The following is a 72,089-nucleotide window of genomic DNA, read 5'->3' as shown; positions in this document are numbered from 1 at the left end:
ATCGACAGACCCTTAGCGATGCTAGCGAAGAGAAGAAGAGAGAGAACTCAAATTACTAGCATACGGGATGAAAAAGGCAATATCACAACAGACACTTCAGAAATACAGAAGATAATCAAAAACTATTTTGAATCCTTATACTCCAATAAATTAGAAGATAGTGAAGGCATAGATAAATTTCTTAAGTCATATGATCTGCCCAGATTGAGTCAGAAGGATATAGAAAACCTAAACAGACCAATATCAATTGAGGAAATAGAAGAAACCATAAAAAGACTACCAACTAAGAAAAGCCCAGGACCGGATGGGTATACAGCAGAATTTTACAAAACCTTTAAAGAAGAACTAATACCAATACTTTTCAAGCTACTTCAGGAAATAGAAAAGGAGGGAGAACTTCCAAATTCATTCTATGAGGCCAACATCACCCTGATACCTAAACCAGACAAAGACACTTCAAAGAAAGAAAACTACAGACCAATATCTCTAATGAACCTAGATGCAAAAATCCTCAATAAAATTCTGGCGAATCGGATACAAAAACATATCAAAAAAATTGTACACCATGATCAAGTAGGATTCATCCCTGGGATGCAAGGCTGGTTCAATATACGGAAATCAATAAATGTTATTCACCACATCAATAGACTTAAAAATAAGAACCATATGATCATCTCGATAGATGCGGAAAAAGCATTTGACAAAGTACAGCATCCCTTTATGTTCAAAACTCTAGAAAAACTAGGGATAACAGGAACATACCTCAATATTGTAAAAGCAATCTATGCTAAGCCTCAGGCTAGCATCATTCTGAATGGAGAAAAACTGAAGGCATTCCCTCTAAAATCTGGAAAAAGACAGGGATGCCCTCTCTCACCACTTCTGTTCAACATAGTTCTCGAAACACTGGCCAGAGCAATTAGACAGACGAAAGAAATTAAAGGCATAAAAATAGGAAAAGAAGAACTTAAATTATCACTATTTGCAGATGATATGATTCTATACTAGCAGACCCAAAAGGCTCTACAAAGAAACTATTAGAGCTAATAAATGAATTCAGCAAAGTGGCAGGATATAAAATCAACACACATAAATCAAAGGCATTCCTGTATATCAGTGACAAATCCTCTGAAATGGAAATGAGGACAACCACTCCATTCACAATATCTTCAAAAAAAATAAAATACTTGGGAATCAATCTAACAAAAGAGGTAAAAGACTTATACAATGAAAACTACAGAACCCTAAAGAGAGAAATAGAAGAAGATCTTAGAAGATGGAAAAATATACCCTGTTCATGGATAGGCAGAACTAACATCATCAAAATGGCGATATTACCAAAAGTTCTCTATAGGTTTAATGCAATGCCAATCAAAATCCCAATGGCATTTCTTGTAGAAATAGAGAAAGCAATCATGAAATTCATATGGAAAAATAAACGACCCAGAATAGCAAAAACAATGCTAAGCAGGAAGTGTGAATCAGGCGGTATAGCGATACCAGACTTCAAACTATACTACAGAGCAATAGTAACAAAAACAGCATGGTACTGGTACCAAAACAGGCGGGTGGACCAATGGTACAGAATAGAGGACACAGAAACCAATCCACAAAACTACAACTATCTTATATTTGATAAAGGGGCTAAAAGCATGCAATGGAGGAAGGATAGCATCTTCAACAAATGGTGCTGGGAAAACTGGAAATCCATATGCAACAAAATGAAACTGAATCCCTTTCTCTCGCCATGCACAAAAGTTAATTCAAAATGGATCAAGGAGCTTGATATCAAATCAGAGACACGCCGTCTGATAGAAGAAAAAGTTGGCTACGATCTACATTCGGTGGGGTCGGGCTCCAAATTCCTCAATAGGACACCCATAGCACAAAAGTTAATAACTAGAATCAACAAATGGGACTTACTCAAACTAAAATTTTTTTTCTCAGCAAAAGAAACAATAAGAGAGGTAAATAGGGAGCCTACACCCTGGGAACAAATCTTTACTCCTCACACTTCAGATAGAGCCCTAATATCCAGAGTATACAAAGAACTCAAAAAATTAGACAATAAGAGAACAAACAACCCAATCAACAAATGGGCCAAGGACCTGAACAGACACTTCTCAGAGGAGGACATACAGTCAATCAACAAGTACATGAAAAAATGCTCACCATCTCTAGCTGTCAGAGAAATGCAAATCAAAACCACCCTAAGATACCATCTCACTCCAGTAAGATTGGCAGCCATTAGGAAGTCAAACAACAACAAGTGCTGGCGAGGATGTGGGGAAAAGGGTACACTTGTACATTGCTGGTGGGACTGCAGATTGGTGCAGCCAATTTGGAAAGCAGTATGGAGATTTCTTGGAAAGCTGGGAATGGAGCCACCATTTGACCCAGCTATTCCCCTTCTTGGTCTATTCCCTAAAGACCTAAAAAGAGCATGCTACAGGGACACTGCTACATCGATGTTCATAGCAGCACAATTCACAATAGCAAGACTGTGGAACCAACCTAGATGCCCTTCAATAGACGAATGGATAAAAAAAATGTGGCATTTATACACAATGGAGTATTACTCTGCATTAAAAAATGACAAAATCATAGAATTTGCAGGGAAATGGATGGCATTAGAGCAGATTATGCTAAGTGAAGCTAGCCAATCCCTAAAAAACAAATGCCAAATGTCTTCTTTGATATAAGGAGAGTAACTAAGATCAGAGTAGGGACGAAGAGCAGGAGAAGAAGATTAACATTTAACAGGGATGAGAGGTGGGAGGGAAAGGGAGAGAGAAGGGGAATTGCATGGAAATGGAAGGAGACCCTCAGGGTTATACAGTGGATGGGGTAGAGAGAGAGGAGGGGAGGGGAGGGGAGAGGTGGGGAGGGGGGAGGGTGGAGGATGGGAAAGGCAGCGGAGCACAACAGACACTAGTATGGCAATATGTAAATCAATGGATGTGTAACTGATGTGATTCTGCAATCTGTGTATGGGGGGGAAGGTGGGAGTTCATAACCCACTTGAATCAAGGTGTGGAATATGATATGTCAAGAAATTTGTAGTGTTTTGAACAACCAACAATAAAAAATTTAAAAAAAATACAAAAAAAAAAATGTTTGACACTTAGTAGGCCATCTATAAATGATTGTTGAAAGAATAATAACTCCCTTTAAAATGATAAGATATAACATAATTTATTATATGATTCTTGAAGACAAAGGCTGGGAAGTTACTGTTGTTGTGTAGTATTATACACAACAAAACACAGACATTGTTAATTTCCTATATGTTATCCATTCTAATCTTTTTCTTTGCTTTCCATGTGCTGAGGTTGGGGTAGTGATGTGCCTGCTTCCAAAAAATGTATGATGTCTTGCTTAGAACTAAAGAGAACTACATTGTGGACAATGAAACATATGGGGAAATCTGATGTCCAGTAAGGAGTCAAATATGTCCAGGCCTTTTCTGCCTCTTCTACCGTTCTTCTACTTTGAACTTTGATTGGAATTCTGAGCTAGAGGAGTCATTGCCACAAGACAATAAACATGAGGTAAAATGCTGACATGCTTTTAGTGGGTGAGAAACAATAGATAGGGCTTGAGAAAGAGAAGAGATGTCAGCAGAGATCTATGGATATATATATATATATATATATATATATATATATATATATATATATATATGAATTTATTAATATGTGAGAAAAAACCCTATATCAACTTACTAGTGGCTGGTTATCTATTACTTGAAGTGAAATGCTTTATTCACCCATGTTCTTACTTTGTTACATACGTGGATAGTAGCCAATGTGCTATTAGTGAGATGGAAATAGTAAAGACCAAATATAACATTTGACAATAAGTTGATCTATGAAGTTGGTAAAATTCTGAAACAATTCAACACAATAATGGCAAAATCAAGTTGAATGGGAATAAATATTGACTGATGAAATATAAAACTATAATTGGAAGTATAAATAGTCAAATTTTTAAAGATTTTTTTGAACAACATACAGCCTATTCTCTAAGGCTGAATTTCAGTTCTATTGTCATAAACACATTTATAATAATAAATCATAACATTATTAATCTTTTAAGAGTTTCTAATAACAATTTAAGTATGTCACTTAGGATTCTGTTTTTCTGTATGCCTGTATGTTTTGCCTTTTCTACCATATATACCTGTGGCAGATAGCATGAGGAAATGTTAACTCTTTCTTCTCTTGATGCCATGGTGAATATTTCAACATAGTCCTGATCCTTCCATCTAATCCCAGATACAGCCTTAAGTTCCTTGTCAACACAGATATCCATAAAGTTACTGCCAATTCATTAGATTTGAAATACTAAATGTAGCTTAGTCTCCATGATTAAACTAGAATCTAAAAATCATCGTTATTATAGACTTTCTTCATTTTTGTCTTTTCTTCTCAATTTAAAAAAAAAAACAATTTTCACATGTTGAATTGGTTGTTGGTAATATATCATCAGTGAACACCATTGCTATGGCATTCCAATGGGTTATGCAGATGTTCATGCAAAACCATTATTATATCACTATGGCTAACACTATAGGAACAGGCCTGGAAATATGAACAAAGCTTAATTTATAATTGGGTGATATTGTAAAAAGCATACTTTCTTGTTTCCTTGACTATAATCTTTTTTACCTACAAATGTTCTATTTGGGTAGTGATATTGCAGTTCTTTTTTTCGTTTGTTTGTTTTTGTATTAAGATAGCACATCAAACCTTTTGTCAAAGTGAATCAACAAAAAGTGTACAAAAGATGAAGATGAGGGCCAGTGGATACAGGAGTGAAGCAAAATCTCTTGGGTTGCTAGTCAATTGTAAAATATAATGTGAGACCAGGGATATGGATTTAGTACAAAGAACATTAGACTCACAGTCAGAAAAAGTGAATATGTGATGGCATTATTCCCATTTTATGAAAAGACAAATCAAAGATTAATGCAATTGTGATGTCTCAAATCATATTATATTGTACAACATCTGTAATCCATTAAACCGTGTCTGTGGATAACTTCTACTTCTCTAGTTCTTTATGTATGCTAATATGTACTTAGCCCTATTAGGTTCTTCCGTATTTCCTATATACTATGACCTTTCCCACTTAAGCATTGGTGCAAACTTTATCTTAAGCCTAGAATGTCTTAATTTGTTCAAATCATAATAATAAGTCACATAGCAATTCACTTGTTAGACTTTCTTTAAAGCTTTAAATAGATATTCAAGAAAAATGACTCTACTCCCTATGTTTCAAGTCATTTCCTTTGTATCATTTTAGCACATTGATATGCATTTTTCTGCATTGGTTGTTTGTATATATCTCAATTTTCGAGCTAGATTATTAAAGTACTGAGCATTCACGTGCTCTTCCATTCTTTTATGTATACCTCAAGCATTGTGTATCTCTGGTACTAGATGCTAAATATGTCTTTTTGCTGTTTTTAACTGCTACCTAATAACTAATCTCAAAATCCAGGCACTCAAATTAATATTTAGCTTATATTTTCCAAGAAAATATAATATAATATAATATAATATAATATAATATAATATAATATAATATAATATATAATAAAATATAGCTGAATGTTTCTGACTCAAGGTCTCATCTGAGGCCAGCTGTTACTAACATCTTATCCATAGATTTGACCAGGAATGGAACTACTACTAAATTCACTTCCATGGTTTTGATGGCCCTCAGTTTCTTCCCTGGTTGTTAGCCAAATCCTAAATTCTTTGCTAGTTTGATAGGAGTCTGGCATCTTTCCAAGTAAAGGATGAGTAGAAGAAGGATGAAATCTCAAGGAAATACTCTCAGTTCTGATCCTAGTTATTTTTGTTGGTTATTTGTTGCACTGATCAACATTAATGCAATGTGGTCGGCAGGGGCTACACAAAAGTTTGAATGAGAAGAGGTGTGAATCATTGGGGATCATCCTAGAGACTGCTTATCTCCTTCAGAAATGTTGATAGGTAGGGCATGTGTTGTGGCACATGCCTTTAATCCAGCAACTCAGGAAGCTGAGGAAGGAGGATCACAAGTTCAAAGCCAGTCTCAGCAACTAAAATAGTCCCTAACTGAATTAGCAAGACCCAGTCTCAGAATAAAAAATAAAAAGGGCTAGGATATAATTCAGGGGGCAAAGGGTAAAGTACCCTTGGGTTCAATCCCTGGTATCAAAAAAAGAAATTGTGATAGGTTCATCTTATAATTTGGTTTGGTTTTTTTTTCTCTAAACAATATTACCTGAACTTAGCAGTATTTCTTTATCTTACATATATTTGTCTCATAATAAACCAGTGGCTGAAATATGTAAATATAATTTACAAATGAATTTATTTATGGAAAAATAGAAAATTATTAGGTTTTTTTGTTTTTTTTTTTTTTTACATTTTTTCAGTCCTGTGTTCAGGTTCTATTAATGTTTGTCATGTGTGAGTATGTTTGTATGTGAGTATGTGAGTGTGTGTGTGTGTGTGTGTGCATTTTCACTGTAATTTAAGAGCTATAAAATAGTGTTTGTCATTATAAAAGATTTTTTTATTATAAAAATTCTTAGAGTAATAATATAAAATTTCAAACATAATAAATATTAAGGATCCCATTAAAGGGTAGTAAGAATATTTTTTTTGTACTAAGTACAAACATATCAATCCTTTATTCCTAATTGGCATTAGGAATACTATGTTATTCTTTCATGTAGAGAATTGTTTTTTCATTTAAAATTAGTTTTACACAACTCCATAATACTTTTTATACATCAGTTATGCACTTTTGTATTTAATGCAGGAAAAATACTTTAACTTGGGGGTCTTGCTCTGTGCATTAAATTACATTTGTAAATGCTTCACTGAACAATATTTTTCAAATATAATCCACATATAGTAATCATGTTTAAAATATAATTTTTCATAGTTATGACCCATCTGCTCAATACTGATAAGAAGTTCAATAAAGCAAGCTGTAAAAATCAATGCTGTTAAATGTTTATTAATTATCTAACACATTGCTTAGCTTACTGAGCACATTTAATACTCCAATACATATTTCAAGGTATATATGGAAATTTTGCACTTAGGTTTAAAGATACATTTTAAGCATCCTTTCAGCAATGTTCTCTTAATCCAAATTTATAAGCATTGTGCTTATTCCATTTAATCTGATCTTTCATTGAGGATATAATTCCTCTGAAGGTAAGGCAGACAATTTCTATCTGGGAAAAAAATCTTAAAAGTACACTGTACATTAAAAACCACTGGAGCATGATGGGCTAAGCTGCACATGGACTAGATTTCAACATTTGCCAAAATTATCAGTAAATTTAAGACTCATTCCAATTTTCTCAGTCATTATCTTTAAACTCCAGCAGCACCAGGAACTGATCTAATCAGTCAGTGAGGCATAAAGCATTCAGGTCAAGTAGATGGGAACAAAAATGTTTCCTGATTCTTTTCATTTTCATTTCAGGGGTGCACTTTGTCACCAAGTCTAACAGTGCTTGGGTTGTAAAATTATTTCTTCTTACCAACTATACTAATGCATTTTAAAATGATACAAAAGACAATGAAACTATGGAAGAACTAAAAATGAATCCCCAAAGGTAAATTTATGTCCATCACCAGAACTATTTTTTTCCCTCTTTACTTTATGATTTTTCCATCCTGCCCTTGTATCTCTCATAATGTTTTATTATGTATCATTTTTAATATAATAACTTAGCATGTCACATACTGACTTAAACTCAGCTGCATTCAAAATTGCATACTTTTAAAAGGTGTTGGCTTTTATGAAACATACAGCCACAGTCCCAGTATCAAACTAATTAGATGACAAGCAAACAAGGTTTTGGTTAGTCTTTGGAAATAATGTGTTTTTAAGTAATCATTGCCTTATTTCTCCCTTTCTTCTTTTTATTATTATTATTTCTTTTATTACGCTACCTAGCAATAGCATTGTAAATTGTAATCCAAAAACGTAACTAGAGAAAATATTGTACAATAACATTCATGATAATCATAAATCCTAAAATTCTATAATTAGGGATTTATCTCCATTGATCTTGAAACTTTTGAAAAGTCTCAAAGTTTTGTGGAACTATTTTGATGGTTTAACTATCTGTGGTTTCTGGACAGATTGCTGTCAGCTTGATCTCTCTTTAATTTGCACATTTGACCATTTCTTTCCATTGTAAGATTGTTGGTTTACATCTCCATTCCTTTATTGTTAAACATCCACGTGGTCTTCATGTTCTTTCCCCCAGGTTCTCTGAACTTCACCTCCATGTGTCTTAAAATTGTCTTTCTGTTCCTGCCTCCATATTTTTTATTCACCAGGCACCATATATTTACTATTAATTCATTTTGTCTTCAGGACTTGTCCTAAACATCATAAATTCTGGCCAGTTACCAGAGACTGGTCTCCTATTACATCTTACTCTGTCTCTACTGGTAAGAGGCTAAATCATTTACTGCAAAATGGGTTATTTGGAGCTTAAATGTTGAAGAAATAGTGAAAGCTTCCATGAAAACCTATGGTTGTACTCACTGAATATACCTGAGGTGCCTGAATATTTGTGCATGTATACATCTATGTGTAAGTAGATGTGCATTTGTGTTCACACATTAGAAATTTATTTATACTGTGTGATTTAACCTCAGTCATCTTTCATATCAAGTGAATGCTAGTCAAAATTCATTCCTTTTACAAGGGGATTTTTATCATCCTTCCTTTTGAAGAAAAAAATTATTAGTATAGAATTAAAATTAATAGTCTCTCCAGAATAAGTATTTGGGGGGATGGAATATGGTGCAAGACAAAAAAGTAAAACGAAGTAATAGAACCATTATTTGAAAATTATAAAAGATTATTTGTACAAAATATTGGTTTTATTTATATTTTATTTATAATCAAGTGAACCAGAGACATAATGTATTATTTCTTCAATATAATTACTATAAAGAAAGCTTACATTGATAACAGGAAGCTAAATGCCTGGGGTAATACACTACTGATGGATGAGTAGGGGATAATGATAAATTAATCTCGTTTTAAATTCTGTCAATGAAATAAATCACAATGCCATCAATTTCATTAATATATTAACATTCCACTCAACCAATATACCTCTTACTTGTCTTTTACAGGGAAGAATGTTCATTTTAGTCATACTTGTCTTGAGCTTTATGAAACTGGAAAACTATTATTAATTGTGGTCACTCAACATGGGAAAGCTCTTTGGTAGACATCACCTGTCGGTGACTGGCCTTTATTTTCTGACTGCATAGTCAGTTGTCCCTGAGGTGATAAATACATTATTTTTCTGCCAAATTATCACAGTTGCCATAAAGTACATAACACAAAGAAGAGTGCCTAACTTCTGATAGGGTGTCTAGAATATTGTCCTCTCAGCAACTTGTATTGTAATTTAATTAGCATTGTAACAGTGTGGATAGGTGGGGTGTTTTAGTGGTGATTGGGTTGTGAGGGCACCACCCTCAAAACAGATTAAGGCACTTATCACAGTAGTAGATTACTTACATGGGAATATGCTCCTGATGAAAGGATGAATTCAGTCCAGTTGTTCTCTCTGACTTGCGGTGCTCACTTGCCTTTGTGGCCACATTATTTATGATGTACCCTGGAGGCCCTTGATAAATGTCAGCACATGACCTTGGACTTCTACCCTCCAGAACTATGAACTACATAAATTTCTGTTGCTTACCTATTAGTAGTCAGTGGTTTTCTGTTATAGCAGCAGAGTATAACTAACAAAAAAAAAAAATAGACATGGAAAATAACTGGCTTATATAAAAGTGAAAATATTCATCCATGAGCTGATACTGCATAAAAGCAAACTGGAGGATACTGAGAAGTATCCTCTATAGCCAACTAGACTTAAAACTTGAGCAATTTTAAAGTGAAATAATATCTTGTTAAAACTTTTTTTACATAAATTGAGTAACATGTCAGAAAATTCTGGAAATACAGAGTTTTGGTATTGGCTTGAAAAGAAGTTTTAAGTTTTCATGCAATCGATTAAATGTTTCCTCTAAACTGATAGCAATAGGAATACCAAATAATATATATAACATATCAAATCAAAATAATGTCTCAAGTTGCCTTAATACAATGTTGGTAATTTTAATCTCAAATCATTTAAATTCATAAATAAAATTTACTTATAACACTGAGTTAAATATTTTAGTTTAGATGAGAAACCAAATATTATTCCTATTTAGTGTGTATGATCCATTAATTTTATGTATGTATATATATATATATATATATATATATATATATATATATATTCAGGCATTTAGTAAGTAATTATTCAAAACCCACTATATGCCAGACACTGTGGATGCAATAATATATAAGACAAAATCATTGCTTTTATATTCAGGGGACAATTGTAATTTAAAAATCCACATATTCATAAATGCACTATTTCATTAATTCTAAAATGAATTATTTTATACTTGATGTCTAAATGCAGCTGTATCTTAAAAATAATTAAAAATCAAGACTGAGAAAACACTAACAAACTTGCATAATGAGGACTAATAACAGAATACAATCTCAGAGAAAATAATGTAAAACTCTTTGAAAAAATTGTCCTTCATCACCACTCCTCAGAGCACTAAAAATAATATCACTTTGAAAAGCAGAGATGCTGATAAAACTGACTTGAAAATATAGTCAGAGAAATTGGATACTAAATGTGAACAAGTTTTAGGTTTATTATCAATAGTTTCTTTCACTTGCATTTTTCTTTTATGGGTATGCAAGAGAAGGAATTATGATTAAAATCCGCATCGCTATTACTTCCAAAGATCTCTTGTATTAAATGTAAAATGGAAATTATAAGTGATAAGAGAGGGTTTTGTGAATAAAATTGGCAGTACTTTTTCATTAGTGGTATTAAATATCGATTGATTGATAACAATGCCAGAAATTATGGGGTCTTTTGGGGGGCAATCTTGGCTGTGTTCTTTCATAAAATTACAATCAAAACATTGTCTGGGACTTCGGTCATCTAAAACTGGACTGGAGTCAGGTGATTCGTTTACAAGGAAGCCTGCTGTTAGCAGGAGGTCAGGCTGACTGCCTACCTGGGCCTCTGCACATCTTCATGAGTTTTCATGGTGGATACCTTTCCTCAGAGAGAGACTCATTGCTACTTCTGCTGCAGCCGTTTCTTCAGTTGTTCATTATTTAATATTCAAGAGAATGGAAATTGGGCTCATCCTTCCAAGGAAGGCTAGTTAGGGATTTTATTTACATATTTAAAGACATAAGATTGGAGATAAATTCACAGTATTTCTTAGATATGGTAATATTATAGATTCACTGAAACATATGAAGTGCCATGAATGAATCAAGTTGGGTAAGAGGGACAGAGAACAATAGAGTTTTTCTACTTTAAAAATGATTATTTTTGAAATGACATTCAAAGAGAGTGAGGAACTAAATGAAATGACAATCTTCAGAAGAACTCGGAATACAGAGATGCTAGAACAAAGCTTAGGACATTGTAGCACATCGGATGTACTCTCTCAACTACGGGAACGTCATGGTACATTTTGAAATCAGTATTATAACTTTCCCACTATTTCTTTCACATTGTTTTACCTATCATAGATTCTTTCATTTCCATGTAAAATTTACAATTTGAATATCAATTTCTTCAAGAAAATTTACTTGAATTTTTATTAGGATACAAGTGAACTTATCAGTTTAAAATAAATGGATATGGTATTATTTTATGAGTGCTTTCAAAATGCAATACCACAAGCTGGGGGCTTAAACAAGAAATTTATTTCATCACAGTTCTAAGGATTAGAAGCTCAATGTCAAGTGTCTGTGGGTTGACTTCCTCTGAGGCTTCTCTCCTTGGCCTGCACACGGCCACCTTCTTCTATGCCCTAGTATGGTCCTTTCTCTTCACATGCTTCTTCCTGTGTCTAAATGTCCTCTTACAAGGAGTAAGTCAGGTTGGATTAGGGCCCAACCTAACAGCCGCATGTTAACTTATTTACCAGTTAAAAGGTTCTATCTCCAAATATAGCCATATTTTGAAGTGTTAGAAGTTAGAGCTTTACTATATAAATTCCAGGAGCACAAAATTCAGCCCATAACAGGCATGTTATCAAAATCCATTTGACTAGTTATGATCATGGCATGTCTCTTGACTTATGTAACTTGTTTTAATTCACTTCACTAAAGTTTTGTTGTTTAAAATACAAGTCTTTCAAATAGCTTGTTAAATTATTCTTATGAATTTCCTGTTTTTGTTGCAATTCAAAATATTACCTTAAAATTCCATGTAAAATTCTTCATTTCAAGTGAATGAAAATACAATGGATTATCTTATATTAATTTTTTTTAATCTCAACAATTCACTTGCTATATGTAGTAAGTTTGTTTTTTTTTTTTTTGTTGTTGTTGTAGTTTGATTTCCTGGGATATTTATAAATGACATAATCATGTCATTTTTGAATGGAGTTTATTTATATACTTTTATGTTTTATAATTTGTGTTTATCTTGTATTTTGCTTATATTTTTTTCTATTTTTTTTCTTTTCTGTTCTTTTTATTTATTTTTTCCTTAATCTTTAGTTAGGCTCTATAATAAAAATTTAGTAGATATGGTCTTAGTACACATTCTTGCCTTGTTTTTTATTGTAGTTGAAAAACACTTTCAGTCATCCAACATTCAGTATAAAGTCAAATGCAAATTTTTCTAGATGGTCCTCATTAGACTAAAATAATTCTATTTTTAATTTGGTAAGTTTTTTGAGTTTTATTTTGAATGGATATTAAATTTTATTAAAATGTATAAAAATTTTACCAAAAATATTAAAATCCATACCCATTAATATGATTATCTCATTTTTTTCTTCTTTGTTAATTTGGTAAATGGCATTGATATTTTTGTGTTCAGTCTAGTTTTTCTGTATTTTTCTTGTTAATATTTTGTTACATTTCTACAGATAATCACTATGGGAGAAGAAGAAGATGGTGGATTAGAGAAAGGGAACATCTTCCAATTGCCCAATAGCTCAAGATTTAAGCAGCAAGAATATTATTTCTCAGTGAGGTGAGTGATGGAGGGAATTTACTAAAATTCAACATTAGACACAAATAATTGTAGAGACATGGAAATTAAGAAGCTTTGAATATAGAACAAGAAATAATATGTTAGAGACATGCCAGCTTTGCTGGCAGCAGTGGCATCAACACAGCCAATTTACTGCAGAGAGGAGGGGTAGAACAGGCAGAAAGAGAAAAAAAAATATTATGAATAAATTTGGCACCAGAGAATCTATGGAACAGAAAGGGAGGATATTCTTCACTGATCCAGAGATAGTGGGACAAACTGATGATTGATTAGTGCTCAGAATCTCTTGGCTGGTCAGTGGAGACTTAAAGTGGGGGCCATTTCCAAGTGGCTATGCAGCAGCTTTTGAGAGCAGGAGCTTGGGAGTTCATAAAAAGCATTACCAGGCTGTCCTAGCAAATACCTCACAGGGGTTCAGAGTGTCCCTGGTCCAGTGCAAATGAAATAGGCACAGATATGATTGTGCCCAGAGCAATCCATATTGGAGATACTGCAGGGAGAGAGGCTAGTGTTCCCTTTGTTAGTGGAAGCTCATGTAGGAGAGGCCAGAACCTGGTCAGAAAGGTGCATCTGGACTCCAGATCTGAACCTGGGGTATTTACATGTTTTAGCCAGCCTTTTCACTGTTGTGGATAAAAGACCTGATGAGAAAAAATTTGAGGAAATGTTTATTTGAGGGCTCACAGTTTCAGAGGTCTCAGTATATAGACAGCCTGCACCATTCCTCAGGGCTCAAGATGAGGCAGAACAAGATGGCAGAAGAGCGTGGCAGAGGGAGGCAGCTCACATAATGATAGGGAACCAGAAAGAGACTCCACTCACATGACACAAAATATTTACTCCAAAAGCATGACCCACAATGCCCACGTCCTCCAGCCACACCCTACCAGTCTTCAGCTACCACTTAGTTATTCCTATCAGGGGACTAATTTAGTGATTGGGTTAAAGTTCTCATAATCTAATCATTTCACCTATGAATGTTCTTGCATTGTCCCACACATGAGCTTTTGGGGGACAACTTACATCCAACCATAACAACTATGGTAGTTAAATATGTGATACTTGTAGAGGTTAAGATTCCCATTCTAAGAGAATATGTTTTAGAGGGTTCCTGAGACCTAGGAGCCCTGCAGAGATTGCAGGGTAATCCCAGCAATAAGGGGTGTGAGTCTAATCTGAAATACCTCCTGACAATGTTCCAAAGTACAGTCAGAATTAAACCTCAGATGCTAGAACTTCCAATTTGGAACTCTTCATCAACCCTACTCTAGGAGTGTGTTGACCTAGCCTATTCAGAAAAAACTTCAATTGTCAATATTCCCCAGTCTTACCTACTCTACAGTGAGATGGAAAGCTGAGAGCTACTACAACCAGCTTTGGTTTCTGACCACACCAGTTGGAAGCTTTGAAAAGAAAAAAAACATAAAGAGTTCAGGTTTAACAATCCACAGCTCTTGATGCAAGGAGTACATAGTGCAAACACAAAGAAGGTTACAACAGCAGAGGCAGTGAACACACATCATTATCGACAGTTTTGACCACTTCAGTGGAAACAAGCTCTTCATTTTTCATTAAGACTTTTAAATTTTTTTAAATTTTTCCATTTTTTTGTGGGGTGTGTGTGTATGTTTGCTGTAGTGATTGCTTCCAAAGCATATACACATTGATATTAATTGTCTTTCATTTTAATAATTTTTCTTCACCCATTTGTTATTCAACTTTGTTTTGACTTTGACTTTGGATAGAGAAAAAATTTTGTGGGTTTGTTTTGATTTGATTTTTTTGTTTGTTTGTTCTTACCTTTGTTTTGTTCCAGTTATTACTCCTTCTTTACTTTCTTCCCCCTCCAAGCCAAATCCTCACCTGGGAACAAAATTTTCACCTGGGAATGAAAAACACAATGAATTAATTAAATCAAGATGTAAATTGAGAATAACACCAAGGGATTAGATTACATGGAAAAATAGAACATCATGCCTCAAAGACAGAACTTCAGGTCTTGAAAACAAGGTTTATGAACTTGAATACTCAAAATGTAGTAAAGGAGGGTGGGGGGAAAGACCATGGTCAGAATATACAAGAACTCTGGGACAGTGTTAAGAAATGAAATGTAACAGTCGTTGAGATAAAAGACAACGTGGAGATATAGGCTAGTGGTACTGAAAACCTTTTCAGTGTAATAATATCAGAAAATTTTCTGAATCCTTGATTTTAGATAGGCATCCAATATAAGATGCACAGACAATTCCAAATAGATGAGATAAAGAAAGAACTTCTCCAAGACTCATCATAATCAAAATACTTAACAAAGACAATAAGAGAAGAATATTGAAAGCTGCAAAAAAAAAATCATTAGGTAACATTTAGAGGCAAACTGATAAGGCTCACTTCTGACTTTTCAAATTAAACCCTAAAATGAAGGAGGCCTTAGAATGAGATAATTCAAGCTAACAAAGAAACAAACAACAACAACAAAAACACCAGTCAACTTTGCTCTATCCAGCAAAGGTATGTCTCAGAATTGAAATAGAAATAAAATCTTTCTGTGATAAGGACAAACTAAAATAATTAATGACCAATAAGCCTATGGGAGACTGCAATATCCAGGATTAAGGTCTGGCAAATTTAGTGTCTGGTGAGAGCTCTCTTCCTTCTATGTGTCCTCACATGGTGGAAGGTAAAAGTATATCCTCAAGCCTCTTTTAGAGTAGCAACAAAACTACTCAAGAATAGAGAACGGTCATCACCTAATCTTATGTAACTTATCATTGTCTACTTTGAAATAAAGTAAAGCCTTTTTACTCAAAATACAGTAATATTGCATCACTTTACCATTCCTTTTTCTATTTTTGTTATATGTGCTTCCTCAAATGTTGCAAACTCCAAAATACATTTTTATTGCTTTAAGCAGTCAGTGTCATTTAATAAAAGTAGATTACATCAAATAGGTTTTTAAAATTCATAAATTGCTATTTCTAGTGATCTTTATTCATTTGTATAGGTTCAAATTACTACCTGGTCTGACTACACTCAAGCCTGAAGAACTTTCTTATAATTGTATTCTCATAATAGTAAATTTTCTCAGTTTACATTCCCAGAAAAATTTCTGAAAAAGTAGCATTTTTTTTCACATTCCCACCAACAGTATATAAGAGTTCCTATTTCCTGGCATCCTCACCAGCATTTATTATCTGAATACTTTTGTTGTTGTTATTACTTACTCTTTTGGTATTGGGGGTTGAACCCAGAGACATTCAAGTATAGTCATTTTTATTTTTATTTTTTTATTTTGAATCAGGCTTTTGCTCACGCTGGTTTGGAAATTTTGATCCTCCAATGGCTCAGCCTCCTAAGTAGCTGGGCTTCCATGTATGTGCCACTACATGGAGTTTTATTCATATTTTTGATTATTGCCATTCAAATGGAGTTGAATGCAATCCCAGTGTAGCTTTTATTTGTATTTCACTGAAGGCTAAAAATGTTATGGTTTTTAAATGTAATTATTAGCCATTTATACTTCTTCTTTTGAGAAGTGTCTATTCTATCAATTTACCCATTTATTAGATTTTTTTTTTGGTGAGTGTGTTCCCTAATTAGTATAATTACTATGGAAATCATTATGTAGGTTCCTCCAAAAACTTAAAAATAGAAATATCATATGACCCTGTTATACTACTCATTCAAAAAATGAAAGTCACCATACTTAGGGATATATACATATCCATGTACATTGTGGCACAATTCAAATAGTCAAGTAGTTATGAAATGAGAATAGGTGCCCTCAACAGATGAATGGATAAGTAAAATAAATGTGGTATACCTAACAGTGAGGTTTTATTAGACTATAAATAAGAATAAAATTATGTAATCTACAGAAAAATGAATGGAGTTGGAGAGTGTCGTATTCAGAAAGCGAGACATGGAAAGACAAGTATCATATATTTTATATTATATGTGGAAGATAAATGGGAAAAAAAGAAAGAAAAATATGATGTGAAAACAGAAGAGAGACAATTTGGATAGAGAAACGAAGTCAGGGGAAGGGAGAAAAGGAAGCAAAGGTATTAAAGTATGAAATTGAATATTCCTCAATAAAATCTACTTTTCTATATAATTAATATGCACCAGTTAAAAATAGTATCCTATGTCTTGTGAAATTAGAGTTCAACCAGAAGTATCCTTTGGGTAGTTGTGCCCTGGAAGACAAAGAAGAATTAAACTATGTTTTAATCATAAAGGAAAGAGAAATACTTTACTCAATTGTGTTTCAAATAAAACTGTCATTATTAAAGAAATTCTTTGTTCCATTTCTCTTATGTTAAAAATAGAAATTTGAAAGAAGAAAAAGGAAAGAGTAAAAATAAAAAGAAGCTGTTTATATATATTATATTTATATTTATAATATAAACAGCTATATATATACATTATGTTGGACTTTTAAAAGTATAGTTCTGTTAACTTAGAACATCTCTTTACATACTATTTTCTAGTATATGTTTTTATGTTATTGTTTCTTTTGTAATGAATAATTTTGTGGCTTCTGTTTTTCAGTTCTGTATAGAGAAACATATTTTACCTTTATTTCAATCACTGATGGTTCTGAAAGTTAGTTTTTCTATCCCATTTCTACTCACATAGAAATTTTATTTTTAAGGCAATACTATTCATTGGATTTGTCACATGTAAGTAAATACACCTACATAGCTGCTTTTAAAAATAATCTAAGTATCTTGGTCTTGTAGTAAATTGTCAACTCCTTGAGCAACCATGTTTATTAAACCTGTCAAGCAAGGAATGCTATTAAAAGATATAGCATTAGATGACTCACAAAGGCTAATAGTTCAATTTTCTTAGCTCTTGTTCAGTTATTATGTTATAAACTCTAGAGCTACAAAAATAAACACTTATTTGTAGTCATAATAACTGCCAGATTCTGCCATGGTGTCTAATTGAGTATATAATTAACTAAAATAACAAGCTCACAAATATGTATTTGCAGCACAACATTTGCTAGGTGGAAGCTGTTAAAGTGCAATGCCCCATGCTGTGGCAAATAGTATTAATATTAAATATCTTTTTGGCACTTTTAACCTCTATTAAGAAAAAGAAGTAAAATTGCAAAAATATTAATCCACTTATGAAATTTTCCTTTCTATCAAATAGGTTTTCTGTGTTCTTTTATTGAAAAGGTAAACTTATTTTCAATGATTATTTCCTTCTTTATCTCAAGGAAACCCAGAATATCAATATATTTCATAGATAAAAGCAGTAGGATTTTTTGATAGATTGTAAGCCAGCTGTGATAAAAACAGGGGCATGAAGCTGAGCACAGTGGGACACGCATGTAATCCCAGTGGCTTAGGAGGCTGAGGCAGGAGGATCACAAAGTCAAAACCAGCCTCAGGAACTTTTCAAGGACCTAAGAAACTCAGTGAGACCCAGTCTCAAAATAATAATAATAATAATTAATAATAATAATAACAAATGAAAGGGAGATGACTCAGTGATTAAGCATCCCTGGGTTCAATCCCTAGTATCAAACTGAACCGAACCAAAACAAACAACAACATAAAGGTATGAGAATGCCCCAAGCTTAATAAAGCAAGTGGAATATTAAATTTCCATCAGCCGAGATGAGGAAGACAGTGGATGGTGTAGATTTGTGTATAAAATAGGAATAAGAAGTTCAAACTGGGGCATTGTTTGATGAGAGATGTATGGTAGTCTCCACATGGAGAACCTGCCTAGACTCTGGCTATGAGTTCAAAGTTCACAGTGATTTGGTTTGTAGATGCAGGTTTGAAGTTATTTGAACATACATGACATTTATAGAAGGCATGAAGATATCACCCAAGAAAGGAGGATAGAGATGAAAATCAAGAATCAAATGATACATCAAAGAAGACTAGCAGGAACGATTGGTGATCAAGGAGGAAAAGAAGCAGAATGTGGTTTCCTAGAATACAATTGAAGCAAATATTAAAATAAAGAGGTACAATCTCATTTGAACAACTCTGTCAAATGCTGTGATTGGTTAAGTGCAATGAGAAGAAAGATGGAGTATTTGACTTATTAAGGTAGAGGTCATTTAACCTATCTGAAATTTATTTATTTTTAATTCCTTTTTTATTTTTGGTGTGGAAGAATGCAAAATGAGATCTGTCGTCTTGAAATTTAAAGCATATAAGAGACTATGATTGATTATAGGTATAATTTTGTGGCAGATCTCTAGAAAGTATTCATCTTACTTTCTGTCCATTGATTAGGAGCTTCCCATTTTCCCTGCCCCAGTCCTTTCCAATCACCATACCATTGTTTGATTCTAGGAATTTACTAGTTTATATAACTCCTATAATCAGAACTTTGCAGTATTTTTCTTTGTGGAAAAGGCATATTTCACTTGACATAATGCCCTTACAGTTCAGTTCACCCATATTGTTACATGTTATAGAACTTCCTTCCTTAAACTTTAACGTTACTACATTACATACATTTATCACATTTTTTGAAACCCCTCAACTATCCACAGACATTTGAGTTGTTTCACATCTTGATGATTATGAATCCTGCTGCAATGAACATGGGTTTGCTAATATGGTTTCAAGACCTAATTTCAGTTCTTCTAGGTAAATATACAGAAGTGGTATTTCTGGATTATGTAATGGTTCTATTTTTATGATTTTGAGTAGTATCGATACTGCCTTCTATAAAGGGTGCACCATTTAGTATTCCCATTAACAGTGTGCATGGATTCCAATTTTTGTACAACTTCACTAAGATTTGTCTTTTTATTTTTGTCTTAGCCATCCTGATAGGTGTGAAGTATTTCTCTTTGTGGCTTTAATTTTCATTTCCCTGGTGATTAATGACATTGAACATTTTTAAATATACCCATTGGGTACTGTATATCATAATTTCCTTTTTGGAGAAATGCCTGTTCAAATCCTTAGACCTCTTTTTGTGGTGCTAGGGACTGAACCCAGGTTCTCATATCCACAAAATTGTCAAGATCAATGCCATTAAACTTCCCTCCCAATGTTTCCTTATATTAGTTTTATAGTTTCAAGTGTTATATTTATATCATCAATCCATTTTTAGTTGATTTTATATGGTATGAGTAAAGGGTTTAATTTTATTTTTCTTTATGCATACATTTAGTTATTCCCACACTATTAGAGTGTATCATTTTCCCATTACGTATTGTTGGAGCTTTTGATGAAAATTAGTTGATTGTATACATGTGGATTTATTTCTGGGCTGCTATTTTTTGTCACTTGTCTATATATGTCTTTATGCCCATACCAAACTGACAACCGAAGAGACAGATTCCTCATTACAGGGTGACCTACGTTGGGGTTTGAGCTTTCCACTTGGTTCTGCTGATACCTTCCTGTGGATTATGATCATGGAAACTCCACTGGCACCAAGGAAGTCACTGTGGGAATAAAGGGGGCATTATCAGTGGCCGGTGGTCCAAGTCCTGATTCTGATGTCCTCCTCTGATAGGTATATCAGTGGGGAGGTTTAAGAGTGTCACATACAATTGTGTGGGTATAGAAATGCAGTCTTCCTGCCTTGTTTTTTGATTGTGTGTGTGGGGGGAAAGGACCACAGATTTCTTTTGTGCTCTTTGGTAGGTACAGAACAAGTATTTTCAGGGTTTCCTGTCTTCCTGGCTGCCCCTTTCTTCGTCCTTTAGCATAAGAGAACAGAAATCTGTTGGACTTTTTGGATTGATGATCATTGACATTATGGGGTTTCTGACTTTAACTCCAAATCTGACAAAACAAAAACAAACAAACAAAAAACAAGCAAACATAACTTTACACACGTCTTTGGATTCTAAGTTTCCTAGACTATCTGCATTTTTATATTTGTTTCACATGCCGTGTCCAGGTTTTTAGTTGTGTTTAGAAGGAGGAACTGGAAAACGGATATTTACTCCTTCTTCTGAAATACACAAGTCTGAGCTGCCTACTCTTAAAATGTGAGAACAGGAAAAGCACTGGAGAAAAGAGAGTGATGGGTAAGAAGAAGACCAAGAAAATCTGATATTGTTTCATTTTATTTATTTATTTTACTTTTTTTCCATTTTGCAGGATTTTATGCATGTGTACATGTGGGTGTTCTCAGTGTAGGAATAGGTATGAAGAAAAAAGAGTATATATATATATATATATAATTTGATGAATATGTATATATATATATATATATACATATTCATCAAATTTTACATGCACTTGAACTGCTTTGCCTGTTTATTATGTAGCATTGCTGTGACATAGGTGGGGTACAATTATAGATAGGTTTAAATTGTTTTTTTCTTAAATTTGTTTGATTTTTTGCACCTTGGTTTTTGGCCCTCTTAGTGCCCCTTCTTTAATATTTTCCCCCACTAACAGCCACATTTTCCTGTTCTCTCTCTTTTTTTTTCCTTTTGTTACCTTTAGTTATTTTTAAAATTTTCTTCCTTATGATTGATATCTGTTACCTACTTCTTCTCTTGTGCTCACTTTTTAACTGTTTTGAAGTATTCCTTGCCTTCCTATTCTATTTTCTCTTTATGTAAGGAACTTCAGTCCTTCAATATAATAGAATTATGTGGTTTATACAATTCCTACCCCATTTATATGGTTATGATTATTAATACTGTGGACGACATAATAGATGGCTGCTGTCTAATGCCTGACCTAATTCCCAGATATTTATCATCATTGCTGATGTTAAATGCTGACCACTCTATTCCTATATAGGTTGCAATTAGTGTTATAGATGTCAAAGTAGACATCAAATATTTATTTTAGGGCTATACATCTGTTGCTAATTAATGCTAATTCTGGCTTTCTTCTTCCTCAAAGAGGGACTGGAAAGTGATTTGGACACTTTACACTCACGGAGTAGAGACTCTGCTGCAGAGAAACACAACTCAGCTAAGTATAAGGAAATCTTCCCCTTTACACTATCCCCATATGAATCAGAATTGGGGAAACAAAAATTCCAAACCAATAACCAATCAGACTACATCCACTTATATGTCAAAAAGAGAGAGAACTCCAAGATCAAAAAAATATAACTACACACAAAAGAACACACATATAAAAGAGGAAGGGAAATCCATCTCAATTAATGCACAAATCCAAGAACTCTGAAAACATTGAAAAAACAGGCAAATAAATCTCCCCTCAAAACTCACAATCCACCCACAAAGTTTCCCAGAGATTAGGAGGTGGATGAAATTCCAGAGATATATTAGGGAAAAAAGAAACCTGATTATTAAAATGTTCAATGAACTAAAAGATCTATGGAAGAAATTAAGAGTAAATACAGTAGATAAAAGCCAATTCAATAAATAAATAGAGATATACAAAAGAAATCATCAGAATTCCTAGAAATGAAAGACGCAATGAATCAAATTAAAAATTCATTTGAAAGCATCACCAGCGGATTAAATTGCATAGAAAATATAACTTCAGGCCATGAAGACAGAATTTCAGGTTTTGAAGAAAGGTTATATGAACATGCATACTTAGTAAGCAATAATAGGAAAAATGCATGGGACAGCATCAAGAAAACAGACCATAGAGTCATTGGAATAGAATAGAACATGGAGATACACGCTAAAGGCATCAAAAACATTTTCAATGAGATAGTAACAGAAAACTTTCCCATATCAGAAATGAGGGAGACATCAACAAACAATACATAACAGACCCCAAATAGACAAGATCAGAAGGAAAACGCTCTAAGACATATCACATATCTAAAAGAGAAAATAAGGAAAGAATATTAAAAGCTGCAACAGTTCACCAAAAAGGTTTACTTCTGACTTCTCAACTTAGACCTTAAAATCAAGGAGGACCTGGAAGAAGATATTCCAAGCTCTAAAAGAAGACAATCACCAGTCAAGATCACTAAGGTCTCTTTCAAATGAATGGGGAAATAAAAAAATTTTTCTTTGACAAGTACAAACTGAAAGCATTCATGACCACCAACCCAGCACTACAATGAATACTCAAAGGTAAACTGCATATACAGGAACCCCAAAAGAAACCCCAAAAGTCCCAAGTAGATGAAGATAACTAGACATGCAATTGACTAAATGGAAATCAAAATAGAATTGAATATAACAAACAAATCAAAATGGCAGGACACTATAAACCTATGTCCATAACAACACAATGTAAACGGTCTCAACTTCCCAATTAAATATGGAAATATCCCTAGAGGCATATGAGCTATCCAAATAGAACCATGAAGATATAGAAATTTTAAACAGACCCAAAACAGGCAATGAAATTGAAGCAGCTATTCAAAGCTTTCCACAAAAGAAATCCCAGGTTACATTTGCAGTTGAGATATACCATACTTTTAAAGAAGAACTATTGCCAATCCTTCTCAAATTATTGCATGTAACAGAAAAGGAGGAGAGCACTGGCAAATTTGTTCTAATGAAGTCAGTATCTCCTGATACCAAAGATACATCAAAAGAAAAAAATTTCAGATCAATATCCTTGATGAACACACATGCAAAAATAAAGTATTGGCACACTACATCCCAAACAAATTAAGAAGATAGTGCACCATGAACAAATGAGTTTCATCCAAGGGATGCAAGTTTGGCTTAACATATGCAAGTCAATGAATGTAATTCACCACATAAATAGAGCTCAGGACAAAAATCACTGTATTACATGAGTAGATGCAGAAAATATATTTGACAAAATCCTGCAATAGATCATTTTTATAACACTAGAGACACCTGGGATGGAAGGAATTACCTCAACATCATAAAGTATATATATCACAAAACAAAGGCCAACATCATACTGAATGGAGAAAACCTAAAATCATTTCTCTAAAAGCAGGGTTAAGAAATGCATGATCACTCTCACCACTACTATTCAATGTAGAACTTTAAACTCTAGCCACTGTAATCAGGTAAGAGAAGGAAATTAAAGGGATACAAAGAAGAATACATGAGCCTCTATGTAGAAGACCCCCAAAACTTCTAGATAAAAAATTAGCATAGTAGAATAAAAGATCAACACAAAAAAAAAATCAATCACTTTCTTTTACTTCAACAATAAATCTGCAGAAAAGGAAATTGGGAAAACTCTCCTATTAATAATAACTTCAAAAAAGTTAGGAATAAATCTAACCAAGACCTCTACATTGAAAACTACAGAAATATGCATACAGTTTTTAAAAAGGTATTCATTTCTGACCACTAAGGGGAAGAACAGGAAGCTGCTTCAGAACAGCTCTGGGTGCCAGCCCTGTGGAGATGTCAGAGATAGAAGTTGCCCAAAGCCACCCACTTTGAGTAACTTGATCATTTCATATTTTTTTATTTCTGTGCACTTTGCTTTACAAAACTATGCTAACAGAACTCAAAGATGAGTGTAATTCCACATTGGTGCACTTTGATTTTTATGTAAATTGCATCCATAAGAAGGATTGACATCTCCACTCCTGAATTCCTGTGTACTCCCTGTCCAATTTAGCAACAGTCATGAGATGATTTGGGGTGGAGAGACTGCGTGGCAAGTGGTGAGGCACCCACCACTGCTGCAGGCACTCCCACCCCTGTCCACTGGCTCACCTCTTTCTTTGTTCCTTGCAAACAGTATCATAGAGATGATGCCTTAAATATAATTCCATAGAACATTCTGAGGTTTCCCATACCTTCTTAGATGTGATTTCTCCAACAGCCACCAGCTAAAAGTCATGTCTACAATGGCTCAAGGGAAGAGAATCTATCTACACTGCGTGGAGGAGAGTTAATCTGTCTTCACTAGGTCAAATCAAGTGAATGTTCTACACTGACTAAAGGAAAGTGTCCTATTCTGGCTAAAAGTGAGTGAATCTCTATCTAAATTGCAGAAGGAGGCACAGTGTAGTGCCATCTTTGGAAAGGATGGCTGGTGGGCCCCTGCCCTCACCCTGAGGCCCCTCATTTCTTTTAATCAGTCCACTTTTAAATCTTTGGAACAATAATCTTATTATACAATTTGGAACAATAATTTTTATTGTACAATCTCAGAAGAATGGGAGGACAGGTAGGAGCATGGCAGGGTGAAGTCTCTGATGTCTTGTGCAGGTGGGGGCAAAGGAGACTCAGGCTGTCCACTGTTTTTTTCTGGCTCAGCGCTCCACTTCATTGGAGCCATACCTTATGGATATGACATGTTTCTTCTCTCTGTCATTGGAGCCATTTTATTGCTGACACACGGCATGCAATAGCACAGTTGTTGGAAACAGGTAGCAATCCTCTTAGTCACTCACTTTTAGCCCTTTTTGTTGTCTTGGCATGGTCCTGGGGATGTGTGTTGGGAGGAGTTGCTGCTGCCTGTTCTGGCCCACCTAACCAGGATCATCCAAGGTTTGTGCATGTGGAACACAGAGTCAGGCTGACTATGCTGGGAGTGGAGAAGCATGGCAGGCAGGTTGACCCTTCTGATACCCTTTTGCCATGAATTTCTGGCCTCCTCAGATAGCTGATGCTCACAGGAAAAGGGAAAGGTGTGAAGGGCAGTCTCATTGTTACTCCTCTTTGGGAGGAGAGGGAAACTGGATAGATTCATAGGGTATAGACGAGGCATAACCATGGAGACACCGGCTTCCCCTGGAACATGCACCCTACTCCATGGCTTTTCTGTTGCTAGAGTATTAGGCATGTAGGCATAACCACATCAAACTTTCTCTTGGCCAGATTCACCCAGGTTTTGTACGGATCAAATCCAAGGCAAAAGTATTGTTATTGTTGTGGAGTATCCCCTGATACCAAAGACACATCAAAGGAAAATAAAATTCAGACTAATATCCCTAATGAACACAGTATTCACCCCCTCATTGTAGTGAAGCACCCCTGGGTCTTGGGGAGTGCTTCACTACAATTTGAGGGTGAATACCTCTCACCCTACCCCACCCATGTGGTTCACAGTCAGTATTTTGTGGATGAGCCTTCAGGCTTTGATGGGAACATAATAAAGCATGTAGTATCTTGTGAGAACGCTCCATCAGCAGCTCCTCTGTTGTGGTTCCCATAAATGGGTGGCTCCCTGTCAAAATAAAGAATGACACCCCGGCTCAAGATGTCCACTAGGGGCACCTCATACTCTTTCCACAGGACAATGTCATAGGCAAGGTATGGGAGAGTACCCCAGAAACTGTTCAGCTTCTACCCAGCTGTGAATTTGGTGCAAAGGCCAAAGTATATGAGTTTGATGTTGCTCTGTTATCTGCCACCCTGCCTTCAGGTCTGAATACACAATGCTGTTCTCATGGAAGTAGCCCACAGCACACACTATCTGCCTGAAAAGTCTCTGGGCTTCCTCCTTCTGCATGCTGCCATGTGTGATGTGCTGAAGTAGTTGTCATCCACCTGCATGCTCCATCATGATGTAGATGTTTTTGTGAGTCCCAATAACCTGAAATAACTGGATCACACTGAGGGTGCTCCAGAGTCATCAACATGTTCAGTTCTGCACTACCTATGCAGGACTTTCACTGCCACTTCTGCCCCAGTGAGGCTATGGAAGGCTAGGCTCACCTAGCCAAATGTGCCATGCCCAATGGCCCTCAGGATCTCATAGTGGTTCATGAAGCCTGTTTCATTGCGGGAGCTGGGTCCCTGCAACAGGGAAATTTGTTCTAATGAAGTCAGTATCCCCTGATACCAAAGACATATCAAAGGAAAATAAAATTCAAACTAATATCCCTGATGAACACAGATGCAAAAATAAAATATTGGCACATCACATCCCAAACACTACTCTGACTACTCTGGCAATACATCCTTAGCAAGAGCAACAATTAAGGATACTAGCTTAAAAAAATCAAACCAAATCAAACTCAAAACAAGAAATCAAAATAAAAAACTAGAACAAGACAAAAAAAAAAAAAAACGAAATCAAAAAACTAATATCCAAAGACCACAGCCACCAGCAGCTAACCACCAAACATACCATCTCAAAGTCTGACAAGTCACCACCAAGAGCTTTCTGTACTTGTGGACAAAAACTCAGCTACATGCACCCTCAGTGAAGTGCATACTCTTGGTGAGTATGGTCTTGGCAATTCCTGATGCCCAGTAATCCAATAAATTTTCACTTGATCCACTTCTTAAAGATTCCACCAGTCAACATCACCACACTGAGGAATGATCTTCCAATACAAGAACACTTGGTGGGTGGGCAATGTTGTATCCAAAGCACAATAACACTATTTCCTTATTACATTGATGATGTCTCCTGGGTTTATAGTTATTAATATTCCATTTAATACTTAATATTGAAAAACTGTATATTCTTTTCTTCTTCAATATTTTTACAAATTTATGAAATTTATTAATAATTTCAAATAACCTGCTCTTCTTCTCATTGATTTCTTCCAGTGTTTCTATTTTCAATATGATTAATCTCTACTCTTATCTTCATTAAATTATTTCTTCTGCTTGATTTTGGCTTATTTGCCCTCCAACCACTCACCTCCATTCATCAAGATTTCATAGGTGGTAAAATGTTTATTAATTTGTGCGTATTCATCATTTCTATTATATTTTTAATGCTATCAATTTCCAAGTACTATTTTAGATGTATTCTACAAATTTTTAAATGCTTTATTTCACAAGGTTCAGTGTCTATTTTATTTCCATTTAAACTTCCTGGACACACAGATTATTTAGAAGTGTGCTTATCTTCCAACATTTTAGAGATTTCTTTTATCTTACTAATTTCTAGTTTGACTCCTTTGTGGTGAGAAACACTCTGAGTGTAATTTTAATTTTTAAAAAATTTGATAATTTTGTTTTCTGGCATAGGGTGTGGTTTGTATTGCCGTAGGTGCTTTGGGCAAATTACAAGAATTTTTGTTCTTTTATTGGCTAAGTGAATTATATCTCTTGTATTATTTTCTTAGAAAATGTTAAGTTCTCCTACATCTTCACTCTTTTATGCCTAGTTGGATGATCATTTGTTGAAACACTTATTTATTCTCAAAATCTAATGCTTTAATCACTTTCTTTTTACCTCTAATCTCACCCAAGAAAAATAAATAAATAGGTAGATATAGAAATCACAACAATATCAAAGTTATCCATACTCAATAGGAGCATAAAACTGGATCATTCAATAATGTGATAGTAGTCTCATGTCTCACACTGACTTGTCCATCTCACTTGACTGCCAGATTCTTAAAAGTACTTACATTGATCCCCTCAGATTTACATGTTCTTTTGTTTTGTTTGTTTGTTTGTTTGTTTCCCCTTTGGATGATTTTTCTAGATCTATTCTGGCTTCTTACTGAAAATTCTGGTATTACCTGTTCCTCAATCTGACCTAAATCTTAGAGTCACTCTTGTGTTATTTGCCAGGTCAAGATTGTCCAGACATTTTTCTCGGTCAGGAGCAGCTGACACCAAGGTTTTCAATTCTTTTTATCATCTCTCATTTCTGTGCACTCTACTTCTCTCCCACTAGTATGATATGTCCTTCAGAGCTCTCAGCTTCTTTGTAAATTCTCCAGAATTCTCCAGAAGAGGATTAACCATGGACTCTAAGGTCCACCATCCTATCACAAATAGAATAGTTCCACATTTGTCTTTGAGATATGAAGAAGAAGGAAAATATGGTTGAGACAGTCTACTTTTATACAAAGTATTCTCACACTAAACAGCATTAAGGACCACCACTGATCTTCATTAGTATTTGTTTCTATTTTCCAACCTCGAATGGGCCTTCAAGATAGTTTTTTGATATATTTACTCATATTCCATTCTTCCTGTGCCTGTACACAACCCATGGACTCTACAAAATCATCTTTCTCTCCTTTCACTCTTCACAAAATTTTGCCCCTTACTTCACTGAGAATTGTGCATTCAGGCACTAGAAATTGAATCAACTTGACATTTATTAGTCAAGGAAACCAGCTTTCTGCTCTTTATACATTGTCTCCCTTGCCCAGAGAAACACAAGTGCTTTCTTATTCTTAAAATGTCTAAAACAGAGCCTCCTCCCAGTCTCCTCCAAGCATCTATTTCCCTCTTTTATTTTCAATCATTTTTTCTTCTCATCTACTTTTCCACAAATCTTTCAACTAGACCCACCCCAAACTCCCTCAACTCTACTTTCCCTCAGGCTACTAATTCATCTCTACTCTCACCATCAAACAAATGACAAATGGGGCCTATGCTCACTACCCCACTTCCTTAATAGATGTTTATTTTACAATTTAAAGAACATAGAAAATTGGAAGACTTCCCATGATCTTGGATACTCCAAATTAATAGTGACAAAATGACCATGCTGCCAAATATATCTTCATGAATTTGGTTGCCTTTGTCATTGGCCCTATGCCTAAGTTGCTCTTCCAAGTGACCCTCAGGAACCCTGAATCCACAAGTCTCTTCTCAATACTCATCTACCTCTCTCTTGAAGTAAACATCTTCCTAGTTAATTCATAATCTCCCTAGAATATCCCATTGCTTTAAATCTGCATACATTCTGGTGAAAAATCCACTGTCATTTGAATTTATTTTCTCCTACAAGTAGAATTTCTCACTGCTTTCAAGATATTTTAATTCTGTCTTTAGTCCTAACTGCTTATCATATCACCTTTATCAGAGTTTTTTAAAACATCCTTGTCAGAAAATTCTAGCATGTCTGTTTATCAATTTGACTTTTCCATTGATATCCTGAAAAAGAAATAGAAAAGTTTCCTTACTCACAATGACCCTCCTCCCCGCCCCCAGCCCCCCAAAAACTACTAAGACATAAGTCTAAGCAAGAAGATGTAAGACCTATATAATGAAAACTATAGAACACTGATGGAAAAAATTGAAGAAGAACATAGAAAATGGGAAGACTTACCATGATCTTGGATACTCAGAATTAGTAGTGACAAAATGGCCATGCTGCCCAAATATTATACAGTTTCAATGCAATGCCCATTGGATTCAGGAACCCTGAATCCACAAGTCTCTTCTCAATACACTTCTTCCTAATTAAACATCTTCATAGTTAAACCATGATTTCCCTAGAATATCCTACTTGAGATATACAGTTTCAATGCAATGCCCATTAAAATATTAATGACATTCTTCACAGAACTAGAAGAACACTTATAAAATTCATTTGAAATAATAAGAAACCCAGACTAGCCAAAGGAATCCTGAACAAGAAGAGCAATAATCGAGGCATCACAATATCTGACCTCAAATTATGCTAGAGATATAATAACAAAAACAGCATGCTATTATTAAAAACATACATGAAGATCAATGGAATATAAGACACAGAGAAAAAGCCACATAAATATTGTCATCTGATACTCAACAAACCTGCCAAAAACATACATTGGAAAATAGAAATCCTGTTTAACACATGGTGCTGGGAAAAGTTGATATCCACATATATAAGAATGAATTGACCACTATCACTTTACCTGTACAAATGTTGATTCAAAGTGGATCATAGACTAGGAAGTAGACCAGAAACTCTGCAACTGCTGAAAGAAAATGGAAACTCACTTAATAAATGGACAAAAGAACAAAAGACATTCTCTAAGGAAATACAAATGACCTATATATATGAAGTACAAAGAGGGAAGTTTATTGGAATATAATCCTACCTTAAAAAGAAAACAGGATTCCAAAGAAACAACCCAACTGTATTTCTCAAAGAACTATAAAAAGAATAGAGGAAGGCCAAATTTAAGAGAATAAAATAAATGACAAAGATTATAACAAAAATACATTAACTAGGAAATGAGGAAAAAATCAAAGAGAAGAATACGAAAACTAAGGATTTCAATGGAGAAATATTTAAAAATAAGGAAGTATGAAGGAGAAGAAAACAATAACTGAAACAACCAGGAAGATATAACTAATATATATACACATACATACACACACACACACAACATCACAATACCTAAGTAAATATATAAAACAAATTATAGCTGAGAGGACATAAGGCAACATGAGAGAAGTTCCTGCTTGAATGGGATTAGTGCCATTGTAAGGGAGGTCTGAGAGAGACCACTCACCTTCTGCTAAATGAGGACATAGTAAAAATGTGCATTATGTGAACAAGAAACCAGATGCACTATTTTGCAGTGCCATGATCTGGGACATACCAGATTCCAGAACTATATGAAGTGAATTTCTATTGTTTACAAGAGACCTGATTATTACACATAGCAGAACAAATGTACTAAGAAAATTTTATTCCTCTATTCCTCCTTTCAGCTATAATTTGCTTTTTATATTTACTTAGGTGCTATGATATTGGGTGTGTATATATTTATAATTGTTATATCTTCCTGTTTGTTTCAGCTATTGTTTTCTTCAACTTCCCACTTTCTGTTTTTTTTATTTTTTAAAATATTTCTTCATTGAATCCTTACTCTTTTTGATAGTCTTCTCTTTATCTATTTACATACTATAATAATTATTTTGATTTTTTGTTTGGGTAAGTCTGCTTCATCTCTACACAATTCTCCATTTTCCTCCCTTTGCTGTTTGAGTTGATGCTTGCACATTAGTTAAATGGACACCTCTCCTAGTTTTCACAGATCACCTTACAAAGAGGCCCAGCCAAATATTCTGGGAACCTTGTTTTAATTATTTTCCTTCTCCAGGTTGAATCTAAGGGATGTTTTTAATCTGCTCACTCAGTGCTATACTGAAGAAAGGAGCTATGGAATCCACCAGTCTAAGCTAATCTTCTCTATCCCAGCTATTGGAGCTTTGGATAGATTATTTTCTCTCACTGGGACAAAATGAGAGATGAGCTTTTTGGTCTATTGTATACTGTCAGGAGGGGAGGAGCTACAGCATCTACCAGTCTAACCACTATATCCATCCTCCTCCAGAAAGCTAACCTTTGCAAGCATGACAAAGCTTCAAGATGGCAAAAAAGAAGTAAATCCTCCAAGAAGTCACCTCAAAATAATGTATGAGTACGTCAATTCTCTGCCTTCCCTAGGTTTGCTGTAGGGATTCTAGTGAGAGTGTCCCAAATCACCCTCTCAGTACTGATGAGTATCACCCTGTCAGTACTGATGAGTTAAGTATTATATTTGCTGGAGGTGAAGGAGTCTTTTAGTTACTTTCTGTATTTCTTTTTTATTTAATATTTATTTATTTATTTATTTTTTTGTTTTCGGCGAACACAACCTCTTTGTATGTGGTGCTGAGAATCGAACCCGGGCCACATGCATGCCAGGCGAGCGCGCTACCGCTTGAGCCACATCCCCAGCCCCCAACTTTCTGTATTTCTCATAGAGGAAATTTGCCTGTGAATTACCAATGAATTGGTGATTTTGTGATGGAAAAGAAAGTAAAAAACTTCCTACTTTGCTCTCTTGTTGATGTTACTCTCCTGAAATATTTTAAATAGATAACTATTGTGAGATATAAGTCTAGAAATATGATTGTCAAGGTAATCTACAAATATATACAAAATATGCATGTAAGTTTGTGTATTTGTATGCAAGTATACTTGTATTTTTATATACATGTGCTTACATGTGGATGTGTGTATGTTTATATATGTGCATGAATATACACGAGTGTAGTATTTTTTCATCAGTGGATTATTTATGTAGTTTTCTCAAAGCATTTTTGATTACTTTGGCTTTATAGTTATTCAATTATTATTTTGTTATAATTCCTTTGTATTGACACTCATCAGCACTCTTGCTCTTCTGTATTTGTGTGGCAAAATTATTAACACTATTTAAATGTAATCTTCTCTATGTCTGCTTCTATTAGGATAAACGTAGTTGAATAAAATGCATAGCTAATTTGTGCTCTCACCACAAATTTGTAGCCATCAATGTCTTTCTCATTAAAGCTTTAACATTACCACTATTTTCTCATAGATTAGCCAGTGTATCATTTACTTATATCACAGTACCTTGCCTTATCTTCTGTTCTCAAATCCTCATTATCTCCTTCTTTGCCTACTCTTTCAGTTGAAATTCTTGCTTCTCACTTCACAAGAAAAACTGAATAAATAAGAATATATCTCCCACATTCCCACCCCCAGATTATCTATCATTATCCTCTGTATATTCCTACTCTTTCCCTCTCCTCTTTGTCATAAATGAATTACCCATGCTTTTAAGTCAATCATTCCCCTTCTGCATTTCATTCTGTCCTCTTTTGACTACTCAAAATATTGCCCCTGCAATTGTTCACTTTGATTACCAACATTTTTATCTTTGATAGGTCAATACTATCAGTATAGAATCATATTGTTATTTTTCTGGAATTAAAATTTTTTAAATGACTTTACTTATTTTACCATTTACTGTTGAATGTTTTCCTTTTCTTTGCAGCAAAATTCCTCAAAATCATTGTCTATTATTTTGGTTTCCAATTCCTTTTCCCCATTCCTTCTCTTTAGAAGTGTCCTCCAAAGTTGCATTTATTGAGGTCACTTGGTTTCTAAATTAAGTGTTTCTCAGAAATTGATTTATGAGTGAATTAATTACATCCTCTAATTTGAATCATATTCTTCACTTGACTTCCAGGACAACACATTCTCTTGACTTTATTCCTATTTCTATGACTCAGACTTTTTACTTTTCTTTGTTGGCTCCTCCTCCACAATAACCTCTTAATGTTGAAACATCACAGAATTTTTTCATTCTCTTTATTCACTGCATTGGATGATTCATGAGTCACATGTATAGAAATACCATCAGTACTCCAACCACTTCCCAATTTACACCTCCAATCTGGACCTTATTTCCAAACCCCAGACTCAAATATCTATCTACCTGACATCTCCATTGTAAATATTCAGTTCAAATATATCGTACACAATATTCAACTCTTACAATATCAGTCTTTATCATTTTCATTTAAAAAAATTTAGTGATACAAATCTTCATTATATTCTACAAGAATATAATTCTTGTAATGAATGGTCAGCTTATGTACCGTAACTCATTATGTAAAGACATGATCTTCTACTACTTCCCTGTTATCTCAATGGTCTAGACACTAGGTGGTTTATTGTTCCTTCACTATACCAGGACACTTCTAGCATAGAAAATTGATGGCTATTTCTTCCCATGTGGTCATCTGCTAAATTCACTCACCTCCTTATAATATTTGTTCTATTATTAACTTGTAAGTGAGGCATCCCTTAACCAGTCTTTAATAATTGAACATTTACCCATGAACTATGTGTATTGTTGGATCTTGAATGTTACCACATAGCTTATGTGTTGAAAGCATGGTGCACAAGGCTGGAAGGTTCAGGGAGAAGCACTTAGACAATGATTGGATCATCACGTCTCTGACCCTTATGAAGAGCCGCTGGGAGCTGATTGGACTACTGGGAGGTGGGATGTCACTGGAGAAAGTAAGTCACTGGGGCTATGCTCTGGAAGAAGGGTTGATTTTTTTTTTCTTGGTGGCTCCTTCCTCTTTCTTTCTCTGCTTCCTGGTTGCCATGAACTAAGCAGTTTACTGCATCACGAGTGTATACCAATGCTTGCTAATTTTGTAATGAAATTTGAAGGAAATGTAGTACTTTTAAAAACTGGAGTAATTGGTATACAATTTCAATCAGTCCTATATAAACTCATATTCTGTATTACCAATTATAATATTTGAAATATTGAAATTAAACTCATTTACTATTATGTTTGTGCATATATATATACCATATATACAACTTGCTTAAAATAGAAGGCATATACTTATATTTTTATTTTTACTTTTAAGACTGAATGAGTACTTAAGATTTACATCTGATCAAACCTTTGCAAAATGCATCTAGGTTGCTAAGCAGCAGTGATTGAAAAAAAAAGAAGACAGTTATGAAGAAACATATGAAAGACTGAAGGAAAGAAAGAAGAACTTACTTAGCTACAAAACAAAGGGTTTGATTAAATAAATGATTGCCTGAAAGATGAAGAATGGGTTCTTTAAAAATTCTTTACTGAAATACATTTTATTTCATTTTGGAGCATATTCTTTTTACACATGCATTGAGTTTTGAAACTACCACAACAGATAGATGGATTTCTAGTATTTTTTTAACAAAATGGAAGAAGATATTAACAACTAGAAGCAGCATGAAGAAGGAATGAAAGAAATAATATTGTATATTAGAATTGCTCAAAATCAAATAAAAAGTGGTTTTGAGTATCAAAGTCATCTAAAATGTCTCTTACAATCTTAGAAACTTAGATAAATACCCTTTCAAAATGTAAATATATATATATATATATTATTTTAAAATGGGTAACTTTGTTATTTTTATGTTTTATTTTAGTTCAATGAAATATACATAATAGTGACTTTCATACTGACTTATTCATAAGTGCTTATAACATTAGCTTTTTCATTTCAATAGTTAGTACTACTCCCTTTCCTTTCTTCTCCCCTCGCCTGATCCTCTTTCTCTACTTTATTGGTCTTCCTTCTGTTTATTTATTATTAATTGATACATTTATAGTTATGTATAAAATTGGAATACCTGTGATATATTCATACATGGAGATAGCATTAGTTTGTCATCTTTATTGACTTCATTCCCCAGTTCTTGTACTTTCCCGCCCTTCTTCCTTTTTGGTATCCCACTTCTAACTGATCTCCCTTCTCTTTTGACAACATTCCTTTTATATTCCCTTTTATCTCTTTAGCTTTCACAAGTCAGAAAGAATATTAGGCCCTTGACTTTCTGTGTCTTCCTTATTTTACTTAGGATAATATTCTCCAGTTCCATCCATTTACCAACAAATGCCATAATTTCATTCTTTTATAAGGCTGAAAAGAACACTGTTGTGTATATACAACATATTTTCTTTACCCATGAGTCTATTTATGGGCATGTAGGCTAGTTCTATAATTGAGTTACTGTGGATTGTGTTGGTATAAACATTAGTATACATCAATCACTATAGTATGCTGATTTTAATTCTTTTGGCTAAATACCCAGGAGAGGGATAGCAAGGTTGTATGGTGGGTCCATTCATAGTCTTTTAAGAAAAACAGTGTTGCTCTCTAAAGTGCTCATGCTGATTTTCAGCTCCCCCAACTTGTACATGTGTATCTTTTTTTTCACTTTCTTGCCTTCAATTATCATTATTTGTATTCATAATGATTGTCATTCTACTTGGGTTGAGATAAAAATCTCAGTCTAGTTTTGATTTTAGCTTCCCGCTTCCTCAGGAGGTTGAACAATTTTCTTATGTCTGTTGGCTCTTTGCATTTCTTTTTGAGAAACATATCTTTATATCTTTCACCAATTTATTGAGTAGGTTAATAATTTTTCTTGGTGCTGTTTTTTAAGTACCTTATACATTCTGATTATTAATGCCCTGTTTGAAGTGTATCTTTTAAAATGAATGAAATCTTCCTTATGCTTTTTCTTTAGAGGCTTGGCATGTATTCTAAGGCTGATTGAAAAAAATCTTATTTTTTTTCATGGAAATAATGAGGTTTTTCTTTCTCCATAAATTCTTTACCTTGAGAATATAAACATGCTTAGCTTTTAGTTCTCCAAACATAACTTTCTTTTTAGTTTCATGTGGATGATTTTTGGATCTCTGTCTTCTCAACCATCCCAGCCTGACTTCTCTTCTGAAAACAGTGAATCAACATTTTTAGTTATTATTATGATTTTTTTACCGTACACTGTTTCTATTTGTACTTCATGTTTAACATATTATATACCTGAAACTTACTCTGTACAACTCAAACCAGTTCAACATCTGAGAGCCTTATTTGACCTTTATTCTCTCTTGTTTTTTTTTCTATTCAGTAAGTTAAGTTCTACAAGATTTATGTCTACTATGATTTTACATTCTATTCCCTCTTTTTCATTTTTCAGGGCTATTCACTCACTCAGATTTATGTAGTATTATATTAACTTCTTCATCTTCTGACTTTATTCTTTCAATCCAAACAACATTTTATTGTCAAATTAATCTTTCTAAAACATTTGTTATATCACATATGTTACCTGATTGTCCTCCTCCTCCCCCACTCCACTGAATAAATTATAAACTCCTAATCAGAAGATGAGAACTAACTATCTGATTTTTCACCTAACGTGTTTCTGGAATTCAGCAAGGGAACGATATTTCTGTTTCAATATTAATCTCCTCCATATTTTATCCTCTGTCTCTATTTTACACAGCTTTTCTAACTGGTAGAATTCTTGATTATTTCCTTTATTCTTCTGTTTGTAATTTTCAAATTCAAAGTAATGTGGTGACAGATTTAAAGCTAATATAGCAGCATAATAAGAAGCTTAAAACTGAAATAGATCCTCAGAGAAGTTAAGCATGGTTTGAACTACTGTCTGGTGGAGATTTGTGAGAACAGGTGGAGGGAAATGGTTAAATAGATAATATTTGGAAATTCCTCTCTCACTTTATAATCAGTGATGCTAAATTATACTTTGCAAGTATTTTACAGGGTAATACTTGCCTTCAAATGATCTGCACTCAATACTAGATACTTAATGTTATTTTCTTGAAGAGTTCATTTTCTCCCCCCTGCTTTGTTGTCTGTGAGATATTTCCTTCTCTTTTGATTATCCAGACTCCTTGCTTCTTTTTTTTCCTTCTTGACCATACATGTTCTAATGTCTTCTCCCTGAATTTCTCTTAATTTGCTTAATTTTGAATAAAATAATGTTCAAAATACTATAAGATTCAGCCAAATCAAATTTGGGTATCATAGACCCAAGACGTTTTTTCCTAAAAGAGTTAAACACTGTTCTTAGAATTTGAAAGCAAGATAGAAAATAGCATAAAAATCTAGTGTAAATGCTACAATAAGTGATTCTTCTGCCTATGTCATACATTGAAAATGGGAGAAGTAAATGCACAGGACTAAAATTGCATGAAGTAAGAATCTCTGTCACATCTTTTCCCAAACTCCATTAAAATAGATACTAAATCTCAAACAAATGTCATCTAAGACTGATTATATATCTATTACTATAATTTTAAAAGAATTTCTTCAAACAAATAGAATAGAATTGAAAGAAACACTGGCAGTTCACACATCTTGGCTTCTTTGAAACAGAGTAAAATGGTGGTTTTTTCCTGCATTATTACTATTTTTATTAATTACTTCAATTTAATAAATAAATTGTGGTAAAAGAGAAAGAATTTCTTTGTTCCTTTTTAGAAGCATTGAGGTTCTTCTTGGTCTATATAGTTCCATATGTGTAATGTGTAGGGAAATCTTAAAGTCATCAGTTAAGCTATATTTTGAAAAAGTGCTGAAATTTTGATAATGATTGCATTGAATCTATATATCAATTTGTAAGGTTTGGCATTTTTATGACACTCTTTTCCTATTCATAAACATCTTTTTTATCTTCTTCGTTTTTCAAAAATTTATCTTGGTGTTAATTTTATTGTTTCGGTAGTGTCCTCACAGAGCTTTAGCTTGTTTTCTTATTCAACATTTTTAATGCTGTAAATGTTGTAAATGTGCATTTTCTCCCATTTGCCAACTGATTATCTATATATTAATATAAATGTTGGTATGCTGATAAATAATTGTTTCTTGATATTGTTCTTCATGGAAATTTTGATAGGACCATTTGTCACTTTAATAAATTATTGTAGTTCCTTTGCATATTTACATACACTATTCCATCATCTAAGAAGTAGCTTTTTAATGTCTTCCTTACTGCTTTCTAAAATTAATTGCTTATACTTCTTTATTATACTGGCTAGGATTTAAAGTACATTCTTGTATAATGGGAAATATGGTAGGGTGTGTATGGTCCTGATCCCAAAGAGAAAGTTGTGAACATTGTACCATTAAATATAATGTTTGCTACAAGTGTATTTAATTGTCCTTTATTAGATTTTGAAACTTTGCTTTTAATTCACATTAAGTTTGGAATGTTTCTAAGATCCATCATAATCCTTCCTACACTAGGGTTTTGTAGATGTTTACAACCTAATTTTCAAATATATCGTTTCTTCCCTTCAAAATTTTTTTTCTTTGCCGTTTTGGGGAGGATTAAACCAAGGGGTGTTCTGCCACTGTGCTATATCCTCAGCCCTTTTAAATTCTGAGGCAGGATCTTTCTAAGTCACCAAGACTGGCCCCAAACTTGTGATCCTCTTGCCTCAGCCTCTTAAGTAGCTGGATGATAGCTGTGTGCCACCACACCTGACATTTTCAGTCAACCTATAAATGTTGTATCTACCTCAATTACATGTGACCAGAAAATACATATCAGTTCAATTGTAGTTGTGAACAAAGAGTATTCTGAAGTTCTTGTTTGCAATGACATAACATTTGTTGAACACACACTCATACACTTTATTTAGGTTCTGTAATTCTATTTTTAAGAATTGCACATTATTTCTATTTTTTAGTTCCATAGTCTTTTGTTTCATATATTATTATATATTTGAGCTTATATTATATAGTTGCTAACAAAATTGAATTGGTACATAGTTCTATTAGATTGGATCATTTGCACAATGAAATGTTTCTATCTCTTTGGATGCATTTTACTTTAATGTATTTTTGGTATCAAGATATTATTTCCATAAAATTTTTAATTTTAATTTATCTTTATATGGTACAATGATTAGTTATTTTGTTTTGTTTTGTTTTATCAACAAATAGAACCTCTCCTTTTTAAAACTAATTATAGCAATTTGGGTTTTTGATTAGAAATTAATCAATTTATATTTAATATAATTACCAGTATAATTATATTTAAATTAATTATTCTGGGGTCTTTTTATTTTTTACCCTTGTTGTAAGTTCTTTTGTTTTCAACTTTTAAAATATTTTTATTTGTGTAAAACCGAGAGATTATCAAATGGGTCTTGACTTACCAAAATGTAATGTCCATTAATGACATTTGAAATTCATTCACTACCTCCTTAGTTTTATGCTACAGTTGAATTTGTTAATATATGGAAATGCTGCATATGATAACTATTTCTGGTTTTATGCTCTTTATCCTTCCTTGCATTTGCAAGACACTAATTTTTGGTAGAATCCACTTTAGCTTTTCCTTTAGTGCAGGTTTTCTGGAGTTGTATATGCACATCTAAAAATGTACTTATTTGACCTTAATATCTAATGAAGATATAGGTATTTATTATGTGTGCTTAGCATGCTCTATAATTTGGGCACATATTTTCCTTTAGCACAATAGAAATACAATTTTTTTTAACTTATAGTCTCTATTGAATTGGTTGATGAAATCTCAGTGTTGTTGTTTTCCCCTTGAAGACAATGACTCTTGGACTTTATGAATGCTTTTAAGATATTATACTCTAGTCTTTTGGTTTCCAGAAGCATTAATATAATGCAATTTGAACTTTATCACTTTTTTGTTTTTGAAACTTGGCATTTTCAGAGCTTTCTTCACTTGTGGTTTGATGCCAGGTACCACTTTAGAAAGGATTTTAGTCACTGTCTCTTTACATATTAAGATATTGAATCTGCCCATCTTCACTCTCCTATCCTTTGGGGGAATCTAAGTGCCTGTGTATTAGGTATTTTTACTGTGTCTCTTATACCATTTATTTTTTTTATTTTCATTGCTTTTAACTCTCTACATTTCAATTTGAATATTTTTCTACTTTTGAGCTATATTGACTGCCCTGATTTGTTAATTTTTGCTTTATTTACACTAGATTCTAGATTTTCTACTATGTTGTCTAAAAATATACCGTTTCTGACAAAAATTTCAGTTATTTTTAATACTGCACAATTCAGGCTGATTAATTTTTATTTTGATAGTCATTGTCTAATGACTCTAACATGTAAAAAAAAAAAAACTGGAATCTATTTCTTTTTCTTGTTGTTCTTCTCATTCAGGTAATTTAGTCCCTTTGGGTAACTGCTTATATTTAATTTTGGTACACATTATACTTTTTAAATTATAAAATAATAGTGGCTTAGAATATTATCTTCACTCCCAAAAGTTTTATGTTTCCTTCTGTAGGTATCTGGAGCACTAACAACTTAATTCATCACAGACATTAGGTTAATTTGGAGTTGGTATGAAGTTTCTGGGAAGGTCAGTTAACATCAACATTAACATTATTTTAAGGGAATAGTCCTTTTGTGTCTCGAGCAAATTCAAGTTTATCAAGACCTCCCATACTTAGGTATTCATCCTCTTTAACCTTTGCTACTTTTGCATAAGGACACTGCCAATTCACATGTCCAGAATATTAGAATTAGGTAACAACCAAACTTTCAAAAAGTTTCAGGTATTAAAACTTTATACTGAATTTCTGTCTTTCCTTGGATATTTTCCTAGTATTTTTTTTTCAATTGTCTTTTGTCTTCATATAGGATTTTTCATTCCAGTTTTGTAACTTTCTTTATAAGGAGTGTTTATCTGAAATCTAATCTACAATTACTAAACCAAAAAAAAATGCAGTTTCTATCTAGTCTTAATATTTTAATCATATTATAAGAAATCAACAAGTCCAGGGTCCAGACTAGTTAAGCTATGAACACTCTATAACAATAACATCCTTTGCACTTATTTCTACTATGCAAGTGTTCATATAGAATAACTCACTCTTAATATGTGAAGATTGTCAATAATTTATGATTTCTCTTTCTTGGTCATTAGCTAGATTAGTGAGCTTATGCACTCCTTTTTTCAAATGTTCATGTCAATTATGAATCTTTTTCCAATTTAATTTATAATTTCATTACAAAATACTTTTAATGTAAAATGTTCTCTGCAGGTGAATTAAAGAAATAATTTATAGTACTGAGTGTTTAGTGATAGAGAATGTGCTTAGCATGTACAAGTCCCTGAGTCTAATACCCAGTACTAAAAATAAATAAAAAATAAAAAGTTTTGGAGAGTATTGTAAAAGAAATAAATGAAGTAATGATAATTAAATTGCACAAAAATAACATTTTAAATCAACTGGATTAGGTTGTGTATGTGGCTTTGTGGTAGATCGCTTGCTTTGCTTGCTTAAGACCCTGAGTTTAGTCCCTAGCACTGTTAAACATGCAAACAAACAAACAAATCTTAGATGTTTTCTTTATATAATTCTTGTTATTTCAGTTCAATATAGTAGCAACTGACAAATATTAATTATCTAATATGTAACAGCTACTATCTTTACATTTTTTCCTCCTAAAATTATGACTTTATATTACTTTGACTATAAAAACACTTTAAGATTCAGATGAGTTGGAAATATTTAAATATCTTTAATTTTACCCATTTAAGATATCCATTTCCTATATTAATTTAAGGACCATCTTCTATCACTTACAGGTATATTTAAAGTAGTTGTGCATTCAATTATCATAATAACCTTCACCGATATTCACTTATTGATCTCTAGAGAAAGCAGATGTCAGTATCACTGATTAACTATCATATGTGATTTTTCTTTGGACAATCTCCAAGTTGCAGAAATTGTTCTTCAGAGTACTATCTGTTACCTTGAATCTCATAATTTTAACATTACCCATGCCAATATAATATGCTAATAGTAGTTATGTTGCCTCAGAATTGAAGATTGCTCCTAGAATGTATAATCAGATTTTTAAAAAGTCAATTGAATCTTAAATAAATATTTCTAAAATTCAATTTAGATATTATAAGAAAAAAATTATTTTGTTTTTAAAGGACAAGATTCATGCACATTTCATGTGGTTTTCTTTTTATTGACTCAATTTCCCTTTAAGGTAAAAATTTTAAATTTAAAAGAAACACATGGAATTGAGGAATAGGAGTAATGGAACTTTTCCCCTTTAAATTCAATCTGAAATTAATTACTTGCTTATTTAATTATTTTGGTTCTAAGGAAGCATTGTCACTAGAAAAAGATGGTAGTAGGATGTGGTAGCTAAGATCCTTGAACACTAATATTCAGTGTGTCCTTGTTGTGAGGCGTGGTGATGGATGCTGAGAATAAATCATTAATACCACAAAAATCTTCCTCAGTACATTTTCTGTAGAAAGAAATAAATAATGAAGATGCAATATGGCAAACACTATATTACTAAAGTTTTAATTGCAAGATGTATTTGTTAAAGAGGTTCTTGCCATTTGCAACAATATAGTTGAATTTGGAGGACTTTTTCTAAATGAAATAGTCCAGATCAGAAAGAAAAATTCTGTGTGATTTCACTTTTAAAAGTGTTTAAAAAAAACCCAGATTTCATAGAAACAGAATATATTTGTGGTTATGAGTGGCAGGGAGGTGGTAGAGATGAATAGATGTTAGTCAGAGGGTACCAAGTACAATTATGTAGAATAAATTAGTTTAGAGATCTAATGTGCAAATTGATAACTATAGTCAATTACTGTATTACATGCTGGACATTTGCTTAAAGAGTAGATTTTAGAAGCTTCCAGTACACGTGCACATACATACACATGTGCATATATACTATATGATTATGGTAATAATTTTAGCTAGTATAGGCATGTGAAAACATCCTGGTGTAATCCTTAAATATATGTAACTTTATCTTTAGAAAGCAGTGCTGTTTTATATTTTAAAAATCAACTAAAAATCAGCAGTATTTGCTGAACTTTGTTGAAAAGTTTCCAATTAATTTAGATCTACTGAATGGAGGCCAACTTCAAATGAAATCATTGATTCTGATGTGAGTGAACATAAGCAAGTTTCTTGTTTTAATTGTTAATTTAATTTAATGCAGTAAATCTGCACTTATTTGTATAAGTAATTCCAATTTTATAGTTATGTTATACTTCCAAGAAAATAATCTAATTCTTAACATTAATATGGTAGCCTCCTGGTGTGATGTGGTGGTGCATGACTGCAATTCCAGTGATTCCAGAGGCTGAGGCAGAAAGACTGAAAATTTGTGGTTAGCCTCAGCTAACTTAACTTGTTGGCAACATAGGGGGAACTTCTCAAAATAAAAAAAATAAAAAGGGATTGGGGCTGTAGCTCAGCAGTAAAGCACCTCTGGGTTCAATCCGCAGTATGGATGATAATACCACTACTACTAATAATAATAGACTCTTGGAATATTGTTGTAGTCTACCATGATTGAAAACCTACCAGCATAGGTGATGCATACAAAGAGAATTATGAGCAAGAAAACATATATGTTTCAAGATAGCTGGCATACTTGTGAATAATAATTTTTCCCCAGTAAATGATAATGTCAGGGAGCCTTGCTGGTATAAAGAGCTCAGAAATAGTAGAAATAAAAATCTCAAAGTCTGTATATCTCTACAACAGGAAAAATGTCTGCTTAAACTATAGGTTACTTTCTCTTTAGATGTTTCAGAAGTCTGAACTTTATTGCTAATATGCTGTCTTTAATAATTCTAGAACACAATGCTCAGAAACAATGTGGAACTAATTCAATGTGCCTGTTTTTTTTTTTTTTTTTATAAAATAATTAGTATAAGCTAAAAAACTGCTTTTTACATGCATATGTCACAAAAATCAAGTCTTGGACACATTTCCACACATTGAAAGTAACTATCATCAGTAATATACATTGAAGAAAAGGTAGAAAATATTTAAGCAATGTGAAGATATCATGAAATTTAACATAATATGCCCTTAAAATATCGAGTTACAGTGTAATATAATAATCATGTCACATTGAATATATTTATGAATGTCAAAATGGGTGGTGCATTTTTTTGGAGGCTAACAGTATTAGTGTTTTCCCACACTACTCATTATAATATAGCAATTTCACTATTTCAGACAAGATCTGTATGTTATTTGAAAATAGTAGAGACAATCCATCATTATAATGACTCAATAGGCTGTGGTATTTGAAATTCACCAACTTTACAGTCTTTGAATAGCTCTTTTGCATAAACTCTTTCATTTTCCTTTACCATTTTGAGCAACTCTTCATCACTAAGATGCCCTGTCAGACAAACTACAGCTATGTCTTTTAAGTATTAACATAGAAAAAGTTACTATATAAAGCACTCAGTAGTTTAAAATTTTAATGTTGTGATAGAATCTGACAACAGCCAGTGGCTCTGGAATGGAAGTAAGCATCACTCTCAATGTATGACATAATGAAGGGCAAAAATCAAAGATTGTACAAGGAAAAAAAAATGTCAGACCTATGGTAAAGTTCTAGGGTTTGATCACTTTTCATCACTGACCAAACAAGAATTTTAGAACACTCTTTTTGTATATTAACTTTATTCCATCATGACTTTATATAAAAGACAGCAAAATCATTGGCAAATTTAGTTCCTTAATTTACTTTAAAATGTTTTTAACATTTTTAGTATTGCCTTTATTGCTTAACATTTAAGGGGTAATAAACAGAATTAAAATGTTTTAATCATAATAGAATTTTGGATAATATTACTACCGGCAATAGTAAAGACACTCTTCATTGCCTACCTCTCCATGCTCCACATAGTATTACTGCCCCTGTGTGATAACAACAGGCAGATTTATCCTGGTGTTCCTGAATCTACATTCAGATATACAACATTTCATATGGTGATTTAACCATGTTGGGGAAGATCTGCATGTTGTTTCATATAAACTTCACCATTAGGTCTAAATTAGGTAAATGAAGTTGTTGAAGTTTTCAAAAGATGGGTTTGAATGTTTCCCTTAGCAACTAAATCCATATCTGGATGCAGCAGGAAATCACTATTTAAAACTAGATTTGTTTTCCTATTGACATATAGGAAACAAGTTACTTAGAATAAATATAAGAAAATTATTTAGGTAGAATAAACATATCCATATGCACGAATGTAAAATAATATTTCTTCAAATACTATTTTATTCATATATAAATGAAGGTATATTTCAGAAACTGAAATGATGGACTAAAATAAGGGTGAGTATAATAAAATGATAATGTGAAAGTCACTGTTGAACAATAAGTTATTAAAAATATATGTGCTTTATTGATATATTTGTTCTTCATTTGACTTGAACACATACTATGGGCAAAACTCGATGTATATCATTTGGAATAAAAGTTAGATGTAATGTGTGTCTCTTCACTTGTCATCTTATGGAAGGCACATCCTAAAAAACATACAATGCTGTTTACCTAGTTGCAATTTTGGTAAATGCTATGAAATATAATTGCATGACGCTATGATGTATATGATGAGGTCTCAAAACTATTATTTTAAAATTTCAAGAAAAATTTATTTTATAATAATTTTCCATTTGCAAGTTGCCTATGAATCCTATATATTCTAAACATTTCTGGATTATTCAATTTTGTGTTTATTGTCCATCTACTTCCTCAAGGGTCTAATTAATGAACATATTAATTGATGCATTTGCTGTTTGATACATGGAGTACTCTGATCAGCATTTAAAAATATTCTTAAATTATTTTATCTTCAACTCAAGTGAGGTTTTGAAATAATTTTGGTGGGTTTGCAGCTTTGCTATAGACGCATGCAGAATAGAATTTATAATTAAAGTGCTGACACAATGAGTACTAGAAAAGCATGAACAGCCTTGCTATAAAAATTCTATGATTGCTTTGGCTTCCTTTGCAGAGCTCGTGCCACGGAACTGCAGCAGGAACAGTTGTGGTTGCTGATAATAGTGTGCCTTACATATCATTCTTATCTGCTCATCAAATGCTATTTTTACATTATGTATTGCTGAAACTTTTTCCTCTTTACTTAAAGTGGCATTCACTTTACATTTCCATTCTGGGAAGATTGCTGCTAAAGAGCAATCTCAATTAAGCTAAACTTCAATATGTCCAAATTTTCAATAAAGTAATAAATTAGATTTGACAGCAATTGACTTTGACATGTGCTGTCATACCCTATAACACCAAAGGCATTTTATACCACTTATAATCTACTTGGAGTTTGGATAGAAAACTTACCTGAAGATTTTCAGGAGACTCAAGAACTATTTGAAATAAAACATGTACGTGAAGCATCGTCTTCTGAAATTAGTTAAACTCTCCCTGTAATATGAATAGAAAAAAAGAACCAGGGTCCAAGAGATCTTCAAGGATACTTGTGGTTCTAATATGAGGAGAGCAAAAAGAGAAAAGCCAGATGGATTACTGGAAGAAAAATAATTTTCACCTCCCCAAAATATTAACAGTACACAATTTTTAACTTAGCTTCTTAGTTAATCTACTAGGAATGTCAATGTTAATTGACAATTGTATAAGTTTAAAGGTCTGTTTCATGAACTTAATGTTAGTCAATGTTTTCCAATTTTAGGACCATTATTTATCCCCCCCCGCCCAGATTCTATCACTGTCAGTGGCATTGACTTCCCTGTAAAGCAAATATGAGGATGTTGCACAGGTATAAAAATAGTATGATGTTATATATTTGTTTTAAAACATTCAGACTCAAAGACAGAAAACATGATGGGAATGGGAGAAAAGAAAGTCTAAAAATAAGGCTGTTATCTGGCTGTGGTGGCACATGCCTATAATCCCGGAAGCTCAGGAGGCTGAGGCAGGAAGATCTTGAGTTCAAAGCCAGTCTCAGCAATCACAAGGTGCTAGCAATTCAGTGAAACCCTGTCTTTGAATAAAATACAAAATAGGTCTGGAGAAATGGTTCAATGGTTGAGTGCCAGTGAGTTCTATCCCTGATACTCCCCCTCCCCCCAAAAAAGCTGTTAATTGAACTTGTATACAAGGAAACAATATACAGCCAGACATTTCTACTTCCCACCAATCAACATATTAGTGGATTATATTCCTAAAGAACCTGGTAAGGGGCAGGTTGGAGGTGCACTTAGAAAAATTATAGCAACTGATGTTAGTGCTGCATCTCAGAATAAAGCCTAATTTGGGTATTTAGTGTATTCCATGCATAACGTTGCTAATCACATACTATCCTAACGTAAAGCCACCATCCATGTACCTGTAAGGCTCTATCACTCTTCCTATCTTCTTCTCATTTAAAACTGTGAATAAAAAAGGAGAACCAATGTGAGAAATGTATAAGAGGAAAAGTGACCCAGAGAAAATCTGGTTTAGGAAAATAGAAATTAAACATACACTCATGCAGGCACACACACATACAAACATATATACCGATGTTCTCTGAGATTCTCTGAGATACTTGCAAAGATGATTCATCTCAAATAAATATCTGATGTAAAATACAGTACAATGCTTGAAAAGTAAAACCATGGTAAGACCTTAGAACATGTAGTAAAAGCACAATCAGAACACTTGAGGAAATATTTTGATTTAAAGGGCATACTCTTCGTAGTATTGCATCTCAAGCTAGTTTGATAAATAACTAAAATTGAAAATAATTAGAACTTCTAAGCAGATAACAGGGTAGTCAGTGGAAAATAAAAAAGAATGATCAATTTTATTTCTTTTCTTCATGAACATTTCATTAGTTCAGATTTTTTTATTCTAATGTTGATAATTCCTCAGGGAAGCCTGGCATAGATCTAATAGTTGATAAAATATTTATTTAAGAAACTCACTCTTTGAAATGATTTTTATCTTTATGTGCTCCAAAAGTTATGTAAAACTTAAACTTTATTCACTAAAATAACATTAATATATCCCTTAATTCTTCCTTTGTCACAAAAAAGGGAGACTTTAGATCATAAGTCAACAAACTCCATTCTCAGATCACAGGCAATCCCTTGCTTGTTTTTGTAAAGTTTTATTGGTGCACAGCACATGCTTTTATTATGTACTGTGTATTGCTGTTGTTTTTCTACAATGGTAAAGATTAGTAATTGCAACAGAAACTATACAGTGTGATGAAAATTATTCTCACCCATCCCTTCACAGAAAGTTGGCCCATCCCTGAGCTATATCTGTGGTTCTCAAAGTGTGTTCCTCAGACCAACATTTTCAGAATCTCCTGGAAACTTCCTAGAGACACATATTCTTGAACCTTATCCAGATCTACTAAGAACAAAAATTTCTTATGGCTCAGCAATGCAATTGAACTGGTCTTACATTTGATTCTAATTCACACTCAATTTAAAATTACTGCTTAGTGTAAGCTAGTAAATCAGGGCTTGTGAGACCAATCTGTCCTTCAAGCTAAGAATAGTTTTTAGATTATTTTTCTGGTTGAAAAACATCCAAAGGAGATAAATACATCATGACTCGTCCAAACTACGTAAAATTCAAATTTCTTTGTTCATAAATGGACTTTTATCAGAACATAGCCATGTTAATTTGTTTAGGTGTTGTCTATGAGTCCTTTTATGCTATAATAACAGAATTAAGTAGTGCTATAAGGGATTATAATGTTACTGGCACTTTATAACTAAATTTTCTCATTCCTGACTTAAAGCATTATCAGAGTGCATTTTATGGTACAAAATAATGGTAGGAAAGTAAGGGACATTAAAGATTAGAAATTTAGCCACTGAGGTGAGACCTTTCCTCCCAGGCACTATAAAGTATCTGTGAGGATTCTATTCTGCAGGCACATGCTGGGAAAACTGAATTGTCAGATGTCATGGTTCTATAGGGCTACTACGTTCCTGAGGAGCTTTGGGAAAGAAAAAAATATTCATGGAGAAAAATAATAAATAAGCAAATAATAAGTAAGCATTAGTAAAAACAGAAGACAAAACTGAGCGCAGTGGCTCACACATATAATACCAGAGGCTCGGGAGGCTGAAGCAGCATGATAGCAACTTCAAAACCAGCCACAGCAGTTTAGTGAGGCCCTAAGAAACTAGTAGCTCTTAAGAATTAAGGGATATGTTAGTAGCTCTGGGTAGGGTTCATGTGGCTCAGTGGTTAAGTGACCCTGGATTCAATTTCTCATACCAAAAAAAATAGAAGGATGATGACATCTAATATCAGTAGGAATTAAAACCTGCCACTTCTTATATGAGATTCTAAAGATGGAAAAATGATAACATAAAATATTGATCTTTACTACACTGTCATTTGAAGTTTTCTTTCTCTTTCCACAAAGCCTGTCAAAAGGTCCGTGGAATATGCCCCAAACCTATTGCAAAGATATTTCTACTATTGGGGAGGTGATGCATAAAGAATGTAGTTGTTAAAAGACATGTATTTTAAAGAGACATAAAGGAAAGAAGCTTAAAACCAATGAGCAAATACTATATATTTCTACTCCCCCCACTAGATCCAAATTAACAAACCCTTCTTGGTAACAATTCAAAGCATTCAAACTCCAATTCTTGAGAATTTTGCAGGCAGCCATTGCTCGTCTTGCACTTGCATGTAATGGTTGCCATGGGTGACCCAGAAATGAAACCAATCATGGCACTGTAATTTAAAACTAAAACAGCTGGCAAAAATCTTTTCCTCTCAGAGCATGTTGTCGTAGAAGTAAATGAAAAGGTCGGGAGACTTTTCATTTGCTTCTGTGATAACATGAACTACTTGAACTAAGGAACATATTAATGTTTCCTCTGAAGCTTTCTATTATGTGTCAGGAGCCCCATTCCGGGATATCACAGTGGAGGTGATAGAAAAAGACAGATGATAGAATGAAACGGTTGGTCCTAACACAAAATAATCAGACATCTTTATATTTCCACTTTACATTATAACAGGAAACCTGATTAGATTCTGTGGTTTTACCTAAAAATAAACCTGGCTCAGGAGGAAGTTTTAGTCTATATGCACTGATTCTTATTATAAAAAAAAAATTCTTTTAAAGTCACAGTCACATCTTCACAGGATACACTTTATGCTTCTCATATTAAAAGCCAATAAGCTCCAGAAGAGTTCTCATATATCATTTCATATGTTACAAATATTATAGTAATTTTTTTCATTTCAGATTTTGAATATGACTTTTTGGGAAAAAATATACATATAATACAATTTTTTCTATTTAAAAGGAAAACCATATACAAACTTTATATTTAGAATTAGAACACTGATTCTACTAAGCAGACCCTTGCAGAATACAGAATGGAATCTAAAAATTTATGCAAAAGCTAAATGGTAATTTTAGGCTGTCTGCTAGTGTCCTCCGAATCAATGGTCTTTCGATTAATCTCATGTTTTCATTAGCTAAAAGGCATTACAGAGGCTCCCCAACTTATAATGGCTTACATCCTGAGAAAACAATAGTACGTTGAAAATGTTGTAAGTTCAAAAAGCATTTAATACATCTAACTTACCAAACATCATGGTTCAGCAACACAGTACACTGTATCGTATCAGTTGTTTATCCTCCTGGCCACATGGCTGCCTGGGAGCTGTGCATCATTGCCACCGCATAGCATCGTGAGAGAGTATCATACAGCACATCCCAGAAAAGATCAACATTCAAATCTTGCAGTACATTTTTTACTGTATGCTTTTGTGCCATTGTGAAGTCAAAAAATGGGGAGTTGAATGAACCATCACAAGTCAAGTACCATTTGTAGACTACAAAATACTGTTGTGATTTAAAAATTATAAAGAAATCTGCAGAAACAAGATTGATACACTGAATACTGGATGCATTTCAAGTGTGAAAGGTTTACATAAAATCGTACAAATAGATTAATGTCAAATAGAGATTATAAAAGACATAACCAGCCATTCACAGAAAAATTACAAAGATATGACAGAATGTTCACTCATCCTTTCATAATAAGATAAATGCATTCATTCTCCACAAAATTATCAAAAGTTTCAAAGTTTGTTATCATATCTTGTAAATAAGAAAACTAGTTACTAATACTCCAGTTACTAGTGCTGTAAATTGACAAATGAACCTAAAGCAAAGGGTGTGAATTACGGCAACTTTTTCCTTCCAGAAAACATTTGGCAGTATCTGGTGACATTTTTGATTGTCACAATTGAAAATGATGTTGCCATTGGCATCTAGTGGTCAGGGATTACACTCAACATCATACCACATACCACAAAGTCTTCCATATAAAGAATTATCTGACCCAAAGGGTAACTATTGTTGCAGTTGAGAAAACTTGTTTTAGATTACAGTTTTATAATATTGATTACATATTAAGTGACATAGATAGTATAGTCATCACATGAAGGAATTTATTCTGTGGTTGCAGATAAATACTATGAACACAGGGATATTGGATAGTAAAAAGTATAAGGTGAAAAAGTAAAAGGTGAACCACCATAATATCCATCAATAAGCTTTGGATAGATTATGATGCATCCATATATAGCTGTAAAATGTGTATTTCTTTATAGAACTATCTTGAAGCTATATTATTAAGTAAGACAATTAAAGTGCTAATCAAAAGTCTTTATAGACTTCATAACCCTCATGTTGGAAAGGTGTGAAAAGAAACACATGTATTCATATTCTTTAATGGAATATGGAAGTTCTGGAAAGATTCAGACCACTGAAAGGAGAATGTTTGATTTTCCTTCCTAGCATTCAGAATTGAAAACTAATGTCAGCTCTTTATGGAAGAAAAACAATGATCAATTATATTTTCTAAAAAAGTATCCCTCAAAGGCAGAATACGGAAGACAGATATTTTCTAAAGAATCCTTAATAAGTGGAATAAAAATTGTGAAGAATAGTAAATAACAAACAAAGGAACACATCATATTTTTTACTGTCTTGTCAACCTAAGCAAGTCACACTTTTATTTTGCTTAAAGTGTTGTGGAGCCCAATGGCTGTTCTATGCATTTTCATTAGGAAACTGATTTTGCTGGGACAGCTGAGAAGGGAAGCTCAAAACACTATCCTGAATAATTCAAAACATCCGAATAAAAGGGGGAAAAGGGCAACTCTGAATAATTCCACATGATAGAAATGGACTTTTAAGCTACTGGATCTGTGAAAATTGGCAATTAAAGTACAGGCAAATCTTGTAATAGTAATTATTTTTAACATTAGCCACAATCAGTGAGAAAATAACAGAGAGTGATTTTCTTTACAGTTACAACTTCCAAGAGACACTGCTGTGTGGTGTTTCTTCCAAGCTTTAATAAGAAATATGATGATAAATGGCCCCTGCTAATATTTTTAAGGCAGCTAAGATTAGAAGATAGAGTTCTTGTTAATAATTGTGTCTTAGATGGAAGGTATCTGAGCATGCAGAGAATGACAAAAGAGCTACTATTGGTTTTGGAGAGATATTGTCTAAGCTACATTTATTTTTTTAACCTTGGCTTCCTCATTGTCAGAATTGTAGAAGTTAATTCCCTTTTTCTTATTTCCACTTCTTCCAAAATAAGCTGTCTTGTACATGTATTTTCAGTTGCCTGCTCCATCAAAGGAATTACAACTTTTAAAAATTCTGCTTATGGAGACAACATTTGTTTATTGTAATAATTAAAACCTTGAGGCAAAAAAATAAATAAAATGACAACGCATAATAATTGCCCTCCTGTTAAGTGATAGTGTAGCTAACATAGCTCCCTACATCACAGGTTATATTGATATCTAGCAATTATTTTGATTGAAAGTAATGCCATCTTGGCAATTACACATGATATCATGACAAGATTAAATAAGTTTCACTTGCTATGTTAAGTGAAGGTTTTTTTACTCTTAAAAAAGTCATGTGAGTTATTTATATGGATATATTGCCAATATCCTGTGAAATACACTAATCTGTGATTATGGTCTGCTGTTGTTTTTGTTTGATAACTAAAATAACTAATTTCATTTTTTTTAGAATAACCTGTGATTAATAGTGGCCAGAGGCTGTCATGTCTGATTTGGTTGACATCCTAAAATCACTGGAGAGGCCAACTTTAAAACCAGGGAGGATCAGATGGGATCTCAGCACATGCTGAGATATTCTAAGCAATGAATTCCCACTTTGTCTTCTACAAATTACAGTTACAGCTACTTTCGAAGCACCATATTAGTAGGAATGGGAAAAAAAAAGCTAAAATATTTACAAAAACCAAGAGGATGTTCTCAGCAGGAGTGATGCTACAATTCATTGAGAATGTTAAATAGGCTATTTCTTCTTTATATATATACTGATAGCAAAGCTATCCCACCGCCAGGATGCTCCACAGTTGAAGGCTTCCTCTGTTGTTTAGGCATGCTGCCCGAGCTAGAAGGGTCTTTTTCAACATTGTTAGGCAGCCTTGGTTCCCTCTGTGAAGTCTATAGACTAACACCAAGGAGCTGACATTTAACTAACAAATTTTCACTGAGATGAATGATTTGAGTCAAGTGGCATAAAATGACTTCAAAGTGTTCAGAAATTGAATCCAAGAATCAAACTATGTTGAACAGCAGCCTTCTGGGCCTGCTTTACATCCATGTCAAAAGTTCAACTTTTCTTTTACCGGGAGACTTGAGACGAATGCTCTGCATGGTAATTCCTGTAGTCTTAATTATTCTATCAACTCCTAATACAAATTGTACTTGATAGAATAATTTTTAAGGACAAGAAAGCTCTAACATTTTTAGGATTACACAATAGGAGAACAAAGATATGTCTAAACTATGCATGTTATAGGCAAATCTTAGTTTTGAGATAATTATAAATTTGACACATTAAGAAACAACAGATCTGTTTTTCCCTTTACTAAGTTTCCCTAACAGTAAAATATTGCATAACTATAATACAGATTAATTATATTCATACAATTTGTTGATATCATTTGAATTCTACAAGTTTACTTACATTTCCTGAATACCTTGCTGTAGTGACCATTATAGTCAAGACTAAGAGCAATTATGTCACCACATGAATTTATTATGCTAGCCCTTCATAACCACATCTATCTCCTTCTACTCACCATGGTCACCTCTGGTGACTACTACTAGCATGTTCTTATTTGTGTAATCATATCATTGCAGGAATGTTACATAAATAGAATCAAGTAGATTACAATATTTGAGGACTGGCTTTTTAAAAACAGGATAATCCTTTTAATATCCATCTAAGTTGTTGCAAATACCAATGTTTCCTTCTCTGTATTGCTGAGTGGTATTTCATAGTATGGATGCACCTCAGTTTATTTAACAATTTACTCATAAAAAGGGAATTCAGACTTTTTCCAGTTGTGTTCTTCACAAACAGAGTTGCTATGAACATTCATGACAGGTTCTTGTACAAACAGAAGATTTCATTTATATATTACAATATAAATATATTTATATATTTTAAGAATTCATTTGCTGTACTGGGAGTGGTAATGCACACCTGTAATCCCAGATACTCAGCAGGCTGAGGCAGGAAGATCTGAAGTTTGAGACCAACCTTAGCAACTTAGCGAGGCCCTAAGGACTTAGTGTGACCCTGTTTCAAAAATAAATAAATAAAAAATAAAACAAGAAGGATTTTGGATGTGGCTCTGTGGTTAAGCACCTGTGTTCAATCCCTCGTATCAAAAAGAAAAAAAAAAGAGAAAATAAATCAATTGTTGAGCCATATGATAATTGCAAGTTTAGAATTTCTATAAGAGTTTGCAAACTAATTTTCAGTATTGCATTATTTCCTGCTAGTAATGAATGAGTGATCCAGTTTTTCCTACATTTTTTCCATCACTTGGTGGTGTCACTCCATACAGTGTTCAACCATTCTGAGAAGCAGGTAGGAATATCTCATAGTGGTTTAAATTTTCATTTTCTGAATACCTTTCATGTGCTTACTTGCGTTCTGTTTATCTTCTCTGAAATGTTGATTTATGGGATTTTTTTCATTATCTAATTGTATGTTTTATTTTGCAGTAATTGTTGAGTTTGAGATTTTTAGTTGCTAATTCTAGATACTAACCCTTTATTAGAAACATTGTTTGCAAATATTCTCTCCCAATCTATAGCTTGTGTTTCCATCTTCTGCACAGAGATATTTCTCCTTTGTTTCTTAAAGATTTTAATTTTGCTGTAATACAATCTGTTTTACCTTTTATGGATTATGTTGTTGATGTCAGGTCCAGACACAGTTAGCCTGTGCTAGATATTGAAGGTTTTATCTTATTTCTTTGTAAAGGTTTTGCAGTTTACATTTAAGTCCATGAGACACTTTGAGTTAATTTTTAGGTAAATTTTGAGGTTTACATTGAGGTTATCTTTGTACCTATGAAAGTTCTGTTGCTCTAACACCACTCATTAATATTAAATTAATGAATTTGAATTTATTAAATTGATTTTGTAACTTTGTCAGAAAACAGTTGAATATATTTGTCCAGTTTTGTATCTCCTATTCTGTTTTATTATTTTTTGTGTTTATCTCTCCACCAATATCATAATCTCTTGATTGTTGTATGTATATGCAAAACTTAATAATAAATAGACTCTTCTCATTTTATTCTTCTTTTCCAAGACTGTTTTAACTATTCTATGTCCTGTGCTTTTTCTACATGCATTTTAGAATAATCTTTTCAATGTCTATAATAAGTAGGATTTTGATAAGAATTTCACCAACTTATAGATCAATGTTTTCTTTTATTTTAAGGGTATAGGCTTGGCTTAGCTCTTTGCCTCACTGTAAAATTCCAATTTCTGTTGAATGAATATATCTTATTATACATTCACTTAATTAAAAGTTTAAGTAGGAAAAATTACTTTTTTGGAGAAGGAACTGAAGAAAAAGAAGAGAAAATTCTGAAATAAAAACTTCAATAAATAGAAAAAAACACTTTCAATGAATTTTTTTTTTCCTCTTTTAGGAGAGCTAAGACATTGTGTTAGCTCAGGCTAACAAAAATACCAAGGAGTGATGTCTTAAGCAATAGAATTTTACTTTTATACACAGTTCTAGAAATTCCAAATACAAGATTAAGGTGTCAGCAGGATTGGTGGCTGGCAAGGGCTCACCTTTTAGGCTTCAAAGACTTACCTATGTGTGCCCATGTGGAGTGATAACAAGATTTCTGTTGTGTTTTCTTATAAAGACACCAATCCTACAAGATCAGAGCCCCACACTTTGTACCACATTTAACCTTAATCAGTTTCTTACACTCCCATTCTCCAAAACAGCCAGAGTAAAGGGACTAACATTCATTCCCTAACACTGAAAATTCAAATCCTCCAGAGGACTTAAAACACTTTCTACCACCTTTATGATATGGGGTAGAACTGATCCAAGTGCTTGGTAACTCCCCTGATCGTAGGTTTCTAAAAAAAGGAAAGGGTAATATTATTATCCTTCTTTATAAATAAGGAAACTGAGGCCTGAGTTATCTAAATGACTTTTTTCTAGTTGGGTTCAGATTTGAATCCAGGTAATCTGGATTTGGAGTGTGAGCTTTTATGTTATCCTGCTTCTCTGTATCAAAGTATTGGCACGAGGGAGAAAGAAAAGTTGGTTGTTGTATTTATTTTAAATAATATCCAACCCAAGAATAAATGCTTTAATACAAATGCAAAATAGGAAATCTGGTGGGACAATTTTCAGTTTACAGCAATCTTACTATTTAGTATCATTCATAAGGATATAAAATGACAAGAGAAAACTGCAGACTCTGTGGTAGCCAGTTTCTATAGGAGATTGCCAGCCTCATTTTTCTTTTTGGAGTCCAGAATAAACCAATAAGAGTTAAATACAACGAAGAAAGTTGAACAAGAAATGAAAACATGCCAAGGGCAATGAATAGATTTTTAATTTTTGTGTATACAGCTTTCCTCTCCTTGGTGTCTCACCCGTTTTGATGAATGAGGTGAACAGCAGACCCTCTGTAAATTATAAACCTTAGATAAATTATGAGCAGAGTAACATTGCATAAACCACAATGCTCTTTCCTAGCAACAAACACTTTGGCATCGTTATGGGGGATCTTGTGCCCCAGAATCTGGGTCACGTAGAGGTTTATATATTATCAACTTCAGCCTGTAAATACCACCCAGGAAATGGGTTCAGAGGCTGTTTAAATATGTTGACATATTTTCCATCATTCCTTCCCCATCTTTTGAAATAAACTTTGAAGCAGAAAGAATTGGAGACTGTCTAAATTACTTTGCTATTTTTTAAAACAATGAATTTCCTATAAAAAAATCAAATGTGAAAAGCCAGATATGGTGATACATGCTTATAATCCCAACTACTCCTGAGGATTACAAATTTGCCAGCCCAGGCAACTTAACCAGACCTTGTCTAAAAATAAAATTAAAAGAACAGAGGATGTAGCTCTGTAGTAGAGCTATTTATTGCCTAGGGTGCATGGAGCCCTGGGTTCAATCCACAAATTCAACAAACAAAATTCAAACATGTTTGAGTAACATGAAACTTATAGTCCTATCTCCTCTAGATTTTGATTTGTTTAAATTCTGTCAACTATTTTGATTTTCTAATAACCACAACATCCAAAATAATTTATTAAAAATATTTTACAGACATCTATCTTACCATTTTAACTGATATCACATTTAAAAGGCATTTTTTCCCTTGCTTATCTTTTTTCTTTTTGTAAGTCAAAGTACAGGGCTTCTTTCTACACCTGGTACATACAATACCTGTCAAAATGAAGTAGAAATGCTTTCAGAGATTCATAGAATTGGGGAAATGGAAATAAGCATATAATCCATGCAGTCCAACTTCCTCATTATCTGTATGTTGAAAAGAAAAAGTAGAAATCTGAAAACTCACCTATGAGAGGCTAAGTACATACATAATGCTTTATTTTTGCCATAAAAATCAACATATGGAAAAAATCAGAGCAAGAAAAAAATGTGTATGCATTTTGACAGCTTCCCATGATATATTCATAAACAACATTTGCAGTATAAAATAATACAAAACAGTAAAAACAGAGAGTGCCAAAAACCATAGCATAATGTCATTACTGCAAAAAAAAATTATATTCATACTTAAAATGTATATAAGTATATACAACCAACCTATAACAACCTTTATTCCATGGAAGATGAGTATAAGAAATGGGGTTATAATTATTACTCATTATTTTAAACATTTCTGTGTTTATTTTGCAGTGAAATTAATTCAAAGAACAACAATTTAGGAAGCAGGAAAGGGAAGAGAAGGCAAATCAAGATTAGGGAACATTAATGTCCCTTTGGAATCAAAAGAGAAAGACATGGGTATGTTGAGCTCCCAAATTAATGGTGGCTATATGGCAGGTCAATACTGGTAAGGAGGTACCTATGAGAAGCTGTCAGATAAATTTAGCTTCAGCTAGTGTTAGCACCCCAGGAACTTCCAGTTTTGTTTCCCACAGAAAAACAGTGAGGCTATCTAGAAGATGTGTACTTCTTTGCCCTTTTATGAAATAAGCAAAAAGGTAAATGTCACCAGTTTGCCTTTGCTTAATATTTTTCTGTGTAATTGGGTAGCCCTCATAGAGCTTCTAAGTCCCTCTCCCATGCCCCTAAATTAGATGAATCCTTAAAGTCCTACAACTGCATAGGCTTCTTCCCCTGACCTTTTCTGTTTTCCTTCTAAATCCATTAGCTTAAGATCTGTTCAAGTGTACAATGAAATGGTCGTTTGCCAAAAATCACAATGCATAACCAACCTCCTTTCCTTTTGTAGACTTTTAAAAAAATCTCATGGATATTAGTTTTTTTTAAAAGAACTTAATTTTTAAGTAGTAAGGTAGAAAATTGAATTCTGTAATTAAGCTAAATAAGATTACAGACTACACAAATGCTAACTATTAGGATCTTTTCCTATGTTACATCAAGTTAGAGAACTGATAGAATTAAGTTAGAACATTAATACTTCATAGGTCTATTCAGGTGTCTGTATGATCTAGGGATTGAAAATGGTTGATAGAAATAAAAACAATAGTGTTTTGTGATACATTACAATGTAATTTCACATACCAGTGTCCATAAATAAAGCTTGTGGGCATACTCATATTCATTAATTTACATTTGTCTCTGACTGTTTTCAAACATTAGAGTTTAAAAAGGGATTGTACAGAAACCATTGACGTATAAAGCCTGCAATATTTAGTGTCTGGCCCATTACAGAAAAATGTTGACCTCTGTTTTTTTATAACACACCATTTTGCCCCAAAAGAGGTTGAAGCATATTCAAAAGTTGCTTATTCTTCCTTTTCCATGCTTAATTTCTTCTCTATAGAAATGGGTTGAAGAAGAAGAACTTTACCAGGTTCAGAAGCTCTCTCAGATAAGCAATTTCTTTGGATTGTTTCACAAATTATCTGAACAATTACCATAACATCCCAAGGTGTCAAAACATTCAGGAACATGTTCCATTTTTTGGTAAGCTGTAAATTTTTCTTTTGCAATAGCCATGTCCATTTTGTTTTAGTCAGTTTCTCTGCTGCTGTGAATAAAGGATCTGACCAGAACAATTATAGAAGACAAGTTTATTTGAGGACTCATGGTTTCAGAGGTCTTAGTCTGTAGAAGGCCAGCTCCATTTCTCAGGGCTCAAGGTGAGGCTGAATATCATGGCAGAAGAGGGTAGAAGAGGGAAGCAGCTCATATCATGGTAATCAGGAAGTGGTGGTGGTGGAGACTCCACTGACCAGATACAAACATATATCCCAAAGCCAGCCACACCCTGCCACTTCAATTACCACTCAGTTAATCCCTACCAGTGGATTAAGTCACTGATTGGGTTAAGACTCTCACAGCTCAATCGTTTCTCCTCTGAACCTTCTTGCATTGTCTCACACATGAGCTTTTGGGGGACACCTCACATCCAGACCATAGTAGAGTTATAGATAATGATCCTTCCCCATATGTCTTTTGGTCCTTCCTCACTTTTGAAAATGTTTTCCACTTACCATAATTATAGTTTTCTAAAAACAACTTCACTTTCAAATTATACTTAACCATTGATAACAAATATTACTACATATCATGATCAAAGGCAGTTGATAAAGATCAACATGTCAGGCAGGAATGCTAACTCTCCACTCATTCTATTCTACGACATTTTTCTCTACTTATTGGAAAAAAAGTGTTTGGGACATGCATCTGCTTTCTCTCTGTAGCTTCATTCTTCCCTCCCCAACCTCTTTTCTGCACCTCACCAAAGAGAAGCAACCACCTTTTTTTTTTTTTTTTTTGACTTTGTTGGTGAGCTTAGAGTAGAACCTGAATATGGCAAACTCAGCCTATTAGACCAACTGTCCACAGAGGAGGCCCAGTCCTGTCTATTCTTCCATCATGAAATACACTTTGGTGGGAACTTTTGTTCTTATCAAGAGTTAATAGAATTGTCCAAGACTGAGGTCTCAAGGAACATGATTTGACCATAGTGTCTTAGCAATAAGATGTCTCTTTACATTTATGCTTAGTAAAAATGGTACTTAGTTCTTCTTTAGTCTGTCTTGGGTATCTTACTTTCAGTTTTATTTCAAATGTACAAGGAAAAAAGAGTAGTAATAGTTACTAAAACCCTCCAAAATACATGAATATTTGACAAATTACCTTACAATACTTTAGCATTCAAGAATCCAATGTCAAATATTATTTTCTATAAGAATTCTGAATTTCATATGAATCCAATACAAATATCAATCTTAGAAAAGTTAAGAGTTTCTAGCAAAGTGAGAATCTCCACCCTTGATTTAATTTGTACCAGAAAAGAGTTAAACTTCCAAAAAAGTCAATTCAACAAAAAATATATTGGGGATTCACTAGATTCAAAACATTATGCTAGGGGATGCAGTAATTAAAAGCAAAATAAAACAATGAGTCATAAAATACTTGCAATCTAATTGAAAAAGATAATGGTTAAAATTGCATTTGAAGCTATTATATGAGACAGCATAATAAGTAAGTAGCACAGAAAGGAATAAAATAGAATTCTATAGCATTTCTGAGAAAAGTAAGCTTAATCAAATCAGGAAAGTTTTTATGTGTTGACTACTCAGGTATCAGAATTAAAGAATATTCATGTGAAGAGAATGAAGAGTGGGAAGTTTTAAAAATAAAGAGCTATCAGTTATATATAAAAAAAGAATATGTGTGAAAACACTTTTCCATATTAATTCCTATCTTTCTGACAATCACAAATACTTTAGCTGTGAAGTCGGGGCTTCTTAATGGAGCACAGCTCTACCTTATTCTATGTGTATGGCCATTCTCCTCAACATCTGTCTGTCTATCCAATGGGGACAGATGTAGGCTCATTTCCCTATTCCATCTGTCCTCCAGGATTGCCAAAGTTGGCATTGATTAATTAAGTGACACTGACAGTGCTTGTCCTAATGACAGGACATGAGTATGGTTGTAGACAAGGGATTTCATTTTGGGGGAAAAAATTAAAAAAAAAAAAAAACCTACCGGCAGGATAATTAAGCAAAGCTGTTGGTCATTATTCTATAAAGATCAGCACATTGTGTAATGGGCTTGGACTTATTAAGTGGAAAATAGATAGAAATGAATGACTCTTAAATTCTCCCTCCAATCGCATGGGAAGCAACAGAAGGCCTGGGCTTGCTGTGCTGTGGACTGGGGAAGGTGGTCTTCCCTGTTTCCTTCTCTTGTATGAACTTGCACTTTTCCATTTCACCAGGAAGGTAACCACTGTTTTCTAAAGTGAGAGGCAGGTCAGTAATCTTTATGGTGCTCTTTAGGAGGGGAGAAATCACTTTTTTAAACATACACTTTGATACTACATTAATGACAATCCCTCAGTATTTCTTTGGGACTCCTACTGTTTAAAGGAATAGTCTATTGAATGTAAGCAAGTGTCAGGTATTAACACTGAATTAAAAATGCAGGTAAAAATGGGGACACTGGCATATTCCTATCCATGAGCTTGACAGGAAATTTATTTTGCTGTAGCTGAAAAGTAATTAACCTCCACTGTGAGAGAATTCTATTACTAGTAGCTATTCTGCCATGCAAAGTGCACTACATGGAAATGTTACAGGCTATCAAGCAGAAACGGCAGATTTGTCTGCATTTTAAACTGAATTTCCATTACCCTGTTCTCTTCTCTGTATCTCTTCTTTCCCACTACTTCTCTCTTATTTTCACTGAAACTGGAATTGAGACACACGTAGAACTTAAAAAAAAAAAGTTCAAATCAAAAGAGTTCCTCTAAGGCAAGTAAGATCTACTTGTTTCTAGTATTTAGGCTTTAAAAAATATTTGCCCTTTGGTGTGGTGGAAAAATGCGGCACTATTCAAAGATATTCAACCTTGAATGATTGTAATATGAACATAGACAAGAAAAATCATAATTCACTGAATTCTATGCAGTTTTCATTGTCAGTGTTATGTATATGGGCACACAGGCACGTGCATGTACATGATCTTTATAAGAAATAGATTTGAGAATAAATACTACCTGATTTCTACACAGAGACATTTCTCCAACAAAGCTTGTTTTGAAAAAACATATTTGTTTGAAAGCAGTATGAGGGGGCAGTTTCAACATGATACAAAATCTGTATGATTATTCCTGATTTTGTCAGACAAATATGCCAAATGAAGGCAGAAAGCTGAACACAGCTGAGCTGAACCGGACAGGAATACACAAAACACACACACACACACACACACACACACACACCTGGACTCTCTCTCAGCTTCTTCAAATTGTCATACATATTTGGAGACACAGGCACCCACATCTGGTGTTACAACATTTCTTCCAATTTTAGATACCTCTTTCCCCAGCTCCAGGGTAACTCACAAGCTAAAACCCTTCTAACTATAGCATAACATCATTTTTGAGGTAGAGTTGCACATTAATTGTCACATTTATACATTTCTTAATCATTATCTATCGTACTGTTTTTATTATTTCATTAGCTATCTTATACTGATGAAGTTTTCTGAGTGTCATTCTTATTTTCCCAATAAGCTCTGTATTTTTTATGGCACGATGTTGCATAAGAACACATATAAGTTGTACGATAAGAGATCTGACTTTACTTCTTTTATTATTATTCTCATGATTAACATATGAGACTTGTTTAATCAATAATGAATTTTTCTGCATTTGCTTTGCATTTGCCACCTAGATACTGTAGCAGGAGTAACTAGTCATACTTTAAGCTAATATACCAGGATAAGAAAAGGTCTCTTCTCCTAGAAAGAAAGGGGATGGGGTACAGGGGTTTTAAGTGCTATTACTGATTTTCTGAGATAGCTATAGCCACCCTTCATAGAAACCTTACCTTTGCTTGGCACACTTTCTGCATCAATCCACGTGCCAACACAGGCGAGAGGACAGCGTTAACCTCCATGTGTTACAAACAAGGAAAAAAGGCTTAGTGAACCCACATAGATTGTCTATTGTTTCTGAACTATACAAATGAGAACAGAGGAGGAAGAATTCCAATGTGAAAACTCAGATTCTGCCATCTCCAATATCTTTTTGTTTTTTTGTTTGCTTGCTTCAAATGTTCAAATGCTATTAGAAATTTGCACTTAGAAATTATTGGCTCTCATGTCTTCAATTTTGAAAAGAGGAAATTTGGGTCCACAAGAATTGTGTACTTTATCCCAGCTTCCCTGGTCAGAGCTAGAATTTAGAGCCCAAGGCTGCCACTCAGAGCTTATCTGGCATGTCCTGTTGTGTTTTTAAATGTCAAAGTGATCACAAAGATTAGTTCCTAAGAAGCTGAAAATTTAGCCAGTGCTTTTTTTTCTATTTCTTAATGAAGAATCGCCTGCATAGTTATGAAGTGCCTAAAATAAAGAGCAGTGTGAAGAACAACTACACCACATTTGTGTATTTCCAGAAATAAGATAGGAAAAATCAATCCCAAAATATCAGGTCTTTTTCCTTAGAACAGCATCTAGATGTGAGTGTTTTATGGTAATTACTATTTATAACCTACTATTCTGGGAATTGAACTTTACAAACATGAAAGCCAACTTGTAAATTTTTCCTGACAGAGAATAACATTGAACTCCAGAATGCAGAAAGTGTTGTACATTCTCTCTGGGATCTGTCACTGTTCACGATCATTAAAGAAGGCAGATGGGATAAACAAATTTCTGTTATTTGACCATTACCAAAAAAGTTGAGATGGAAAACAAAATTGCCACCTTCTTTGGTCTTGAAATAGCTCACTGGGCTGTCCGCCTTCACTCTAGAGAAATACCATGAACTGGTAGTGGTAGCTGTGGTTCTGACTATTTTAGATGCCAAAAAAGCAAGACCTTTGCTGAAAATTACAGGGGATGTAAATTTTAAGAATTACAGACTAATGGTTCCCTTCTTCTCCCCAATTACCTAACAGCCATGTGTGTGAGCAAAAGCTAGGAATTAACAGCTTGCCACTCTCTTTCTCCGGAAGAGGTGGCTGATGACATATTTCATATAGGCTTAATGGGAGGCTACAAGGGGTTGGGGGTTTCTTTCTTTGTATATGTGTATACACTCCTTTTAAAGTGACAGGCAACTCTAGGATTCTAAAGTATTATTATTAATGAGAATTTTTTTAAACCCTCTGTAATAGGGGTTTGAATTATAATACATTTTGGAAAGATTTCCACTTCTCTTTTCATTAAAATAAAAGATTTTTTGTGAATAAAGTTTTACTATAGTAAAACTATCCACTTTTTTGTCCCTTTACAAATCATGTGTATGTGTGTGTGTGTGTGTGTGTGTGTGTGTGTGTGAGACAGAGAGAGAGAGGATAGAGAGGGGGAGGGAGATATCTGTGTACTAAACTGAAATTTATCAACTTAGTGGTCTCCCTACCAGGTTACAACCTGAAAATGCTTCAAGTATTTACATCAACTGTACATAGAACAAATACAAGGTGAAATTATATTCAAATAACTCTTATCAAAATAAAAGTCCTAATCCTTTCTTTGAACTAATGACAAAATATTTGCAGTAAATGAATTCTCAGCAAATGCTTAATAATATTTTTTAAGAGTCTTGATTTCACAGTGATTTTAGTCCTGAAAATCCAGACTGTCTCCAACTCTAGAGTCTTTGTCTAGGAGATTAGCCATAGGGAGGAAGGCCAGAAATCTGTTTCTGGATCTCCCAACTTAAAAGCTTCTAATTTACTCTTGAGAAAGTAGGAGAAACACTTTTCATTTGTTTTTAAAGGTTGTAGTGCCTCTCCTCAGTGAATGAATTTTAGGAATAGGGAAACTTAAAAAAATATTTTCATCATTTAGCATTGTACACAGAGTAAAAGTCATCTTTGACATGTGACAGAGAACAAAAGTGAGGGTGCTTAACATTTAAATTTAAATTTAAACATTTAAAATTAAATTGGAAAGAGAGGGAGGAAACTAAGTCTTTTTAAGATTAACATATGATCACTGGCTTGAGTCTGGATAAAAATTAGAATTAAGGCAATATGTACAGAATACATTGACAAACACTGTGTAACATCTATCTAAACATAAAATTTGATATGAAAACATTATTTTAGATAAAATTGCTCATATGAGTAGATAAAAAATCAGAAAGTAAATTTTTCAACAAAGGCATATTTCAATAAGAACCAACCCTACATGAAAATATATTAGAAACAAGTTTTAGGATACTTAGGATGAGTCTTTCTTATCCTTTTTGTTTTTCTTTCTTTTTTCTTTTGGACTAAATAAAGAATAGCAAGGAATTCCTTTGCTAAAAATATGTCAAGAGAAAGAAGAAAAATGAGAACTCACATAAGAACATCTGCTCGGCAAAGCCACTTGAAAACTGAGTATTAACATGGAAGAAAATGTGCTCAGCATGAAACTAACCACAAGTATGTAGTAGCAGAGAGGCAGGGAGAGTGACATAAGGAACAGGCACCCCATGGAGTGATAACTACAGAATGTCCGAATCCAAGTCACCCCCTCAGCTAATGGGAGGGGAAGTGGGGGCAGGCATTATCCAGGCAAATTACCCGTGAATTGTCACAAGTTGCAACTGAATCCAAATCTCAAGATGCAAGAGCTGTATTAAAACAAATGAAATTTCAAATAGAGTTTGCGTTTTTTACCTTAGACACCAAATATGTTTATATAATTACGGTGGATATTATAAAAATCATACACCTCTTTAATTTAGATACAGATTTTCCCAATTATAAATATGCAAATTTGAAAATACAATTTTAAATTGATATAAGCTTTGACTTATTTCTTATTTCAAATTTTTATACATATTTCAGAGACTAAACTGAACAGTTGGAGGGTGTAATCAAATGCTTTAATTTCCCTAGGATTCTGGTTATATTTGATTTTTATATCTGGGCTAATAAGAATATTACAAAATTCGACACTATTTCCAAAAGAGACATAATTAGAAAGCACATTTCAACCTTCCACATCTCTTTTGAGGAAATTTTAAAATATAACCAAAAGAAAGGAATCCTAATTAGAATAAGTTATATTATGTATAACAGGTCAAAATGTACTGTCATGTATATCTAAAAAACAAAAATAAATAAATTTTTTTGGCATATTAAGTTTGGTCTTTTAAGGGGATGGAAAAATAAATGATAATTTAATTGCTTGGAGAAAAATAATATCTCTTAAAACTGATGTGTGTGTGTGTGTGTGTGTATCACATATCCAAATTTGAAATGTCCCCTGATATTACCTGGGCCATTCCCCATTCCCCCAAAAATGGTCTCAAAGAGAAAAGCACTTCCCCTTAAAGTCAAAGTATTGCAGTATTATCATTAATAATATCAGATCTACCCAGAGATTCCTTAGTGCTTGTCTTCCCAAGATCTAAATGTGATGCTTGTATAATAGTACTCTCAGGAATTTCTGGTGCTTGTTCTTTTAATGGTAATTTATTAGTGAGTTAATATTTATTTTTTATCATACTTTAAATTATACATGTATTTGAATAAAGGCTATCATAAATAACTTTACTAAGAGTAAGCATTTTTTAAATGGTGCCTCTTCTCAATATTTAACATTATCTTATAACTATTGATTTCATTTTTTCTCTATATCTCTTTTTCTCTATAGATATTAATAAAGTCCTTTAACTAAAAATAATTTAAAATGTGAAACCAGGCACGGTGTACAATTCTTATCCACTCTGACTTATGTTCAAACTAATCTTTTTTTAATGTGCCTATATTGATTTCATCTGAAGAAAATAAAAATACAATCGACACTATGATTTTACTTCATGAAAAAGTTGTCAAAACCTAATGGAACTGATTTTATGTCATATGAATCTGATAGACCACAAACACATTATGGAATTTACTGCAATGTAGGAGAGAATTTTACAGGTGGCAAGCCTTTGTCAATGAAATGTATACAAATGGCAACACTGTTATAGCATTTGTATTGACTATTGGGATTCTGGTTTTATTCACTGATTGTTTTAACTGGTTGTAGTAGCCAAGTCACTACTCTATTTAGAGTTCCCCACAGAGCAGAACCTGAAACAGTCTGATGTGAAAGTCCTTTACTGAAGATGAAGGAAAACTCAGAGCTAAGACAAATCAAGGATGTGAGACAGACCTGGCCATCTTTCTAAGCAACTGGCATTTCTACAGTGTGTAACTTTCTGAGAAACTGTGTGGAATATTTTTCAGGACCATCTCTAATAAACTCGGAGCCTTGCAATTCCATGCCCATGAAACATTTTGGAACCATCTTCCTTTAGAATCCTGTATCCATTTCTTGACAGAGAAATCAAAAGCAGGGGTTGAAAGGTACATGGTACAATCTGTAAGCCCCCAGATCCACAGGCATGCAGCTGGCATGAGTTTTTACAGAAATGGTCACTACAATGGATCCATAATGGTAAAGGAAAGAGTCAAAATAGGCAGTTTTGGTGTAAGCTTGGTAATGATAGACACAAAGATTCTAAAAAAGAGAAGTAAATAAAAAAAATATTAACCATAGGCAGAAAAAACAAATAAGGAATAGAATACTTTTAGAAGATAATTTGGAAATACTTCATTACTATTATAGAGCACCAAAAGTTAAAAGTTATTAAATCAATTGAGAACAGAAGAAATATGAAGATTTTTTAGCATCAGTTTTATGTACCTCGTATGTTGCAGGGATCATGCCAGATATCAGGATAGAATGGTGGTTCACACTTCAGGATTTATCTGTTCTCCCTGATGAATTTTGAATACTCTGGGAAGATATATATTAAATAAATTATGTACTTAGCATTATTTATTAAAAAGTGTGGGAAATGATACAAGGGAGAATTAAATGCACAACTGTGTTATTTTAAGTTGGTACTTGATTTGTCTCAAAGTCAAGAAAATACTCTCTAAAAGTTGTGCTTACAAAAAGAAAAGATGGAGAATAAGATGATCATTGTATTCTACATAGCTGGCCTAGCTGTGTCATTTATTGGGTGCTGTATACTTTGTTCTTTATAAACCTCTTAGATCCAATTACATTTTCCCTCTCCTACTGCTACAACTACTGTTAGTACTTGGTGAATGATAACATATGGGGTAAAGTATGGAGAGATGATGCAGAGGAATTTTCAGAGGAAAGACTTTGAAGAATAGGGAAGCTACTAACTCAGTGAGAGATAACAGACCAAGTTTATTACCTTTGTTTTTTTTTTAATTTTTATTGTTGGTTGTTCAAAACATTACATAGTTCTTGATATATCATATTTCACATTTTGATTCAAGTGGGTTATGAACTCCCATTTTTACCCCGTATACAGATTGCAGAATCACATCAGTTACACTTCCATTGATTTACATATTGCCATACTAGTGTCTGTTGTATTCTGCTGCCTTTCCTAGCCTCTACTATCCCCCCTCCCCACCCCTCCCCTCCCCTCTTCTCTCTCTACCCCCTCTACTGCCATTCATTTCTCCCCCTTGTATTATTTTTCCCTTTCCCCACACTTCCTCTTGTATGTAATTTTGTATAACCCTGAGGGTCTCCTTCCATTTCCATGCAATTTCCCTTCTCTCTCCCTTTCCCTCCCACCTCTCATCCCTGTTTAATGTTAATCTTCTTCTCATGCTCTTCGTCCCTACTCTGTTCTTAGTTACTCTCCTTATTACCTTTGAAAAGGGTTACACTGAAGGCATATTTAGATACCCTTTTGGTAACCTTCAAGATTAAAATTTCAAAATTCAATTTTAAATTTCTCCAGAAAAGAGATGAAAGATGTGCAACCCTATGGATATCCCCCAGATAATCACAGGACTCAAAGAGATGACCAAAAGTCCAGGAATAGGCACGGTCCTGAATGTATATTGGGATAACACATATTAGGCATTTAGCACAAAATTACTACCAATAACTAAACTTTATAGAGTCTAGTCTATGGTTGGTATTATTATAAATGCTTATTTGTTCACATAAACTCATTTATATCTGATAACAATATTAGAATTACATGATGATATTAGAATTACTAGCTAGAATATCAAATCTTCCTACAATATTCCTCTTAAAAGTGTCTTTGTTATTCTTGACATTTTGCATTTCCATAGTAATCTTAGAATCACCTTATTAATTTCTGTAAAAGAAAATCTGTTAGGATTTTTATGGAAATTACATCAAATCTACATATTAATTTCACAAGAATTAACATCTTTGTAATACTGAGTCATCTAAGGCATGAATAGGATATATATCATCACCTATCTAATTCTTATTTTTCTCAATAATGCTGTATAGTTTTCAGTGTAGAAGCCTGCCCATATATTGTCAAATTATTCCCAAGATTTGATGTTTTGCTGACATTAAAGCATTTTCAAAAAAAAAGAAAAGAAAAGAAAAGAAAAGAAAAAAGAAAAAAAAAATATTAGAAATTTTCTCATGGCCTCCTGCCTAATAAATAAAATAGTCAAAATAGATGCAGGCAGCTGGCTACAGTGGCATGCACCTGTAATCCTAGTATCTCAGAAGGCTGACAGGAGGATCATGAGTTCAAAGCTATCATCAGCAAAAGTGAGGCAGTAAGCAACTCAGTGAGACCCTGTCTCTAAATAAAATACAAAATAGGGCTGGGGATGTAGTTCAGTGGTCTAGCGCTCCCAGTTCAATCCCCAGTACCAAAAAAAGAAAAAAGATGCAGGCAATGTGGTTCAAAAATTTGTACATAAATTAGAATTTAACAAATACTAAGCTGTTATCATTCTTCTCTTCATCATTATTTTATTTAAAAATGGAAAATATAAATTTTCATGTGACTAATAAATATAATGAACCTAGCTCTTCCAGATTAGGAGATGTGCTTGAAACAACATGTATAAAAGCTTAAGTTTTAGAATCAAATTTGCATACAGTAAATTCTGAAGCTGTTCAGCTTTTTTACTAACCTTAATCCAATAATTAAAGCTATCTCAGTTTCAGTTTCCTTATCTATAAAATGGAGGCAGTGATATTTACATTTCAGTTTATTTGTATGTATTTAATGCATACTAAAGTTCTTATACTCAGTAAATATTATTTTTATTCAACTTTCCTCACAAAGCTATTTAGGAGTCAACAATAAGAACTGGATAGAGAGACTTAGAGTAGTGTGGTTAGACATGTCATAATCCTCCTCTGCATGATATGTGACCAATGTTTTGCTAAAATAGATGATTCGTTAAAATTACTTCAGTCAATATATCCAGATACACCAAAGCCAAAGCATTGTGCAGTGGTTCTGAAAAAGCTCTAAAATTAAGAAAAATACATAAAACAATTTCAAATATTTTATCCATTCAGAACACATTATGAATCAAGAAAAAAGATGTAATACTGAAAACAAGCTTTAATGAAGGAGTGATATCTGCATGATGATGAAGTAAGATGTCCCTATATACATTTCCCCACAAAGAGGTACGACTCAATAGTCATTCATCAATAAAAATTACCATGACAGACTTGAGGAGTTTACTTAAAAAGTGATGAAAAAATAAATAAATAAATAAATCCAGAAACAGCACAGACCGGGCATGATGGTGTATGTCTGTAATCCCAGTGGCTTGGGAGGCTGAGGCTGTGAGATGATGTGGCTCACTGGTTAAGTGCCCCTGGTTCAATCCCCAGTACTAAAGAGAGAGAGAGAGAGAGAGAGAGAGAGAGAGAGAGAGAGAGAGAGAGCACACGACAGAATAACAGCACAAATAGGGTCAGAAAAAGAGTTCAATTTGCCTTTACCTTCCCATCTCCCAGGACAGGAGTGCTCAGCATATATCAGGCACACCCTGGCTAATGAATCTCCCTTGCCCAGAAAAGGAGAACTGGGTGAATAACCGGCTTTCCCACTTGGGGCACTGATTGGGCAAC

The 72,089-nt window shown here is 33.5% G+C and overlaps 1 long non-coding RNA gene across 1 annotated transcript; it reads right to left on the bottom strand.

Moving 5' to 3' along the window:
- Nucleotides 1–14,433: 14,433 nt before the first annotated feature.
- Nucleotides 14,434–47,128, bottom strand: LOC131423323 (uncharacterized). The gene is made up of 3 exons (XR_009224720.1): nucleotides 46,992–47,128; nucleotides 30,593–30,655; nucleotides 14,434–15,032 (listed from the first exon to the last, which is right to left on the bottom strand). It is a non-coding gene; the product is annotated as an uncharacterized LOC131423323 (long non-coding RNA).
- Nucleotides 47,129–72,089: the final 24,961 nt, after the last annotated feature.

Source organism: Marmota monax, unplaced genomic scaffold (genome assembly GCF_021218885.2).
Source record: "Marmota monax isolate L192 unplaced genomic scaffold, Marmota_monax_Labrador192_F-V1.1 WCK01_AAM20220418_F8-fsc00027, whole genome shotgun sequence".
NCBI lineage: Eukaryota > Metazoa > Chordata > Mammalia > Rodentia > Sciuridae > Marmota > Marmota monax.
Note: the sequence above shows the minus strand (reverse complement) of the source record. Positions and strands in the feature narration are given on the sequence as shown.